General features: G+C 37.9%; 2 protein-coding genes across 5 annotated transcripts in view; one reads left to right on the top strand and one right to left on the bottom strand.

Moving 5' to 3' along the window:
* Positions 1-19456: 19456 nt before the first annotated feature.
* On the bottom strand, positions 19457-60142 carry sdc2 (syndecan 2). The gene is made up of 5 exons (XM_079878188.1): positions 59666-60142; positions 26067-26181; positions 25816-25976; positions 23854-23974; positions 19457-21087 (listed from the first exon to the last, which is right to left on the bottom strand). Exons 1-5 carry the CDS (start codon positions 59723-59725, stop codon positions 20924-20926), a joined length of 621 nt encoding a protein of 206 aa, XP_079734314.1. The 5' UTR covers positions 59726-60142; the 3' UTR covers positions 19457-20923.
* A 7230-nt stretch (positions 60143-67372) lies between these two features.
* The window catches only part of LOC307162680 (putative thiopurine S-methyltransferase), a 7206-nt gene continuing 2489 nt past the window's right edge, over positions 67373-72089 (top strand). The window contains exons 1-4 of one of the 4 annotated variants that reach the window (XM_079878185.1): positions 67373-67529; positions 68328-68451; positions 69865-69957; positions 70039-70171. In XM_079878185.1, the coding sequence (XP_079734311.1) occupies positions 68357-68451; positions 69865-69957; positions 70039-70171 (321 nt within the window). In that variant the 5' untranslated portion in view covers positions 67373-67529; positions 68328-68356. Of the gene's footprint in view, positions 67530-68324; positions 68452-69864; positions 69958-70038; positions 70172-72089 lie in introns of all 4 variants that reach the window. The other 3 variants (XM_079878183.1, XM_079878184.1, XM_079878182.1) reach the window with 3 other exon arrangements.

Raw genomic sequence — 72089 nt, 5'->3', positions numbered from 1 at the left:
CCCTTTCAAGTTTAAAATATTCTAACTGACACCCCCACCCCCAGAGTGAGTTTTTTCAAGGCGAACGTTCCCTTTAATGTTTCCATGGCGACGCGTCACGCGATACACCGCAGCCACAATATATACTGTATGACAGATGTGTCGCTTTTATTTCGATTTTCCTTTTTTTATTCAAAATATTCGCAAACTTACTTACCATGTCATCAACTAGCCTATCTGATATTCCGATTCTCAAATAACATTACGTGTAAGTGAGTGTGTTTGGTCGTTAAAAACCGGCGCCGCAATGTTGTCCTGTCAGTCGGATTTACAGCACGTGAATTCATCAGTTTCTCCCGAAATAAATGCAAGAAAGTGGCCGGTGAACTGAGAAGAATAGAGTAAACTTTATAGTTACTTCCACTATGTTTGTCTGATATGAATAACACATGTCGGAAAATTATATTTGAATAGATTGTTATTGCTGCTTCCACAGACATTAGTGTGTATTTTACAAACTCCTAATGTATTGTTTTAATCGTGTTTATGTGTATTTAAATATCTGAAACCTAAAATAAACATTATGAGGCTGAAAACAATGCTTAGTTGTGATATATGACAGCGCTGAACGCGTCCGACTCTGGCTCAGCCATAGACAGGGCTCAGCGCCAGCCAACGCGCGCAAGCACAGTTTGAATCTGGCAGTTATGCGACGTCACTGAACATTCTAAAATGTGGCGCTGTACTCTCAGGGGCACAGAAATAAAATCCCATATATGAGACCATACCGCTCAAAAGGTTAATCATGCGGCGCCCAAGTGCATTTGACCGGCATACAATCGGCATATGTCAGACTGACCGGCCGGTCGCCGGTCATGGCCGATCACGTGAAAATCGGCCAATTCCGGTCACCAGCCGATCAATCGGTGCATCTCTATTCTTTAGTTAACTACATTAATTAGCATGAACTAATAATGAACAGCATTTATTAATATTTGTTAATGTTAGTTTCAACATTTACTAATACATTATTAAAATCTTGTTAACATTAGTTAATGCACTGTGAACTAACATGAACAAACATGTAAACAAATACAGTAACAAATGTATTGCTCATGGTTAGTTCATGTTAGTTAATACATTAACTAATGTTAACCAATGAACCTTATTGTAAAGTGTTACCAAATTAATATATATATAAAGTGCTATCTTTACTTCCTATTCTTTATTATTAAACAGGCAATATGTATAATTTCTGTTGGCTTTGGAAAACTGTGAACTATAAGAAGAAACAGGTGCAATATTAGTTTAATTCATACAGGAAGAGGAAATAAATGCAAAGCTGCGCCTGAGATGATGTCATCAATGGCTGACTCAAAACAAAGTTGTGAAACACGTTTACAACGTTTCCACATTCTTCACACTGCGCTTCATGACTGTACACACGCTGTGAACGTGTCTAAACTCGTCAGAATGTGGAAATGAGACATTCTGAAACATTGATCTGACGTCGTCGTCTCACACACTTACAACTGGAGAGAGAGAAGCTGATTGGACGAGGTTCAAAGAGGAGAAGCTGATTGGACGAGGTTCAGCGAGAGAGAGAGAGAAGCTGATTGGACGAGGTTCAAAGAGGAGAAGCTGTTTGGACGAGGTTCAGAGAAGAGAGAAGCTGATTGGACGAGGTTCAGAGAAGAGAGAAGCTGATTGGACGAGGTTCAAAGAGGAGAAGCTGTTTGGACGAGGTTCAGAGAGAGAGAAGCTGATTTGATGAGGTTCAGAGAGGAGAAGCTGATTGGACGAGGTTCAGAGAGAGAGAAGCTGATTGGACGAGGTTCAGAGAGAGAGAAGCTGATTGGACGAGGTTCAGAGAGAGAGAAGCTGATTGGACGAGGTTCAGAGAGCGAGAAGCTGATTGGACGAGGTTCAGAGAGGAGAAGCTGATTGGACGAGGTTCAGCGAGAGAGAGAGAGAAGCTGTTTGGACGAGGTTCAGAGAGAGAGAAGCTGATTTGATGAGGTTCAGAGAGGAGAAGCTGATTGGACGAGGTTCAGAGAGAGAGAAGCTGATTGGACGAGGTTCAGAGAGAGAGAAGCTGATTGGACGAGGTTCAGAGAGCGAGAAGCTGATTGGACGAGGTTCAGAGAGCGAGAAGCTGATTGGACGAGGTTCAGAGAGGAGAAGCTGATTGGACGAGGTTCAGCGAGAGAGAGAGAGAAGCTGTTTGGATGAGGTTCAGAGAGAGAGAAGCTGATTGGACAAGGTTCAGAGAGCGAGAAGCTGATTGGACGGAGGTTCAGAGAGAGAGAGAGAGAAGCTGATTGGACCAGGTTCAGAGAGACGGAAACTGATTGGACGAGGTTCAGAGAGAGAAGCTGATTGGATGAGGTTCAGAGAGAGAGAAGCTGATTGGATGAGGTTCAGAGAGAGAGAAGCTGATTGGATGAGGTTCAGAGAAGAGAGAAGCTGATTGGACGAGGTACAGAGAGAGAGAAGCTGATTGGATGAGGTTCAGAGAAGAGAGAAGCTGATTGGACGAGGTTCAGAGAAGAGAGAAGCTGATTGGACGAGGTTCAGAGAGAGAGAAGCTGATTGGACGAGGTTCAGAGAGAAGAGAGAAGCTGATTGGATGAGGTTCAGAGAGAGAGAAGCTGATTGGATGAGGTTCAGAGAGAGAGAAGCTGATTGGACGAGGTTCAGAGAGAGAGAAGCTGATTGGACGAGGTTCAGAGAGCGAGAAGCTGATTGGACGAGGTTCAGATTAGAGTCCAAGCACCTCAAAAACTGCTCATTTGTTTCGATGGTGAAGAGAATGATAAGCAGAGACAGATAAACTAATCCATCCCGCAGGTTTCCAGTGTCATCTGAAGGAAAGGTACATGAGAACTAAACGCCTGAAAGCATCTCAACAGCTCCAAAAATACACTTCACATTTAATGATTTGGTAGATGACTTTTCATAACCTTATGAGAACTGACTATAAACATAATTTAAACTAGATAACACGCATTAAACTTCCTGGATGAAAATGGTTACATTACTTCTGTTTTGAATCTCAGAGACCCTGGGCACAAAGTATGAATAAATGCAATACAGTTTTACGTGTTAGGATTTCCTGATTGTCCAAAGCACTGCAGAAGTATTCCTGCCAGTTATTTACATGGATTTATATGATTGTTTTTTACTCTGAGTTCTAACATAAAAAAATGCATTTTTAACAACTCCACTAATAATAAAAAACACTTATTTTATTTATGCATTCAAACCATACAGTCAAACCAAAATGTATTCAGACGCCTTGAACATTTCTCACATTATCACAGTTTATTCGCTATAGTTTAGAAAATGGTAATGAAATATGAGCAGAACTCAGTTGATATTTGACTGGTTTTGTCCGTCCTTCTGTTAGACTGTCTCACACATGAATTATGTTGAATATCTGTTAAATTTAACTACACAATTAGATAATACCAGTTTAGCTCAACCAATCACCAAGCAATGCTTCATTGTGTTCAGTCTGTGTGTAAAAAGAGCATTAGCAATTAAAGAAAACACACTTCAGCAAAACATGATCAGCTCAAAGTGTCCCAATCATTTTTGCTCCCAAATATTTATAAATGTCACTGGTAGTCGCTGAATGAAGAATATTTGGGTATAATATGTCACAGTTTACTTTATTCTGCTCTCCTCACTTACAGAAATGAACTATAGTCTCCTGCACACACTAGTGAAACAATATCTGGTGTCTGAATAATTTCAGTATTTGTTAATTTATTTAATAATAGTAAAAACACTGGCATAATTTACTGAATTATCTTTAAACTTGTTAATTTAGAGTTTTGTACATCACACAAACATTATGAATGCCATTTTTAACCGGGAAAAACTGGAATTCAGCTTTAAATACATTTTTACTTGAAACCCAGATTAATAATCCATGTCCTCATCGGCGCTTCTGTGACGACAGGATCCAGACCTCCTCGATTTCTGCGTGAATCCACACAATAACGTCTGAGACTGACGGAGGGAAATCGTTGAGTCTGGGTTGGAGAGTTTTCTCTCCACATGTTGATCCTGCCGTTATTGATGCTCTGTTTCTGAGACCTGCGATTCTTCCTCCAGCGTTCTCCACACAAATGCTCCCTGCTACCTGTGGCTCCGGGTTAGAGGACAAAACCCTCTGCTATCACAGCCAGACGGATCAATGTGAGCGTACACACACAGACACACCTGAGACTCAGCAGATAGTGTTGCTGATGCCTGAGGCCAGAGAGTTTATTGGCAACAGAGACTGACATCATGGAAATTTAGTCTGTTAAATCTTCATTTCAACCACGAGCCTCCAAGAGTATCGTCTGAAAGCTAGATGTTAAAGTTGATTTTAAAGTGCCTCTTTTGTGCTTTTCATGCAGTGTGTAATAGATCTGTTTGTGAATGTAAAAGCTCTGCAAAATCTCAAAGATCAAAGTGCAAAGTTATTTTCTCCTAAAATTAAAGACTGATTCTGAACCGCCTGAAACGAGTCGTCAGTAATTCCAGTCTCACTTTCTGAACCCAAGTAGGTTTGTAACTAATTTGCATAATGTCAGCCTATGGTCTTGATTGGCTGAGCAGAGTCGCTTAGCTCCGCCCTCAAACACTGTAGTGTATCTGAGACTGGAAGAGTTTGGTTCGTGTTGTTCGTGTCGAGAAGACGCTGTTTTGATGAGATTGATACGGTAAAACCCACGCCATCGTTACTGTTCGTATCACTGTGATCAAGAGCTGAGATTAAGATATGATAATGAGCATTTGCTTTCTGACCAATCACAGCAGAGGAGGCTTTCAGGAAGGCGGGGTTTAGAGAGACCGAACCGTTTTCAGACTGATGTGCAACTGCAATTACAGAAAAAATAAAGTGCGTTTTGACCTTGAATGCTTGTAAATCTATTACCGGTACAGGAGACAAAAAACTAAATTAGGAATCTTTAAAATAACATAATAAGGGCTCTTTAATATGTAACTAACCTATTAGTAAGGGTTTTTACTCATAGTAACTATGTTTTTATTGATTGAAAATTATCCAAGACCAAGTGTAAATGCCCATGACATGGTTTGAGACGCACACCGGAAACTACTCGACACTAAATACAGCTTTTTTCAAGTGAAATGAACATTTGAGCGAGCGAACATGGAAGAGACCCATGAATGAAGCAAATGCAAAACTCAAACAAGTAAATGGGTCAATGACGTATAAAGTCCCTGATATACTTCCAGCGAAATCGAAGAATGAACTGGTGTGACGTCATTTCAAACACCTTCGAACTCCCATTGGCCTGTGGTGATGATGTAACAGGTGGGTGTGGCTCCGAGGCTCCGCCTTCTTTGTGTAAATCTTCTCTAGTTCGTTTCTTCTGTTCAGTGTGTCGAGGTCAGACGCCAGTAAAAGCATGAACACTCGAGAGACACTTTATAACAGAAACTGATGTTGTAATTCTAATTGAAAGAATTACACTGTTGTTTGTGTTTAATACTGTAAATCTGCAGCTTGAGATCAGCCTATAATATAAAGTGCTGTATAAACACCGCTGTACATACAGTGATTACATGCCTCATATATACACAGCTTGGCAACAGTGAAAGATGAAATGACTGCTAGCATGAGGAGAGGCTGACTGGGTTCATGATCTCTGAAAATCCTCACAGGTTCTCTATGTCGAGATAACAGAACGCTGTCGCTGTCAGTGTTGATCGTGAGCGAGTGCGAGTGTGTGTTTGCATGAGTGTGTGTTCCTCTTCCTCACCTGCAATCCGAGCCACAGGCTTCAAAGATGAGACCATCACGCTTAGTTAAATCACGGCACGATTCCTAATCCACACGTGTGTGTGTGTGTGTGTGTGTGTGTGTGTCATCTTGGTCATGTACTACAAAAATGTGAATATAATATTATACACATTTTTATATATATATACACATACGTGTGTGTGTGTGTGTGTGTGTATGTGTATATATTTGTGTGTGTGTGTGTGTGTATATAAACCATTTATTAAATAAATATATTGTATTTATAAATATATTTGTAAATAAATGTATAAATATTTCATTATATTAATTAATTAATATATTAATATGAACACTATAAGTATTTTTAAATATTTAAACTATATTTATAAATACAATATATTTAAGAAATAAATATATAAGTATATCATTCATAATTTTTTTAAATAATATTTATAACATACATAATATTTTATAATTGGCAATGGCAATTTATTTATATAGCACAATTAAATACAATTTACATTGTCCAATGTGCTTTACAGTATTAATAAAAAAAATCATAAAAACTAACAACAATAAAACAACAGTATATAGGTGTATATATATATATATATATATATATATATATATATATATATATATATATATATATATATATATATATATATATATATATATATATGAATAAAATCTGTATATTTATATCATACATAAATTGCTTATTAAATAAATATATTGTATGTATTTTTAAATATATTATAAATATTTTAAAATATTTAGTTATATTAAGGCGAGACACTACAGGTGAATAGGGTAAAATTTAAAAATAATAGATATCACCATGAAACTATAAGTATATATAAAAAAAAAATGTATTACAAGTTTTAGAAATTTGTATGTTTACGCAAATTATGCATTATCTCATTAAATATGCACGATTTTGCATATATTTTCGGTAGATCTGAACATATGATAAAGCCAGGCGCAAAATTCTTTTTTCATTTTGTTTACACACAAGATGAAAATAAAAACTCAGGATTTCAGGATATATGCTTTCATTACCTAGGAAATCAAAATATACTGTCCATAGCCATAAAAAGTAGATTTTCGCCATATTTTTTTTATTAAAATGTCACATAAATCAGGCCAGGAGTGATTTATTAACAAATCCCTTAGAAAATATCTTCAGAATACTGCTAAGTGTATAACTGGAGAGTTTGGTGTACACAGGTGTACGCAGGCTGAGATATTTGTACTGGAGAATGACAAAAAACTCATTTTGAGAAAACGGCAGTTAAAGAGTTAAACAGCTCTAAATGAGATTCGATTGGTTACTGATAGAAAGGAAATGCCCATATTTGGGATAGCGTTGTGCAGAAGACTCAGACAGACTTCAGTGAACAGACGGATCTTGGCGTGTTGCGTTGTAATGCTAACTTCCTGGTAAATTCGGGAGAAACTTACTGCCGCAAGTAAACAAAATGTAATAAAATAAACACCTTAATGGATATTTTCAACGTTTTCTTCATAGCAGCTTGAAAGAACACATATTGAAGGAGTAAACTAGCCCAAAATCTCAAAACTGAGAACTGCATGAAAAATCTATGTTTTTGTCTGCCGAGTCTTGCCTTAATTACTCTTACATATTTCATTTGTTTTCAAATAAATTAATACATTTCCTGAGAGCTTTTCTTTTGCATCGTAAAATAAAACCTGTAGCTGTAGTCTGTTACCCTGGTAATCAGTTCTCACGAGAGCACAAGCTGAATTTTCTCAGTGAGTTTACTCTGGCGTCCAGTAATGATGCTCATTAAATATGCGCTTGTATCCGAGCTGCACCAATCACATCGGGTTATCTGATATAGGCGGGCCAGAGGCGAGCTAAAGATGACGACAGCGCTGTGACGTCGAAGTCATTAGTAAACATTGCAAGATGGCTCTGGATGAACACCAGTTGTTTGAAACGGCTTTGGCCGCTACAGTGAACGAGTTAGACTTGGCTTTTTATCTAAAAGAGGAACAGAAGACGGCGCTCGAATCCTTCCTTTGCAAGAAGGGCGTTTTTGCTGTTTTGCCGACCGGATACGGCAAGAGTCTAATCTACCAGTTATCTCCGCTGGTATCTAAGCGTATGGGGCTTGTTGTGATTGGTCGTAGTGTTATCCAATTGCGTGCAGTGAGATTTTCAAATGCATGCTTGGTGCCGCCCCTCGAGCTGGCCGAGCTTCATTAGTCGACGCCAGACCATTAATCTTTCACATTTAAGTCTGGATTTCCAGGCTAGTAGTCTAGTGCCTTTTTTGCCAAATAATTTTGTCAGATAATAAATACCATAGCCAAGTTTAGTGTTTTGTACGGAGGCCCTAAAGGGACATGCTGGTGGAAACTTTGAGTTCGCTCACAAAGCTGTTGTGTTCTTTGAGAGAACGCAAAAACACTGCCAAATAATTTATCCTCCCATCTCATATTTTTCCCCTCCTATTTAAAATATTTACAAAATATATAAAATATTTTCCTATTACTCACTTGTAGGTTCATTAAAAACAAATATCCCTTCCAGACGTCACTTTTGGCCACTACTGTACATTAAAAAAAAAACACATTTAAAAAAATATTGCAAAATAATATTGGCTAAATAAGAGGAAAATAAGAAGAGGAGAGAAGAGGAGAGGAACGCATGAAGAGGAGAGAAGAGGAACACATGAAGAGAAGAGGAACGCATGAAGAGAAGAGGAGAGGAGAGGAACGCATGAAGAGAAGAGGAACGCATGAAGAGAAGAGGAGAGGAGAGGAACGCATGAAGAGAAGAGAAGAGGAGAGGAACGCATGAAGAGGAGAGGAACGCATGAAGAGAAGAGGAGAGGAACGCATGAAGAGAAGAGGAGAGGAACGCATGAAGAGAAGAGGAGAGGAACGCATGAAGAGAAGAGGAGAGGAACGCATGAAGAGAAGAGGAGAGGAACGCATGAAGAGGAACGCATGAAGAGGAGAGAAGAGGAACGCATGAAGAGAAGAGGAGAGGAACGCATGAAGAGAAGAGGAGAGGAACGCATGAAGAGAAGAGGAGAGGAACGCATGAAGAGAAGAGGAGAGGAACGCATGAAGAGAAGAGGAGAGGAACGCATGAAGAGAAGAGGAGAGGAACGCATGAAGAGAAGAGGAGAGGAACGCATGAAGAGGAACGCATGAAGAGGAGAGAAGAGGAACGCATGAAGAGAAGAGGAGAGGAACGCATGAAGAGAAGAGGAGAGGAACGCATGAAGAGAAGAGGAGAGGAACGCATGAAGAGAAGAGGAGAGGAACGCATGAAGAGAAGAGGAGAGGAACGCATGAAGAGAAGAGGAGAGGAACGCATGAAGAGGAACGCATGAAGAGGAGAGAAGAGGAACGCATGAAGAGAAGAGGAGAGGAACGCATGAAGAGAAGAGGAGAGGAACGCATGAAGAGGAGAGAAGAGGAACGCATGAAGAGAAGAGAAGAGGAGAGGAACGCATGAAGAGGAGAGGAACGCATGAAGAGAAGAGGAGAGGAACGCATGAAGAGAAGAGGAGAGGAACGCATGAAGAGAAGAGGAGAGGAACGCATGAAGAGAAGAGGAGAGGAACGCATGAAGAGGAGAGAAGAGGAACGCATGAAGAGGAGAGAAGAGGAACGCATGAAGAGAAGAGGAGAGGAGAGGAACGCATGAAGAGAAGAGGAGAGGAACGCATGAAGAGGAACGCATGAAGAGGAGAGAAGAGGAACGCATGAAGAGAAGAGGAGAGGAACGCATGAAGAGAAGAGGAGAGGAACGCATGAAGAGAAGAGGAGAGGAACGCATGAAGAGGAGAGGAGAGGAACGCATGAAGAGAAGCGAAGAGAAGAGAGGTTTGAGAATCAGGACTGTCTCGTGTTTATCCAGAAACACTCATAAACACTTTAATGCTCAGACACTGTGATCCATAACTCAGACATTTATCAATGCAACACATATTAATGAGTCCAAACACTGGAAGAGCCGATTTACAGCATTACAGAGAACATCGCCATCGTTTACTCAGAGTTCCCTAAAGAGAATGACAGATTACTGCAAATATCCTCTTGAAAAGGCTAGTGGAAGGAGAAGACACAGGAGAAACCTCCAGCTGATCGCTCAATCTGCCGGAGAAGTGAAGGAAGAGGAGCTGAGGCGGTTTCGTGTCGGTATTATTGATTTGTCCCGACAGAACATGAGAGATCGAGAAGCTTTCACAGTTTGAGTGACAGATACTGTGCGGCTGTTTTCAGATCATTACATTTAAAGGGACCAGCACACATTTTTAAGATTATTATTATTATTTTATTTTTTGCCCTTGAATTGCACTTTTGTTGCTACAAAGATAGTCATTCATTTTTACCATTTCTTCTTCTTCATCTTCTTCTCTCAGTGTGACTGAACACTCAACACATCTTTATAAACATGGACAGTCATTCATGTTTTCTGAAGTCATGTGGGCTTGCGTCTGAAATCACAAACTCTCTCAAGTACTTTTTCTAAATAAGGACTTTGATTGTGCTAAAAAGTATGTTCAACATTTGAAGTGGATCAAAACCTTTCATCAAAGTTATACATGAATTTTGAACAACACCCGTTCTTGTCTTAGGACAACTTTGATGAACTTGTTTGATCCACTTCAAATGTTGACTACTGTATTACGAATGTGTGTGTGTGTAAACCTACATTCTCCATGCTGTCATTGTGGCTTTGCTTATTGCCTCATTTTGTCTCATACTGTGTTTCACCTTCTATTTAATAGTGAAGTCTGGATTTCAGATGCAGAGTTTTATCAAAATCACTGTAGATTAGACTAGTCACTTAAGTTAGATTTTAAAATGTTAAATATCAAGTGCAACTTCGTTAATGTCTTACATGTGATGTGGGACAAAGAATGCAGGTTTTTAATTTCGTTTATTTTAGTTTTTGCTTTAGTTTAACTTTTTTTGCCAAATCATTTGATCAGATAAATACTTTAACAAAGTTTAGTGTTTGTTCTTCCCTCATATTTAAAACATTAAAAAATATTCATAAAACACATTTTCCTCATATCTCGATGGTTTTATCAAACTTGTAATGTCATTAAATACACATTTCTCTATTCCACCATTGTTTTTCCCCGTGAACATGCGATAGACAGACGTCTTTAAAGGGATACTTCACCTCTGGAAAGATGAATGTGTATTTAAAATGGGTCATTTATGTAGAAGAAATGTGAAATTATTTTTGAATTTGTAGCTTTCTAGTCTCTCCCTATGGAGGATCCCTTTCCCACTCTACAGATAAAGCGTCGTCGGGAAAACTCAATTTGCGTATCTACCCCGAATTGATAAAATAAAATAAAATTCTGAATCAAAACTATAAGGAAACACCAGTGATTTGTTTAGGCTTGGTTTGTAGGGAATTCCAAACCTGCACACATATATTCAAACGCACATAACTATAGAACCAATTCTTAATGCGCATGCGAGCGCCATCAGCGATTATCACAGGTTCGCGTTTAAAGTCTGTGTAGAGAGAATGGTGTCGTCTTAGCGGCCCCTAATTTAATAACAAATGATCGTTGCGACGGAAGCGAATCAATCAAAACTAACTTTAGCTGCAAAATAACTTTATTAAAGAACCGCTATAAAGCCAAAACAATCTCTGTTACCTTAAATTATACGCTTATCTCTGTAAAGCTGCTTTGAAACAATCTACATTGTTAAAAGCACTATATAAATGAAGATGACTTGACTTGACTAGACTGAGAAAAGCCAGAAAATGTATTTTTGGCTCATGTGGATGAAAGACAACAACTCCCAGAATGCACTTGCTTCGCTGCTCTACGAGGACACTCCCAACCAAGCCACGCCTACCGGTAAGAGCGCGCAGTTGAAAACAACAAGACTAAGCTACTAGTGAGTCTCCGTGACGAGTTTGCCCGGGATTTCGAGATCGCCCAAAATGTCCGGGATTCGGCTTTTGCGTTCTACAGTCGCCATTCATCATGTTTACTGTGGCGAGCCGGACGAGGCTGATGGCCGCGGGAGAACGGCGCGAGGCCGGTGGCGTGATTACCGTGAGACGCACCGGTCTCGTGGGCTATCTCTCACGGAGGAGCGGGAATTTTCTTAGCAATGCTAAAACGCACATCAACCGATCACTTGTTTAGCGTTCATGCAAACACTACATTCAGATTCACCAATCTGAATGAATTCAGTTAGATTGAAGCAAAAGGTGTGCATGTAAACAATGAATGGCGACCGCAGAACGCAAAAGCTGAATCCCGGACATTTTGAATGATCTCGACGGCCGGACATATCCGGGATAAAGAGGATGGTAACCCCTACTTACTCAGCTTTCTCCACAGAACAAGAGCCTGCTAGCTTAGCTTCCAAAGCTGACACTGTGTACATTCTGTGAGTGAGATCCCACCCTCCTATGGGCGGGTTGAGAACATGCGGGACAGCTCCTCCTACTGGCTGTAGTCTTTAGCCTCTGGACAAAAAATCCTCCGATGACGCAAAATGACGATTTTTGCGTCATCGAAGGATTTTTTCCAGACAAAAAATACATAAATCTCTCGTCTCAGGGGGATATGAGAGTGGAAACCACGGTAATTTGAAAATACTACAGGTTTTCTACTGATACAAAGCTTAATGCTAAATTCTGAAGTATCCCTTTAACCGGTGCTTTCGCAGCGTCCAACGTGCCATTCTCCTGCTAATGAAAGTGATTTGAACATTTTGACCAACATTATGCCTGAATATTCCTGATGAATTCCTAATCAAGCTCTGTTTAAAACACCAGGTGTGTGTAAAGTCTCAGGATTGAACACCTTCATCATAAAGGTTATGAAAGCTGCAGTAAACATGAGGTCGTCTAGACCATAATCACGCTGATTTCTTGACAGGGCTCGTTCACCACACATCTGGATCCAGATGTCATCGACACCGCTTTTGAGTTCAGCGCCAGCGTCTCCAGAGCACTCCATAAACTCACATTATTTTTACTCTACAGCTTTGCTTTTAATTAAAACATAATCATCATAAACGGACCCATCAGAGGGTCTTAATCACAACAAACTTTAATTTGCAACGAGGCTGCGGCGAGCTTTGCGTATTAAAATTAAACTACGCTATCATGTTCCTGCATAGACGAGGCTCAGAACGCCAGAGAGCTCCAGTTCAGAAGAAGTGATTTCCCAAATCCCATCAAGAGGAACCAAGGTGCCATACTGGCATTCACTCCCAGCCGGTGTTTAATCAGGAGCCGGAATGATTAAGTGGCAAACGGAGAAGTTTGTAATTTCTATAAATTGAGTGTGTTGTCAGGGATTGGAAAGTGATTCATCTTCTTCAAGTAATTTCACTTTTTTAAGTTTAACCGTCTCTCTTGAGGGTTGAGGATTATGCAGGGTTTGAGGGAAAAGCACCTGCTCCACAGATTAGAAAAGGCTTAAATTCGACCCCAGACGCGCCATTAAACACGCAGACGTCTGAAGTTTGAAGTTTCGCTGACACACCTGACCTCTCCTGATTTAAAGCCCCGCTGAAGTGTCCTGGATAACACAGCTTTGTTTGATGCGTTGATGTAATTTCCACTGAAACAGGAAGATAAGGCGGGGCATATTGAATGGCTCCTCCCCCTTTTCAAATAGCCAATAGTGTCCAGTTTACCTCACAGACTGACAGCACCATGGAAGCGAATTCAAGCGCTGATGATACGTTGGATTCAGTAATAGAAGTGTGAATAAATTCTAGCCATTTCATTCTTAACCAACATACAGTTAGTAAATGGAATAAAACTTGAGCGTTTGAGCAACCGAACACACACACACATATATATATATATATATATATATATAAATAACATCTCCAACACATATTGCTCCGTGCGTGTCAACGGTCTCTTTGGTCAGGTGGTGTTTACAACACAGGGGGCGGGGCTTTAGATTCTAGAGAGCATCTGATTGGGCAGGAGATGTGATGAGAACCGGTGATGTCATAAAAATCCCTGATCCAGCGGGAGTGAGAGACTGTAAGTTTTTAATGCTTGCTTATATCTCCTAAATGCAAATATTGTCATTGTTTCGGAACACACCAGCTTATTCATAACCTTAAGGCTGTCATATTCATACTAAAAGCTAAAAAAACTTTTATTCATGAATTCATAAACAGTTGAGGCACTTTTCACTAAAACATCTGCACCAAAGTCTTTACCATAATAATATGCATTATTTAAATAAATTAAAAAAATGCACGTTTAAAGAAGCCCCTCCTCACTGGTTCCTTCATCCCGTCCCGTCAACAGTTCCAGACATCGGTTCTCCACTGGGATGAGATTGGGTTTAACACGATAATGAACGAGAGAAATGTCAGACGCTTAATTAAAACACACTGGAAAGGTTGGATCTCCTGAACCTTTGGATCCAACACAACACACACACACACACACACACACACACACACACCCACGGGACCAATTACTCCACCATCAGGACATCTTCAGGACGGAGGAGTGTGTTTTTCTCTCAGCCTGTCAAAACTTTAATCCGGGAGAGTGGATCCTTCCACAAACGAACACTGAGAGGAATGATCCCGAGTGTGAAGGCTTTCAGACAGAGCCGATGTGTGTGTGTGTGTGTGTGTGTGTGTGTGTATACAAGAGTCTGAAGGAACCAGAACTATAGCAAACATCCCATCTATCCCAGAAGGACCTCTGTGAAACCAGCTTTTGATTGATAACTATATAGATATATTTCTAAAAAGTCCTCAGCACAACTATAACGATAACGCCACAGGACGAGACTCAATGAAACATCGTTTAAGCATTTGCATTCATAACTAGAGATGCAGCAATTTATCGGACGATTTTTTTATCAATTTAAAACCATCGGCTATAGCATGAAAAAGGCAAATATAACAAACCGATAGTTTATCTAAAAGAATGTAATGTTCATTAAATATATATATATATATATATATATATATATATATATATATATATATATATATATATATATATATAAATGTGTAATGATGTTGTTCTATCTATAATAATAAGTTAGATATGAGTTCATGTTGTTAATAAGAAACATTTGATGGCAGAAATACCCAGTCTGAAGGTTGTCATGTCTTATTTGTGTTTAGTTTATCTGACTTTGGCCAGCTGAATGTTTAATGGATCCATGTTCAGTGAAAAAGATTTGCTGATGCAGCAGTGAACTAGCTACCTGTGTTTTAATGCATGTGATTTTGAACTTTGCTCATTAAAAACCATGATCAAATCAGTTAATGTAAATTATGTTAATGACAAAAGTTAGTGACAAATATCGGTATAGGAATTGGCTGATCGTTGTTTGTTAAAACTGATATCAGCCACACACACACATAGAAAAATGATGTGCATTTATAACCATTTTGTGTGTGTGTGTGTGTGTATATATAATTTAATTTTTAATAACAATATGGCCCTTGAGGTTTCCTTATCACTTAGGCTATATTATACACTCGTATTCAGTTATATAATCGCACTGTTATGAGTGTTATGATTATTGTCATTGCATAGGAAAGCATATCAACAGGCCTCACTATAGCAGTGAGTGTTTTGAAAAACATCCATATAAAACAGTCATATAGCATTATGAAGTTTACTCACGGTTTGATGACGCTGCTGTCAGATCAACAGAAAGCTGGAGTCTCATCTTTCAACAACAGATGCTTTGCTCTCATTACTGTTCCTCTTTACAGACAATCTGCAGTCAAACGCTCCGAACAAACATAATCCTTCAACGCGTGTTCCTGACGCGAGTATCTTTCTGATCAGAGACTAAGACGAGGACGTGTCAAAGTGAACTTGCTTTTACTCTTCACTCTTAAAAGCGCGTGGAGCGTCAGATTGAACGCGTCTATGTAGAATCAGTTCTATTCACTTCTGACGCGACGCTCGCGTCCGGCGTGCACAGGTGGGCGGGGCCTATGGTGCGATGACGTAAAACTAATTGGTAGATGTCTTGCTATAGGCTGACTGAAAATTCAGCTTTGCCATCACATGAATATATGTAATGTTTTAATATATTTATATATATTCTTAATTTAGAGTATATTAAAACAGAAAATACTTATTTTGATTGTTTGTTGAAAATTGATTGCTGAAAATGTTAAATACTCTCATAAGTTTGTGACCAGTATGAATGACTATCATCATGCGATTTTATTTGATCTTTTTATTATAGTGAATTATACTATAATCAATTGTTTGGAAACACACACCCTACAACTGTCCCAAGTGTCTCCAAAATACACACAGAAGGAAACTTTTGTTTATGCTGCAGAATAAAGCCTTTAAAACGATGGCATCGGAACGTAAACTTTAATGGAAACAAAACTGAACTTTTGAGGTGCACCAGATTTTGACTCGTGGATTTTCCTTTGCCCTTCGGTCATGAGCTCTTATGAAGCCTGAAAATATGTTTACTTTGGATGGCATTTCCTTAAAGTTTCTGCATGGTTTGGCATCCATGGTTGTCCTCTTTACTGAATCAGCCCTGTTTCTCAGAGAAGCCCCGGTGGCCTTTTGTGCTCCATATGCACTCGCTCTCTCTCCCTATTGAGAGAAACCCCTATAAATTAAAGGGACACAGTGACACGGACACACAAACACTGGGCACCGTAAATCCAGGCCTGATAATCACCACAGATGAATGGATGAGAAAGAAGGCAGGAATGTTTTGATGAGACTGATGCTCCAGATCATGTTCATCTGCCAAGGCTAGGCCAGGCTTGACCCGCGATTATATGGGAAAACAGCACCAATGAAAGCAAACACAGAGAATGGAGAGTAGAGAAGCATACTAATGTTTACATCCCAAATCACAGCCTTATTCCAATGGATTTCATTATTCAGAGTCTCTCTCTCTCAAGAATTACACTTAAACTATAAAACCCTTCCAGTAAATAATAATACAGAAAGATACAGAATGCTGAGAATCCAAACATTGCAAAGATGTTATAGTGTAATATTCAGAAGTCATTAATTTATATTCCAGCAGACCTTGACACTGATCTAAATAAGAGAAGCAGCAGTGCAGTAATCCCAGAGGAGAACCAATAAAGATGAATAAATACAGACATAATCTGCTCTGATGAGCTCATGTGAAACGCTCTCAGCAGAAATCCCTTCACTTCACATTTTACAGTCCGTGCGAGAGATTCCAGACACATTTATTCACACACGCCTCTCCAACGGTTTGCTTTCAACACAGAAATAATTATACGGACGGACAGACGGATGAAATGGATAGACAGAGTGACAGACAGATTGAGAGACGGATTGAACGACAGAACGAACGACAGACAACAACAGATCGAACAACAGAACGAACGACAGATCGAATGACAGACAGAAAGAGATCAAACAACAGACAGAACGACAGAACAACAGACAAGAACGACAAATCTAACGACAGACAGAAAGAGATCGAAAAACAGACAGATCGAACGACAGACAGAACGAACAACAGAACGAACGACAGAACAACAGACAGACAGAACAACAGACAGATCGAACGACAGACAGAACGACAAATCTAACGACAGACAGAAAGAGATCGAAAAACAGACAGATCGAACGACAGACAGAACGACAGACCGAACTACAGAACGAATGACAGAACAAAAGACAGAACGAACGACAGACAGAACAGAACGAACGAACGACAGAACGACAGACAAGAACGACAAATCTAACGACAGACAGAAAGAGATCGAAAAACAGACAGATCGAACGACAGACAGAACGAACAACAGAACGAACGACAGAACAACAGACAGACAGAACAACAGACAGACAGAACAACAGACAGATCGAACGACAGACAGAACAGAACGAACGAACGAACGAACGAACGAACGACAGAACGACAGACAAGAACGACAAATCTAACGACAGACAGAAAGAGATCGAAAAACAGACAGATCGAACGACAGACAGAACGAACGACAGACAGACAGATCAACAGACAGAACAACAGACAGACAGAACAACAGATAGATCGAACGACAGACAGAACGACAAATCTAACGACAGACAGAAAGAGATCGAAAAACAGACAGATCGAACGACAGACCGAACTACAGAACGAATGACAGAACAAAAGACAGAACGAACGACAGACAGAACAGAACAGAACGAACGAACGAACGAACGAACGAACGAACGAACGACAGACAGACAAGAACGACAAATCTAACGACAGACAGAAAGAGATCGAAAAACAGACAGATCGAACGACAGACAGAACGAACAACAGAACGAACGACAGACAGACAGAACAACAGACAGACAGAACAACAGACAAATCTAACGACAGACAGAAAGAGATCGAAAAACAGACAGATCGAACGACAGACATAACGACAGACCGAATGACAGAACAAAAGACAGAACGAACGACAGACAGAACAGAACGAACGAACGAACGACAGAACGACAGACAAGAACGACAAATCTAACGACAGACAGAAAGAGATCGAAAAACAGACAGATCGAACGACAGACAGAACGAACAACAGAACGAACGACAGAACAACAGACAGACAGAACAACAGACAGACAGAACAACAGACAGACAGAACAACAGACAGATCGAACGACAGACAGAACGAACAACAGAACGAACGACAGAACAACAGACAGACAGAACAAGACAGACAGAACAACAGACAGACAGAACAACAGACAGACAGAACAACAGACAGATCGAACGACAGACAGAACGACAAATCTAACGACAGACAGAAAGAGATCGAAAAACAGACAGATCGAACGACAGACAGAACGAACAACAGAACGAACGACAGAACAACAGACAGACAGAACAACAGACAGAACGAACGACAGACAGACAGATCAACAGACAGACAGAACAACAGACAGACAGAACAACAGACAGATCGAACGACAGACAGAACGACAAATCTAACGACAGACAGAAAGAGATCGAAAAACAGACAGATCGAACGACAGACATAACGACAGACCGAACTACAGAACGAATGACAGAACAAAAGACAGAACGAACGACAGACAGAACAGAACGAACGAACGAACGACAGAACGACAGACAGAACAACAGAATGAATGGCAGAACAAAAGACAGAACGAACGACAGAACAAACAAGAGACAGATCGAACGACAGACCGAACTACAGAACGAACGATAGAACAACAGACAGATCGAACGACAGACAGAAAGAGATCGAACAGACAGAACGAACTACAGAACGAATGACAGAACAAAAGACAGAACGAACGACAGACAGAACAGAATGAACGACAGAACAACAAAATGAATGGCAGAACAAAAGACAAATCTAACGACAGACAGAACGACAGATCGAACAAGAGACAGATCGAAAAACAGACAGATCGAACGACAGACAGAATGACAGATCGAAAAACAGACAGACAGAACGAACTACAGAACGAACTACAGAACGAATGACCAACCGAACGAACGACAGACAGATTATATGACAGATCGAGCGAACAGACAGAACAAATAACAGACAGATTGAATGACAGACAACAAATAAAGAGAATGACAGATAGAATGATAGATAGAGGGATAGACAGACAGAACAACAGACTAACGGATGGATGAACAATAGTTGGATGAATGAATGTACAGACAGATAAAAACGACAGACAGCGAGTTTAGGCCACAATGTTTATTCAGTAGTGTTGTTTTAACTTATAGGTACAATACTGTCTGCTTTGTACAACTAAAAAAATCACCGTTTCATTCTGCTGTGCTAATCACACAATAACCACAACGACCACACCGACTCGCGGCCAACGCTTCCAGATGGTAGGCACTTTTAAGGCAAGGTTTAAAACATTTGTGAATATACATTTATATATAATTCTATATAGATTTTTTTTTCCCATACATGAATAAGTAATTGGATGCAAAGGTCAGATGTATACTCAAAAAAACAAAACTAACAGCTAACAATTAAAACAAAAGAAAAACCTCAAATGTGGCCAAAGGAATACACAGCAATGTGGAAATCAAACGAGTCTTTGGGTTTGCAGATGTTTCTCAGTACCTTTGCTTCGTTGCTCCGATCCGTACGGGGTGTTGGTCACAGTTGGGAACATCGATCAAGAGGGAAGGGAAAATACACAGGGATTCACGCTTTAACCGGATCTAAAGAGCGCGATTCAATCGTACTGATCCGTCACTGGCCTTTTCGGCGAACATTTAAACTACTAGTTCACTGGAAACTCTTGATTTCAATGGAGTTTCCAGTTTGTAAAGCGGCTCCTGTAACAGCACAAATCAGATCTACTCTCTCCACCAACTATTACAAGCGATCTCTGCAGTGTGACGTGAGAATAAACGTGGGCTTTCATCAGCGAAACATCAGAACGGCTCTGATCAAAGGAGGACCGGTCGTGTCAGTCCGACTCCGGGATCATCAGTTCAATAAACCAGACGCTTTTCAACATCTGAGGGATTTAGAGTCGCCATGATGAGAATCGATGAACGAGAGGGTCGTTCCTCAGAACCTACAAACACTGAAGCGGCGATCAAACTCAAATCAAACGGGTTTCTCGACGTATTTTCAGGTCTAATAAACGCTGACCCTGTGAAATAATCAAATGAGCGGCAGGGAAACATTTAAGAGTTATCAGACAGACGACAGAAAGGCATTGTTCAACATCTGAGAAAATGATAAATTAATGAAACACTTATGATCAACATCAGACATGCTGGATGAGAAATGAAATCAGGATTGATACAGAACAATTATATTCAATCATTCCACTTTAAAATGTTTCTTTTACAAAGACACACTGCTAGAGTTTAAAAAGTAGTCAGCGACTAAGAACAGCTCCTTTGACAGAAGACGGATGCGGATGTCCTCGCCTCTACAGAATGGGTTTCTTTTCAGCCTTTTCAAAATACACAGAAAATGTTTAAATACAGAGAGATTTGCCAAAAATTCATTAAAAAAAAAAAAAAAGAGGAAAGAAAAGGTCTTAATTACAATACTCTATGCAAAAAGCTTTCCTTTACGTTATTTATTTTTTTCCTCGATCGTGATTTTTTGAATGCAGAAGGAGTTTGTCGTAGTCACTGATCTCAGACCATCACTGGTGTTGGTGAAGCGAGTTTATGCGTAAAACTCCTTGGTCGGGGCTTTCTGATAGGCGGCTCCGGAAGGTTTTCTCTCCCCGAGGTCGTAACTGCCTTCGTCCTTCTTTCTCATGCGATAGACCAACAGGAGGATGAGGAAGATGGCGAAGAGGAACCCGATCACTCCTCCGGCAATCACAGCTGCAACACAATTAGGGACTCGCTTTATTTCAGATCAGCATTTGGTTTCTCAGACCGTGTCCTAACGGTCACCGTGATTTTGTCAAGTTTTGCCAACATATTTTGTTGATCCTGGAATAACATTCCTGTCCCAAACTTTAGTCCTTACCCTATCCCTACCCCTAAACCTAACCCTACCCATAACTTTCCCTAAAATCAGAGGGAAAAGAGAGGTGAATAACACTGATGTTGAAGCACCTCACCCTGGGTCTAAGCCTAAACTTGACATAAACTGTAAACTTGAAATCCAACTTTTGATTGGAAAGTTGTTGGAACATGTGTCCTAACTACACTGCGACACGCGATATAAAGCATCTTTTCCATGTTAATCAGAGTTTTTGTCCTAACCAGACGTGACGATTCTATTTTAGAAATTCAATTCAATTCACGTTTAATTGTATATCGCTTTTCACAACACACATCATTTCAAAGCAGCTTTACAGAAAGTGCATGAGTCCACATTACAATTTAGAGTGATCTGATATCAGAGGAAACTGTCTAAGTTATGCATTTCAGAAATGTACATATACAAAATCACAGTTAGCTAAAATTATATTAATTTAAACAATGTAGTAATTTAATGAGCTCATTGAAGTAATGAATATTATGACATATAGCATTGGTGCATGTTGAAACGGTTTCTATTTTTCTGCGACGTCACGCTGGAACAACAAACACAAAGTGTGGCGATGATAATCTCAGGTGCTGCTTATGTGCTTTATTTAATGTTAAAAGCGTGTCATGTGACTCTGAATATCATTTAGTGCTCCAGCTTTGAGGCTGTAAAAGCAACAGTGGATAATTCACCTCAGATCTTGAAATTAAACAAATGGAAACAAGAACGTTCAAACTGTGAACAAACAAGTGTATTATTTGACAAAGATTGTTTTAGTAACTCAGTAGCCTATGTATTTTAATAATGTTTAAATGGTGTAATATTTGTGAATTTGATTATGTACGAGTGCCATCAATATTACCGCGAGACTCCGCCCACATGCTGTTCTGATTGGCTGTGGGTTTTGATTGATTTTTTGATTTATTTAACCAGGAAGGTCCCGTAGAGATACAATATCTCTTCCACCAGGGAGTCCTGGTCAAGATAGGCAGCACAAGACAAAAATGACAAAGTAGTACATAACACAACATAATAAACAAACGCAAAATACCCATATCTAAAAGACAATACAAATCCTAATCAACTATTAAAACATTTACACCGTTCTATAAAAACAGACTTTAACAAAGCGAGAGATGGTACATATTAATGTGTAGTGTATACCTTGAAGCTCATTCCATACATAAGGAGCATAATTAGAAAAGGCTGATCTATCTATTTCTGTATGGATATTTCGCTTCTGGACACACACACACACACACTGCTTGAATCTTATCGCATCGCGTCTGGTTAGGACACGGAGTCTCAGTACATGTGAAATATCATCCCTGTCGGACTACGTGACTCCATGTCTCACACAAAGCAGAGGCAGATTATGTCCATAATTAAATCAGGAACCCCTCGACGCCGCTGGAGGCTCCAGAGATTGACATGAGGAAATGTGTCGACCCAAAGCAGGAAGATATGATTTCTTCTTCTCATTGTGGTTCACAGGATATTAAAGATGAGTGTGCTTAAATTAAGAATTTGGCCTTTTCACATCAAGAAATTGATCTGTTGAGTGGAAACATGCTCTGAATGCATCTCTACTGAGACTCAAACACGCAGTGAACTCTTGAAACTCCCAGAGAGAGATGAAACGCCGGTTTAGGAAACCATGACTTCTAAGCAAGAATCCCTTAATGATATCATCAAGTATAGTTGCAAAATGATTATAAAAATGTTGATTACTGTTCAAACTGACCTCAATGAGTCAGTAAGAAGGTTTTTTTTTTTTTTTAATTAACACTTTTATTCAGCAAGGACGCATCAAATTAATCAAAAGTGACAGTAAATATATTTATAATGTTAAAAAAAATTCAAATAAATGCAGTTCTTTTGAAACAAAGAATTCTGACAACATTTCCACAAAAATATGAATGTTTTCAACACTGATAATAATCATAAATGTTGAGCATCAAATCCTCATATTAGAGTGATTTCTGAAGGATCATGTGACACTGAAGACTGGAGTAATGATGCTGAAAATTCAGCTTTGATCACAGGATTAAATTACACTTTACTATATATTCACATAGAAAACAGATGATTTACATTGGAATAATATTTCACTGTTTTTACCGTATTTTTGATCAATTAAATGTAGCCTTGGTGAGCAGAAGAGACTCTTTCAAAAACATAAATTTGTTTTGATCCCAAACGTTTGAACAGTGTGTGTGTGTGTAACAGTGAACAATGAATAATATATATATATATTTATATAAATGAAGAGTTCAGATGCAAAAACCTCTAAATGCCATCTGAAATTTTCTTCTAGAATGATCATTTTTATCAAGCTTATATATTTAATTTCAGCAATTTCACTTAAATGGCAATGAAAATTACCTATTAATTGTCATTTAAGTGAAATTACTGAACTTAAATATACGAGCTTTATAAAAATGATCATTCTAGAAGAAAATTTCAGATGGCACTTAGAGGCTAACTCTATAACTCTTCAAATATATATATACATTTTATTTAATATTGTTGCATTCCTAAAAATACTCAAGTGTCTTGCAGTGCTGTTGTAACTATGTAACAGGAGTATTTATCAAAAATAATTCACAAACCTGCCAAAACCTCTGTCCTCTGGAAGAGATTTTCGGACTGCACCTCGAGCGGGGATCGAGGGAGGCTTGTGGTGCTCGTGACGGGGTTTTGACGCGAGTCTTCAGTGCCCGGTTCTGGAGACTGAAGAAGAGGAGAAGAGGACGTGTTACACTCAGTTTCTGACAGCGCTGGACTCGGCATGACTGCACACTTATCTCCTCTACACTCCGAGATCGACTGTGACCAGGAGACCCCATTTACGCCTGTTCTGAAGATGGTTTCGGGTGATCAGATTCATCTCACATCACAGAGGATCCTATAATACCCTGTCAATCAACCACTGCACTAAAGCCTTTTTTTATTTTTACACGTTTTTTCCCCCCCAGAAGATAAGATTAAGGTTTCATCATGCCTATATTCATTATTTTTAGTCAATTTTACTGAGTCTTGATGTAGTTTTCAGACTCTACTAGAACAGGTTTTCCTGCTTGAATGTTGATTATTTTCCTCATATTCTCCATTGTTGCGGCTCCTCTCTTCCCAGTCTGTCAGTAACGCTCTGTTCACTTCCTGTCTCTATGAAGCCCCTCCTTCTGAAAAGCACACTGTGCTCTGATTGGTCGGCTGGAGCAGTGTGTTGTGATTGGTCGAGCGCTTCGAGTTTGTTTAGGAAATGTCCCGCCCCTTACCATAACCGCCAGTTTAAAGGGATAGTTCAGGATTTTAGACATGAATCTCTATAGCTTCCCCATAAGCAGTGTGGTGCATTGACCATGACTTACCCCCGACAGCGTCCTGTGAGCCGAGCTCCGGTCCAGTTTTGGTCAAGATGAAATTAGTCCGGCAAGTTTGCTGGGGTCACGGCAATAAAGCTTTTTTCTTCTCAAATCAATATGTGTTCAAAAGAGTGATATATTTGCGTCTCTAAAACGTTGTCTATGGAGAGGTCAGACCTCGTAATGGCTTGGCACTATTTTCTCCCCTGTCATAACACTGCGCGCTGCCGCTACCTACAGCCAGCTGGGAGCTGCGCAGGCGCACACCACTTTTTCAGTTGTTCGGCAGTGTTTACAGCAGTGTTTACGTGCTCAGAACAGCTACACGAACGAGCTAACATAGCTACTCACCAAGAGCGATCAGTTTGTACAAGCTTTGTAGAAAATGGTGCGGACTTGTGACTATCCGGACTGTACAAACAAAGATGTGGCGCTTTCTCCTCACACATTTCAAAGATTTCCTGTGGCAGATGTTGCTCTGAGGCGACTTTGGCTCATTGCTCTGGGCTTCAATGTGAACACCAAACTGGCGAAGATAAAGAAGCTTCGTAAAGATATCCTTTTGGCTGTGTGTCGAAGTCAATGTTGTCATCGTCGCTGCTGTAGTCAGACATGTTATCGTTCTCTTTACGAGCTGTAAACAAAGTGACACGTGCGCGGCTCCCAGCTGGCTGTAGGTAGCGGCAGCGCGCAGTGATATGACGGGGGAGAAAATAGTGCCAAGCCATTACGAGGTCTGACCTCTCCATAGACAGCGGTTTTGTGCTGCAAATATATCACTCTTTTGAACACATATTGATTTGAGAAGAAAAAAGCTTTATTGCCGTGACCCCAGCAAACTTGCTGGACTAATTTCATCTTGACCAAAACTGGACCGGAGCTCGGCTCACAGGACGCTGTCGGGGGTAAGTCATGGTCAATGCACCACACTGCTTATGGGGAAGCTATAGAGATTCATGTCTAAAATCCTGAACTATCCCTTTAACACACTACTAACTAACTCAACCAGGCCCCGCCCCTTTATTCTGCGCATGAATTATTATAATGAGGAATATTGTGACGTGTTCGTTCCCGGAAGAAACTCAAGACTACAATGGAGGCGTTTCAGGAGTTCAGAAACACTGACACTGATATAGAGAAGATCATCCTCAAACAGCAACATTACACACTAAAGACAGATTTCAAGTTTTTATATGCAGCACTCACATCTATCCTGATTCGTTTATTCTTGTCTTTGGGAGCATCGCGTGACGTCGATGTCTCCACTTTCGGCGTGAAGTCTTTGGTGGAGTCCTGTGTGGGCTCTGCTTTAGGCACGATGAACAGTGTGTTTACAGTGGCCACTTCCACAATATCCTCACCAGCTCCTGAAACACACACACATACACATGCTTTCACACACATCCAACACGAAGGGATCAAGATTGTGCACCGGGAATCACTGAGGCTCTCCTTACCCGATCCCGATCCGGAGCTGAAGTCGTCGTCATCTTCAGGATAACCTCCCGACCCGATGTCCTCCAGGTATAAGTCATCGGTGGAGGACGGAGATTTGGCCGCAGACACTGATATCTGCAGAGATAAAGCAAATAACAATGGGGATTAAGGCCTTGTCACACTAATACGGTTTCGTTTGAAAACACATATTTTCTCTCCGTTTTGGCCTTCCATCACACTGAGATGGTGTTTCTATTAATAAAAACAAAGCTTTTTGAAAACGCTCTCCAAAGTGGATACATTTGAAAACACTGTTTTTAGCAAGGCATTTAAAGGATTAGTTCACTTTCAAAAAATGTTTTGCTGATAATTTACTCAAACCGATGTCATCCAAGATATCCATGTCTTTCTTTCTTCAGTCGAAAAGAAATTACGATTTTTGAGGAAAACATTCCAGGATTTTTCCAACGTGATGACGCAATACGTGGCGCATCTCAGAGATGGTACAAGACGGGCATTTGTGGTTTAAAAGTATATACAGTGCTATGCATAAGTTTAGACACCCATACTAAAGTTGACTAAAAAGAGGAATAAAAAATCATCTTTTGGAAACTGAACTTAATGCCTTAATTTAAAAAATTAGGAAAAATCCAACCTTTAAGGACACCAATTTTCTTTGTGAATGAATAATGTATCGTAAATAAATAAATGTTCTTCCTTAAAATACAGGGTGCATAAGTTTGGACACCCCATGTTAAATTCCCATAGAGGCAGGCAGATTTTTATTTTTAAGTATTTTTTTTTTATTATTTTTTTTAGGATACTATGCATCCTGATAAAGTTCCCTTGGCCTTTGGAATTAAAATAGCCCCACATCATCACATAGCCTTCACCATACCTAGAGATTGGCATGGTTTTATTTCAGTTAGCCTAATAGCTAGTTTGATTTGCATTGAGAGATGATCTTATGGAAAGTACCCCATGCCAATCTCTAGGTATGGTGAAGGCTATGTGATGATGTGGGGCTATTTTAATTCCAAAGGCCAAGGGAACTTTATCAGGATGCATAGTATCCTAAAAAAAAAAATTTTTTAAATACTTAAAAATAAAAATCTGCCTGCCTCTATGGGAATTTAACATAGGGGTGTCCAAACTTATGCACCCTGTATTTTAAGGAAGAACATTTATTTATTTACGATACATTATTCATTCACAAAGAAAATTGGTGTCCTTAAAGGTTGGATTTTTCCTAATTTTTTTAATTAAGGCATTAAGTTCAATTTCCAAAAGATGATTTTTTATTCCTCTTTTTAGTCAACTTTAGCATGGGTGTCTAAACTTATGCATAGCACTGTATATATATATATTTTAGAAAATGACCGATCGTTTCACTAGATAAGACTCTTATTTCTCGACTGGGATCGTGTCGAGACTGTGAAGCTGCATTGAGACGGACATTTGAACCTTCTGTGAACATTGGGATAGTTGGTTGCCATTGAAGTCCATTCTGTGTAGAAAACTCCTGGAATGTTTTCCTCAAAAACCTTAATTTCTTTTCAACTGAAGAAAGAAAGTCATGGATATCTTGAATGGCATCGGGGTGAGTAAATTATCAGAATTTTTTTTTTTTTTGGAAAGTGAACTAATCCTTTAAAAATGACAACGTTTTGTCATGTGACGCATATTGTACCAATAGATATTCATGTTTATACTGGTATTGTGCTATTCACTTTCACACTGTTGCTGAAATATGTTACTTCACACACTCTTCATATCACAGTCCTGCAGTTATGACAGATAATTCACTCGCATTTGCAAAACATGAGAGCAGTTTTAGACCAAACATATAATAGTGAGTGACTGCAACCCGAACACATCAGTGAATGCGGAGATATTTTGCTAAAAAAAATGATCCTGTCAGTAACGCTTTGTTTAGTTTCTGTCTCTATGAAGCCCCTCCTCCTGAAAAGCACAATGCGCTCTGATTGGTCGGCTGGATCAGTGTGTTGTGATTGGTCGAGCGCTTCGAGTGTGTTTGGGAAATGTCCCGTCCCTTACCATAACCGCCAGTTTAACACACTACTAACTAACTCAACCAACTTTATAAAAGTTTCTAATAACTCAACTTTATTATTTATTTTTCCGTCTGTATCATCTCAGTGAGCTTTTGTGCATGCGCAGTAAAGGTGAATTTAGTGTTTTCGGAGTGTGGACGGAGAGCGTTTTTAAACGAAAACACCGTATTCAAATGTATTCGGATTAATGTAGACGTAGCCTGAACTGTTTTTCGGCTTTCAATGTCGGTCTCTTATTGCTCAAACCCCTCGACTCAGAGGCTATGAAATCGATTTTTTTTTTCCTGTAATGTGTTTGAAAACTACAAAACTGCGCATCTTGCCACACGATGAATGAGTATTACCTTTCTGCTGAGATTTGAAAGTCAATGTTTTCTGCCTTAACACTTATTCCACAGCCTAACCTTCTCATCAAAGCACACACACACACAAGCAAACTCTGCTCCATAACCGAGAGTTCAGGACGAACTGCAAGCTCAGCCGTTTCTGTAGAGCCACTTTATGACATTTTAAAGCACAGCAGAAACTTTCTAACAACGGGTTAATCCTCAAGAGCCCAACCGCACCATCTCTGAAAGTCAAGCATTCAACTAAATATTTGCATTACTTTGGCACAAAAACACAACTAACCCTTCATGTGGATGTGCTAAAATGGCAGTGCGTCTTGCTAGCGTTATGTCAACGCCAGTGCAAACACACTGACTTTTGGCTCATTATGCATTGATCCATATTCACTGACCTCACTCACTCGTTTGCTCGGTGCAATTAATCGCTGCGCTATTAAACAGGGTTTTATTAAGAGAGGCATTTGTGTGCATATTCTAGCAATCATGGCAGCAGTTATTCATCAAACGATGAGCAAATAATGGAGAAGAACGTTATAATCGTGCAGATATTCAGACATACACACTTTATGCACTTAAAGAGTCTGGAGACGGACTGTCCCAGTGAAGAGTCTCAGATCACTGACTTATTGATGCCACTAAAGCACACATCTTATGATCCTCTTCTTGTGAGGGACCTACTTTCTAAAATAAAAAGGCAGACGTATATTTGAAATGAAAAAATATTTACACTGTGAATATTTATTATTTATTATTATTATTTATAATCAATAAAATACAATTAAAAAATATAATAATTAAAATAATAAAAAAATCAATATTTTAATAAAATACAATATCAAAATAAAAATAAATAAAATACAAAATTCAATATTTGTTTTAATAAAATACAATATAAAAATAAATAAATAAAATAATAATACAAAATTCAATATTTGTTTGAATAAAATACAATAAATAAATAAATAAAATATATATATATAGGGTTTAGCACAGATTTGTTTTTATGTGGTTTTGTGAATTGCCTTCCAGAATGCTCTACTTGAATAATTAGTTTGGATAGTATAACAATATTTAAATATCCCAGTCAAGTGTTAATCAGACTGTTCCAGTTCAACACAGATTGTGAAACACCATCAAACCATATGACTGTGTGTTAACTATCAGTGGAGGTGTTTGTGGTCGTGCTAATCATGTTCTTTGTGTAGTTTGGTCTTTGTGGAGTGGTTTAAACTTTACAGGCCTCATGGAAACCAGCATCAGTCCGACCTCGTTCGTGACGGTCTATCCATGCGGACCCGGCCTAGAAAAGGCCCATAATGTGGTCAACATAAATCCCACTCGAGGGCCGGGAATGAAGCACAGAGAGTCTGTGGCACATACCGGAGTCTTTGTTTTAAAGGTGACATATTATGCCCCTTTTCACAAGATGTAATATAAATCTATGCTGTCCCCAGAAAGTGTCTGTGACATTTCTGCTCAAAATACCAGATCATTTATTATAGCTCGTCAAATTTGCCCCTTTTTGGGTGTGAGCAAAAATGTCGTTTTTGTGTGTTTCCCTTTAAATGCAAATGAGCTTTAGCTCCGCCTCCGTTCAGAAGAGGGCGGAGCCTTTACACGAGCTTCAGAAACTCCGGCAATAACAAAACAGGCCAATCTCACTCATCCAGAATCCCAGAATCACCAGTAGCGAGTGCAGCCTTACGGAGAGACTCAAGGAGAGTTTCTGGATGTTACTGGAGACATTTCTGTAGTTGTTGTGGAGTTACACTGATCATCTCATCATCATGTTTAACTTCTCCACAAGTGTCCACAGTTCCTGAGGTCTTTATAAGACAGCGGTGACATGTTCTGGTCAATAGTGTTCAGTGCTCGTCTGTGCTCAACCACAGTTTCAGGCTTTGCTGGATCTTCTAATGCGTTAGAACTGGTCTCTGTTGTCGCTCGCGAAACCAAATGTCTGCTGGTGTGTGTAAACGTGCAGATTAAGGGCCGGTAATATTATAATAAGATCCTCTTCATACGTCAGAACGGGAGCGAAATCTGATTGGCTCATTTTATAACATGCTTGCAGAGAAAGGATCACCAGAACACAGTTACTGGGTTTCACTTTTCACGTTTTCTGGGTTCACCGGGACCCGATTATAGCACTTACACACGGGAAAAGCCAGATTTTCATGATATGTCCCCTTTAAGAGCCGTCCCTGTTCTCAGCTGATAGAACCACGGCGTCAAATGCATGTTTGTGAGACGCAGTATCTTCTTTAAAAAGAGCCTCTTTCACAAAGAGGCAGAGAAGATGCTGAAAGGACACAATGATAAAACAGAACAATAACTTGCTCATTCAAAAGCAGCGGTGACTTCCCACAGAAGAGCATTCAAGCTGATCAAAGCAGGAATTTGTTCAAAGCAACTTTATCTTGACCTCTCTAACCCAGCACTGCTATTCTCTCGGTGGACAATCGACTCGCCGGCCCACGCAACACTGCTGTTGATTTGGTCAAACTCTTTCTCCACTGATTGAAATGCAAAGTACAAAGGATACAATTATCTGGGCCACACACACACACACACACGGCGCATCAGCGGTGCTCGATATCTTGAGTCAATTCTTTCTGTCAATGGGATTGTAGTCAAAGTTCTGCAGTGAGGTGTCTAACGTGTCTTTATGTCTGACTACAGATAATAAACAGCTCTTAAGATGTTTTCAAAACCTTTTGAAGGAAAGCATTTTACTCGAGTGCTCTCGAACGATCAGTGTCTAAAGCTTTAAAAAAAAACAAAAAAAACAAATTGCACCGGATCGATGAGATGCTTTTGTGCATTTCTATTCTGCGATCAGCATGGAAAATAAAAACGTGCAACAAAGTCAAGAATCATCATTACCATTGTTCATGCTTTTAGTAATTACACTTTGGGATTTACATGTATATTATTATTTATAATACATATAATATATATTTAAATGTATATATTGGTGATACTGGCATTCACTCATAGTACTTAGTGAAAAGATGCAATTAAAAAAATTAAATGGGGATTAAATGGGGTTTTTGGGGATTTAATGCGAAAATTACAATTAAAATATATAACATTTTCATGTTAGATGTAATCAAGCGTGATTAATTACAAAAATTGCAGTTAATTAGATTTTTTCTTGATCAATTGAAAGCATTTATATATATATAATGTATTAATATGCATGAATTATTAAAAAAAGATTATATATGAATTCATATAAATATTTCATTTAATGTGTATTTAAATAATTATATATTTTATTAAAACTATATTATATATATATATATATATATATATATATATATATATATATATACACACACATACATATATATATAAAATGTTTTATTTATAATATATTCTATATACAATATGTATAAAATAAATGCTATTGTTAAATTTATAAAATAATTTTATTTTATATATATATCATGCATATATTATATAAAATATAAGTATATATTTTAAATGCATTTAAATATTTACACATTTGATTATGTATTTATTATTTGATTATTATTTATTTGTATGTATACAAATATATACACACGTATACATATATATTCACTCATAAAATAGAATTGATTGGGGTCACAAGGCCGGCCTAATCACACAGGACATCCTTAAGACTGATTAGTCGACTAGCCGTTTGCCCCTAATATATATTTGCTCATCCAAACCTGACACACATTTGTTGTGAGTGGCTTCCTCCCGTCGGGCCAATGGCGTCACGCACCGAGAATAAATAAGTTCATCAGCGAGGACGGTGACGGGGGGGGGGGGGGGGGGGGGTTTGTGGTAACGAGCGCCGAGAGCTCGTCAGTCAGAGAATCATCACAGTAATGAAGCGGCCGACAGATTCTGGACCCCGTATGAAAGAAGTCACAGCATTTACTTCTGTGAGTCTCTAATGAACAGGCAACCAGCCGGGGGTTCAACAGTTTCCATAGTGAGTGCGAGTGTGTAAGACAGAGAGAGAGAGAAACCAGGGAGGGACGAGCGAGACGATAAATAGAGCGACTGAGGGAGCGAGAGATTACCGATGCTAAGGACAATCTGCTGCCCTCAGGTTACATTGCTAAAAGCCTGTCAAACTGCACATCTCATGCCTGGCAACCTCTGAGAGACTCGAAAGGATCCCACTGTCTGACATATGCTTTAAGCCATGTGATTGTTAAAGCAGGGGAAATGGAGAGAGAGCTTTATGTGGCCCGGCTATCGGTTAAATGTTCAAAAAACACATTATTCTCCATTGTTGCGGCTCCTCTCTTCCCAGTCTGTCAGTAACGCTCTGTTTACTTCCTGTCTCTATGAAGCCCCTCCTTCTGAAAATCACACTGTGCTCTGATTGGTCGGCTGGAGCAGTGTGTTGTGATTGGTCGAGCGCTTTGAGTGTGTTTGGTAAATGCCCCGCCCCTTACCATAACCGCTAGTTTAACACACTACTAACTAACTCAACCAGGCCCCGCCCCTTTATTCTGCGTATGAATTATTATAATGAGGAATATTGTGACGTGTTCGTTCCCGGAAGAAACTCAAGACAATGGAGGCGTTTCAGGGAGTTCAGAAACACTGACACTGATTTAGAGAAGAACTGGAGCTTTTTCATCCTCAAACAGCAACATTACACACTAAAGACAGAAAAAACATCATAGAGTCCTTTTAAAAGACAATATTTTGGATGACTGTGATCCCTCAAAAGTGATAAAGCCTGTAAGCTTATATAATAAAAACAGGATCTACTCCACCATCGACACTGAAGTCTTGTGCTGCGTTTATAAGGCGGTTTGAGGATTGATAATCACGACTGGTGGAAACAGCTCTCATTTCACGGCCTGAAGACCGAGAGCAAAGTAAAGAAGCAAAGTCTGTAATGGAGATTAGAGATGTGTGTTTTCACCGCTCGAACACTCGAAAGATAAATCAGCCGAATAACACTTTCTGTGTTAGAAAACTTGTGGTATTATATTGCTTTAAACTTTCATAGTTTGGGGTTAATGTTTTAGAAAGAAGTCTTTTATGCTCACCAAACCTATATTTATTTGATCAAAAATGCAGTAAAAACAGTAATATTGTGAAATATTATTATAATTCAAAATAGCTGTTTTCTATTCTATGTGAATATGCAGGGTTCGTGCAGATACTGTAAAAGGATTTAATTCCAGGACTTAAGGACGATTCAAGCACTACTTTTTGGGTTTTCAAGGATAACAATCAGAGATCCCACTTATCAAACAATATCTTTATTATTTAAAAAAAAATGTAAATATGAATAAAAATAAACTAATTTATTCCTGTGATCAAAGCTGAATTTTCAGCATCATTACTCCAGTCTTCAGTGTCACATGATCCTTCAGAAATAACTCTAATATGAGGATTTACTGTCACTTTTGATCAATTTGATGCTGAATGAAAGTATTTATTTATTTCCACAACAACAAAACAAAACTCTTACTGACCGCACACTTTTGAACATTAGAAATTTAGTGAAAAATATCCTTTAAGCAAGAAGAAAATACAATGTGCCAATGTATAAGCAAAATAAACTTAGGCCAGGGGAAACAAGATACATATTTTTGTGTGTTTTTATTCTATTAACGACAAGAGCATATTGTGTGTGTTCAGTGTACAGTTCACAGTATACAGGTTTCCCAACTCAAACCAAATAAAGTGTCACACAATAATTGTGTTTTCATGATTATTGCTGTCACTTGTGCAAGAGTGAACCACCAAACAACTGAATGCATAAAGTCTGGCTACTTTTGTATCCTCTAAAGTGCTAAAAACGTAAAACTTTTTATGTGTTTTGGCCGTTCATTTACATGAAAACGGCGTTTTGGGCGAAACTTTTGAAAACGGTCTTCGTGTAAACAACAAAAAGCAAATCTCTGAAAATGATGACGTCATGCACATGCCTATTACGTGTTCAGTCTATAGTGTTTCATCGCCACCTACTGGCCTGGCAGAAGAATACAGCGGTTTTAGTCGCGATCCGTGTGTGTGACAATGGTGTCGTCTGTACGCGGAAAACTCAAGGGAAAAACTTAACCGTTTTAAACATATTGTTGTCGTGTTAACAGAGTATAGTATATAGTCATATAGTCACCATACTGTAAAAATGACAGCTTTTCATGGCAACTTTTTATCTTCTGCCAAATCAAATTAGATAATTCATGTGGTTCAGATAACATAATATTTGGTAACACTTTTACAGTGTCTTTGTTACATGTAACATAATGTACGTTCCATAGTAATAACAGTAAATTATGCATAATTACATGCAACTAACCCTCAACCAAACCCTAATCCTACCCCTAACCCTATAGTAAGTACATGTAGTTGCTTAATATTACTCAGTACTTAAATATATAATTACACTGTAACAATGACACCTTAAAATAAAGTGTAACCTAATATTTTGAGTTTCTATTAATGGAACCAATTTCCTTTGTTGCATTTACGCAAATATTTTATTTGAATGAACTCAAAGTTTTAAGGCAACCAGGTACAAACAATAATTTTTACAGTGAAACACACATTAGTGATATCTGAAGCTGAGAGACTGGTGAAACTAAAACATGGTTAATCAAACCATCAAAGGGGCTTTTCAAGCATCGATTTACTCAGGAAACGCTGCACTGTGGAAGGAGAATATAGGGTATGATCTCTCTGAGGTTTTATGGCCTTCCTAAGGTTCATAATCAGGAACTAATTAACAGGAAAACGAGCTTCTCCAGGAAGTGGACACCAATCAAAGTCAAGCCCAAACCCGAGCGGGACTGGAACGGGTCCAGGAGGAGCGTTTGAGCGCTGACATCATTCACGGTCTGATCTACAAACCAGAATCTCCTCATCGGTCCTGCGAGACACACGAGGCCTTTCCTCTTTCTCTGCGGGGAGGGTTCAGAAATGCTTTGAAGCCGACTTTGACTGATCAAGGGATATGAGCTACATAAACGTCTGGGAGTTTTAGGAAAGTGCTCATTGAGCTCTGATTCCTCGGCACACCAAGAAGAATCAGCCGTAGACCTCCAACATATAAGCCTCCGCAGATCTGGGCTCCAGAGGTGACTGTATTAATCAAAAAGAAAGCCATGAATGCATTCACTCAAAGAAAGACTCTACGGTGACGTGTATAGTCCATATTTCAAAGCACAGAATCCAAAAAATAAAGCATTTTCTAAAAACTGAATAGAAAACGGTAATGTTTATAGTCCTTCATTTCATATTTTAAAGCACAGAATGCAAAAAATAAAGCATTTTCTAAAAACTGAATAGAAAACAGAGACAGCTGCTGCTGAGAACGCAGGAAAAGCACCGTTTATCACAGAGAAATCAAAGTGAACATAAATATGGGAACTGAGGATCTCAGCAGGTCTACTCTGGCCGGCGTTGGTCTACAGCTCGCGCTCTCATCGGGAAAAGTGCTCGTGAAAGCATGTTGGGCAGGGAAGCCAGTGCACTGGCCCAGCACAGATTAATACGCTCTCAGATTCCTAAACAAACTGCAGTCTGACATACGCAGGCCGGCGCCACATTCCTGGGCTAATGCCCCATGTAAAGATACGAAGGGTCTCCGTGCCGTAGATGCAGGGGCAAACACTTCTGCAGCAACAGAGAAAGCACTCTGACGGACCTTATGCAAAACGTGAGGGTCTAATCGGGAGTTTCAATGAACAAAATGCACTTTAAAGTAGTGCTGGAACTAACCATTATTTTGATCATCGATTTATCTGTCGATTAAAAAGTAATGTTAATGTTAATGAATGTTATTCCACAACTTGCCCAATGTTGTCCTCCAAACAATGTGGAATCATAATGTTGTTTATGTGTCTATATGGTGTTTTTAATCTGCTTTAAGACAAACCATGTGTAAATTCATAAGTCGACAGCATTGTTGAGTATTTCCTCCTTAAAACTGCAGTGAACCAAAGACAGTCTCAAAAACACGCTTTGAAATCGCTGGTGTTTCTGACATCACAAACTACCTTGTAACCAATCAGATCAACGTGTGATCCTCAACCAGTGGATCTCTGAGCTGAGTGAGTGAGTGGAGGCGGGGCTCATTTGCATATTCATAGAACCGCGTATACTAAATGAGGCCAGGGTGTCGAGTTACATTCAAGATATTTTAAGACATGAAGAATTTTTGTTTTAAGGGATACAATTATTGATTACAACTTAAGGAGGAAATACTCAGCAATGCTGTCGACTTATGAATCTGCACATGGTTTGTCTTAAAGCATATTAAAAACACCACATAGACATATAAACAACATTAAAAGCTGGATTTTCACCACAGGGGGACTTTAAAAACCATACTATAGCATAGTGCTATTATTAATTCATAAAGGATGTGATTCAATTAAATAAATAGATGCCCTGCGCGTTTAATATATATGATCATTTACATGTGTGTAGGTTACGTGCGTAAACATGTGTCAAGCGCGTCTCAAACTCCATCAAACTCCATATGGATATAACCTTATATTCTAAGTTATGCTCTGAAAGCAATAAACAACATACAAGTCTGTCAAAGCACATGACGGCGAGTTGCGGTAACACACAGACACGAATAATCAATGATCAAATTCGTTGTCGATTATTTTCATTATCGATTCGTTGCTGGATCTCTACTTTAAAGTGCATCAAAAAAGTCAAACTAAGGTTATGCATCAAATACAGACACTAATAGCAGCAATTTTAGGCAGATCATGGCTAAAGCTTTCATGTGCACGCATATATAAGGCTTCTTGGCCATCTTTTCTGCTGCCTGTAACCTGGCCTTGCACTCTTAAAGGGCCGGAGTGACGGCGGCCCCTGAAACTGACCGGGGCCGTAAACACCCGATCCTGTGACGGGGCAAATATGCTCTGACGATATCTGACGGCATTCTGCCACCACCTCACATTAAAGCAAAGACTGCATATCAGAAATATCATGAATATAAGGTCATCTAAGAAAATTCTCATCTTGTGATTGGACTAAAAGACTAACGGATTAAAAAGTCTGAAATACATGTTAAATTAATTAAAGTATAACTAAAATTACAAAAACATGCAGATATGAACCCTTAAAGGGACAGTTTATTCACCCTCACCTGTGTGACTTCCTTTTCTCTAGGGAACATAACGAAAAAATATTTTGAAAAATGATTTTTGCTTGTACAATTAAAGCCAATGGGGTCTAATGTTGTTTTGGACCCCACTGACTTTCATTCTATGAACTAAAACAAATCAAAAACTTCTTCAATACACACTTACAAATAAAGGTTCCAAAAAACTGATGCCATTAAAGAACCATTCAGTGAACAGTTCTTAAAATAACCATTTTTTTCTTAGTGTGAAGAACATTTAATATTCTATGGAAACTTTTGTCCAATGAAAAGATTAAAGGTTCTTCATGGAAACACAGATGCCAATAAGGAACCTTTATTGTTCATACAGGTTTTGAACGCATACCTTTTGTGTGAACTATCCCTTTAAGCAAGATATAACATCAACATACATGAACAAAACCCTTATATTTCCTAAAATATTTAAAGGTATATGTCAAGAAAATGTGTGTAAACTTGACACAATGAATAAAATAAATATTAATATAAGAAATATTTTTACTCTGTTCTACTCAAACAGAAACTTAAACAAATTATCCTCGCTTTGTAAATAAAATAAAAAATCCCCCCATCCAGATTCGTAATACCTCGGCTATGACTTCCCCTGAGAAAATGAATAACAATTTCATGGTTTCGAGGACAAACAAAAACAAATGACAATCTGCCCGGAGGTGTACCGCCTCGAGATTATTATCTGATCTATAATAAAGCACAATACAACTTCAAGATTGCCAATATACACTCCAAGGTCATATTTGTCCAAGCAAATATCCATGATGTCCAGTTTGCCCGTCGTCAGAAATGAAAGATTCACGTGACCCTCCCAATATTAACTCTTAGACTGTATTTTAAAGTATTTAAAGATTGTGATCATGGAGGTTTGCTCTCATCTTCCAGGCTTATTCTGACCGGTGATTCCTCGACCCAGTTTTTTTGTGAGCTGTGAAATGCTATATTCATTGGAAATGTGCTCCCGGTCACGTTTTGAATAAAGATTTGCAGTTAAAGTTAGAGCAGATAAAGTTATGGATTTGTAGCAGTTCTGTCCCCTCCGGTTAAAGAAGTGTGTAAACCTCGCAGGGATTTGAGCTCATAAAACACCTCTCAGGAATCTGCATTTCTTCCCGCTATGAGGGATGAATACAAACCGAGTCTCAGAGACTGATGGGAAAAAACTATTAAATCACCGTTTGCCTCCAGGGGAAAGAATCAACACAACTTAAAGCCTAACTTTACCTCACGTGTGGAGGTTGAACACTCACAATTAATACAATATTATAAAAATAATAGAAAGAAGACTTTTCTTTCATGCATGATAAGGGTAGGGTGAAATATCATATTATTTATTAAATGTTTTACACAATAGCAATGCTTTTTATGCACTTTAAGACAAGAAATATTTTAATTGTGTCCCTTATTTAAACCTAAAATTGGTATTGGAACAGTTTCAAATATTTCACTAAGTTTTGAATAAGTTATCAGTTTAACAATAATAATAACCGTTTCATAACAATTGTTAATTCATGCAATCACTTAAAATGCTAAGGAATATGTAGAATCTTTCAATCTAAAATATTGCTGTTTTTATGATATTTAAGTTATAGAAATTATTCAATGTAATGGTAATACTTTACAATAAGGTTTGATTAGTTAAGGTTAGCTAATGCATTAACTAACCATGAACAATACATTTGTTACAATACTTATTAATCTTTGATAACATTAATTAATAAAAATACAACTGTGTTAGTTCAAGTTCATTAACTAATGTAACCAGATCCAACTTTAGATTTTAATCATGTATTAGTCAATGTTGAGATTGACATTAAAAGATTAATAAATGCTTTAGATATACTTTTCATTGTTAGTAAGCGTTACCAATTAAATTATTCTTCCTTATGTTCATTTATAGAGATGTATACTTGATCATATAATCTGGGAATTAAAAATGACTTCTATGAATTAAAAATGCATTTCAGAGCAAATTGAAATATATTGAGATGCATATTAAACATCATAAAAAGGCTGAGACATACTGAGATGTACTTTTACACACTATTTAATATAAAAACCCCACATCAAAAATCTGAAACGCATAACAGGTTTTTTGAACAGATCATGTGGTGAAACAGATACTAATAATGCGATTGGCATGAGCAGAGCAGGAATGATTTGTTTTGATCAGCTCACTGAACTTAACTTCACCAGACTTACTGTCGTTGTATTACGTGATCTTTTCTGTAAACTGCTTGAGTAAATGTTGAATCAAATTGAATTTTTTTTTATTCGGTTTGAATGAATGATTCAATGACTCACTCATAAAGACTTGCTTGGTTCATTACTGGATGAATCAGCGTTTTTGAATGAATCTGTTGAATGAATGATTCAATGACTCACTCATAAAGACTTCACTTGTTTCATTACTGGATGAATCAGCATTTTTGAATGAATCTGTTGAATGAATGATTCAATGACTCACTCATAAAGACTTGCTTGGTTCATTACTGGATGAATCAGAATTTTTTGAACAAATCTGTTGCATGAATGATTCAATGAATCACTCATAAAGACTTCACTTGATTCATTACTGGACGAATCAGCGTTTTTGAATGAATCTGTTGAATGAATGATTCAATGAATCACTCATAAAGACTTCACTTGTTTCATTACTGGATGAATCAGCCTTTTTGAATGAATCTGTTGAATGAATGATTCAATGACTCACTCATAAAGACTTGCTTGGTTCATTACTGGATGAATCAGCATTTTTGAACAAATCTGTTGAATGAATGATTCAATGAATCAGTCAAAGACTTCACTTGTTTCATTACTGGATGAATCAGCATTTTTGAACAAATCTGTTGCATGAATGATTCAATGAATCACTCATAAAGACTTCACTTGTTTCATTACTGGATGAATCAGTGTTTTTGAATGAATCTGTTGAATGAATGATTCAATGACTCACTCATAAAGACTTGCTTGGTTCATTACTGGATGAATCAGCATGTTTGAAAAAATCTGTTCAATGAATGATTAAATGAATCAGTCATAAAGACTTCACTTGTTTCATTACTGGATGAATCAGCGTTTTTGAACAAATCTGTTGCATGAATGATTCAATGACAAATACAAATTTTAACAGTCACTTGTCGCCACCTACTGGTTGCAATTGATACAATCATTATTTGAAGCGTCAAGTCATTTTCAAAAGATGATTTGCTCTATTTTGATCGCCAACGTAGACATCAGTATTTATATCCCAACTATAAACTTTTACCCCAGAACTTCTGTCATAATTTGAAATATAACAGAAATAATAATACAGTCTGGTTGAAAAGACTGTTTGTGAAACTGTTTCATACATAGGAATACATTAGGAATAAGATTGCATGGGTGTTTTAAGGATTGATCGTGCAGCTGTACTAAAAACATGTTTAAATGTAATTCTGTGCTTTGTCTAGATGTGTTTGCAGCACATTGACATCTGACCTCGACGTGACAAACAGCATGTTTCCCCGAACCGCTCTTTAAGGTGCTGTAACAGCTCAGGTTTGCACCGACACACACATGAATCTGCCAAGACAGTAAATGAGAGCTGAGTGCAGCTTCTCTCCCAGGAGCTCCGAGAACGCGAGGATCAAGGTGGATGTTTGAGGAAACAGATGCTTCGACTGAACCGGCTCGTTCTGAAGCTCCGCAGAGAAAACAGCAGCTAAACGGCATTAGTGGGAATAAGCAGAGTCTCGTTCAGGCCGTCAGTGTCTGAAAGACATGCCAACCCAGCAAGCAATAGTTCACCGTCTAGGGTTAACTAACCTAGTTAATAACTAATGATCTTTGCAACAGATCAATCAATCAAAACTAACTTTATCTGGACAATAACTTTATTCTAGAGCTGCTGTAAAGCCAAAGCAATCTCTGTTACTGTAACCTCCTATTATCACTGTAAAGCCGCTTTGAAACAATCTATAATGTTAAAAGCGCTGTATAAATGAAGGTGACTTCACTTAACTATAGACCCGATATAGTCCGGCTATGAGTAACACACTTCTAGCCAAAATAACCCTGAATTTGTGTTACATGTCGTTTTTGCCAAAATAACTTGCAAGATTGTATGATATTCCATCATGTAAGCGAAGTCAACAGTGATTACAAGCTGTTTGGTTTCATTTCTTCACTCATTTCATTTCTTTATCTAATTGATGACTAGTCTATTCTTGGGCGATGGTTTAGACGTCTATTAAATGTTCACTGATTTCGCCTTGTTTTAGCCTAGACGTCAGGGCGGTGTTTGGACGGCTAATATACGTCTTATAAACACAAAATTGCTTGCTGGGAATGCTTGAGAGGAACATGCCAGATCTTTATGAGAGGCTGCTAGATTATTTTATAGGAGTGATTTAAAAGTGTCAGTTTTTCAATGTTGAAGCATCTTATTGTAGTTTAATATATATATATGGACCCTTTCCACAGACTGTGATGATGCGTTTCCACAGTTATCAACATCACAAATCAAGTTTTTTCATATACATTAAAAAAATTATATACATTTATAACGCTACACTTTGTGTTATACATGGAAGCTTGTTTCCAAAAAAGGTAATTGCGACTTTTTATCTCACAATTCTAACTTTTTATCTCACAATTGCGTGATATAGTCGTAATTGCATGTTATAAAGTCAGAATTATAACATATAAAGTCATAAATGCGAGATATAGTCGAAATTTGCTTGTTAAAGTCAGAATTTCGGAATATAAACTCGCAATTGCAAGAAAAAAAGTCAGAAATGCGAGGTTATTTCTCACAATTGCGAGTTTATATCTCGCAAGTCCGACTTTATATCTCACAATTCTGAGAAATAAAGTCAGAATTGCAAGATATAAACTCATAATAATGAGATAAAAAGTCACAATTATCTTTAAAAATGTTTTATTCTGTGGCAGAAACAAGCTTCCATAGTTACATTACCTCAGCAGTAAATAAAGCATCATCTCTCTTCTGACGGCTGTAATCAATCTCTCAATATTTTTTTCTCTCTTTTGGAAAGTTGTGGAAATGTTATTGTGGATTTTTTCTTTCTTTCATGGATACAAAAATCATATTTACTGTTCACCGCCAACGTTTACTCAACTATGACGACTTCTGCTTCGAAGAACCCTGGAAATGTAAAAAGGGTCCGTCGTAAAGTTGATTTCCCTGAAAAGTGCATTTAAAATTTGTTCTGTTTGCATTCCAGAAGAAAACTAGATCAACCAATCAGCTTAGTTTGGGGGGCGGGACTACCTGGTTGGCCGACCAATGAGGCTTTGAAGCTACAAGCTTCACCTTTCGAAAATTATTATCACTTTGAATCAACATTTTAATTTCCGGTTGAATCAACACATTCTGCAGTTTTGCATTTTTGAATCAACATAATTTTTTTTGTTAATTACAGGAGTGGCCAAAAGTGCTTTTCCCAGACCGGACATCACTAAGTAATTATAAAATGTATACAATATTAATAGGCATTTCATGGACTTCTTCAGACATTTTTGATCAACTTACTATACAAGTTGGTTCTTACAGTACAAAAACGAATCACACACCAAACACTTAACACTTCAAAACCTGGAGAAGCAGAAGGAAAGCACGTGTCCACATGAATATGTAAGAAAGGATAAGACACACATGTTCCTGAGCGGACCTTTACTCGGGCTGTTCGGTGTTGGCACTGGATCATGAGACGATGAATGACGCCTTTCAAGCCAGAACATGTCTGGCAAATCCCCCAGGTTTCCAGAAACACAGGTGGTGTCTTTGGAGGAAACCAGGAGGATGGCATCTCGAAAGCATATGTGATCAGCGGACAAACAGGGTCAAGAAACAGGGCTTAACTATCAGCTGTAATGAGTGAGAGAGTTTCAGGCCACTGGAACGAATAGTCTCTCGCCCCTTTTGGGACAATGCTGCGCTGCCACTGACAATCTTACATTCGTTAATCTTGTACATTGCTTTTTAGGATTACATTACAGTTGTATAAGTGTTCTAAGTCAACATTTATGTAAATAAAAAAATACCTATACGATAGTTAAAAGTTTGGGGTTGATAAGATTGCTTTAATGTTTCTGAAAGTGTCTCACCAAGGCTGCATTTATTCGATAAGGAAAATGCAGTAAAAAATGTGAATATTATTACAATTTAAAATAGCTGTTTTCTATGTGAATATATTGTAAAATGTAATTTATATCCTATGATCAAAGCTGAATTTTCAGCAGTCGTCAGTGTCACATGATCCTTCAGAAATCATTCTTAATATGCTGATTTGCTGCTCAAAAAACAGTTCATATTTTTGTGGAAACATTTTTTTTTTTCAGGATTCTTTGATGAATAGAAAGTTGAATGGCATTTATTATAAACAGAAATCTTTTGTAACATTTTCAATGTCTTTACTGTTACTTTTAAATAATTTAATGCATCCTTGCTGATTTGTGAAGAAAAAAGCTTAACATTTCATGAATATAAATATAAAAATTACTGGGGCTGCGTTAAAAAAAAGTTATTATTGAGCCATGCAATCTTATTTTACTGCAATTTGTTATGCGGAAAGTGTCATATGCTTTTCAACACACCGACTGAAAGGGCCTTGACAAAGGTAAAACTGCTAGTTACATATTATCTAAGATAAAAGGCCTATTGTACTCGATTAATCTGTGATGTAATATTAAAGCCACTGAGATGAGCGCGTCACAACAACAATCTCACTACTACTACTACTTCAAAAAAGAGGAGGTGCAACTAAGATCTGGCATGATTAGCTCCTTCCCATAATGCACCGGGACTGAGGGTCAAAAAGTGGCATTGTGAGATTGAAGATAACACACACCCCAGTTCACTTCAAACGCTCCATGTTTCCCAGAGTCTGCATTGATAAAGGCTTGGTTTCCATCAGCATTAGGCCGGGGCTTTGTGCTCAAACTACCCCAAAACTTCAAGCCGCCTGAGGGACAATGATGTATAAATTAGCTGCCAGTTCAAAGTTTAATCTAATCCAGATTTCATCAGAACGGCTTTGAAAGTGGATGGGATGCTTTGTCCCGTCTCACTCCGACCGCAAGGCTTCTTTAGTTTCAGCTCATTAACCTCTCAGTGGTTGGAGAACCCCGAGCATGCAAGAGTCTGAGACAGAAGCAACAAAGGGGAAGACATGACAATGCCACAATGTCTTCCTAAGAACATTAAGGAGATGAGAAAAGCCTGTTTTCTAACACTCGCAGGACTCATGCGGTTCAAGAGCACCTATTACGCTTTTTGTTCATCTTCAGCTTTTCTTTAGTGTGTAATGTTGCTGTTTGAGGATGAAAAAGCTCCAGTTCTTCTCTATATCAGAGTCAGTGTTTCTGAACTCCCTGAAACGCCTCCAGTGTAGTCTTGAGTTTCTTCCGCGAACGAACACGTCACAATATTCCTCATTTAAATAATTAATGCGCAGAATAAAGGGGCGGGGCCTGGTTGAGTTAGTTAGTAGTGTGTTAAACTGGCGGTTATGGTAAGGGGCGGGGCATTTCCCAAACACACTCAAAGCGCTCGACCAATCACAACACACTGCTCCAGCCGACCAATCAGAGCACAGTGTGCTTTTCAGAAGGAGGGGCTTCATAGAGACAGGAAGTGAACAGAGCGTTACTGACAGACTGGGAAGAGAGGAGCCGCAACAATGGAGAATATGAGGAAAATAATCAACATGGAAAGCAGGAAAACCTGTTCTAGCAGAGCCTGAAAACAACATCAAGAGTATAATAGGTCATAAGACGGCCTATATATATATATATATATATATATATATTCAGATCCCCACTGTCTTTTTCATAAAAAACCTATTCTAGTAGACCTAAAAAACTAAATCAAGACATAACACTGCCTCTTTAAGTGCCAGCTAGTCAAGTTTATCTAATAGTGCAGGAATCGAAAAGTGGGAGTTCTTTCCTGAAAGTTTGTGCTGACACAAACTGTTTTCCGCTCATCCGTTTACATAGGCATCAAAACCGATGACCTGCCAGAGTTGTTCATCACTGGACGCTGCAAATGGGCCTTTATCTTGCAGAGATAAAAGCTGGAGGCGATTTCGACGCTTCAGTGGCTGATCTGCTCCAATCCTCACTCTGTCGCAATTGAATTCCCATCCAACCTTTGCCTTTAAGAGGATTTGTCCTCAAGGGAGTCAGGAGGCCATGGCATTTGGGAAGAGAGGGGGGATGGGAAAAACTTTTCCCCAAAATTGAAAGGTGAAAAAGAACAGAACGAGACCTTAAAAGTAATGAAATGTGAAAGATTTGTCTCCTTGTCCTATTTCGTACGAGAGTTCGATGGAAAGCCGAACAGCAGGATATTAGATTGCAGGGTGAAGTGATGTTTTTCTGGCGCAGGAATCCATCTGTGTTGTTTTGTCAGAGAGAAAAGGTGTAGAACATATTAATAAAGAGAAAGAGGGATGCAGGCCACAGGAGAAATCAGCAGGTGGTGATTACTGATCCCATTATATGGGGCTAATCCACAAACTAAAGCACAGTCTTGTTACAACCTACAATTTCTGTTCCGTTACTTGAAGTGGCCTCGCGAAAAACATCTGTCGTTTCGCTTCATCCATCAGTCAATTAAGAGAAGCGGTGGATTCTGGTGTAGCTTATTATCATAAAGTGCAGGTCAAGTTTTCAGACTGTGCACTAGATAAAACGCCATGCTGCTCTTCCACACACATGCAAAGTTGCATTAGGGATTATTAGAGCTTTACGAAAGCATCAGGGTTATAGTGGCACATGCAAGAGCTTAGTTGGATTGGTCAGGTTCACAAATCAGGACACATGCTAGAAGAGCAACAAACAAACCTATATATGTTTTTCAGTGAACAGATGAATAGCACTGGGACCATATGGTCAAGAAACATGCGATAATCAAACCAAACAGAGCCTTTACGGTCTTTGAATCAATTCGATTGAAATTAAATGCCTCAAAATGCCATTAAAATTACATTTATTCAACTAAATCACATAAGATCAACATTAAAGACATAATTATGTCTCAACAAAAAAGGCGTAATTATACGTATTTTTATCTAGCCAACCAAAATCTGATAAATGAATTTTGCACCATTTTGTTGGAATAAATTTAAATAAATATATATATCAAATGAATTAACCATCACAACAATATAATGCATGAACAACTGATACTTATTTTGAGATTTGCAAAAGAATACATTTAACAGTGTTATTCAATTATTAGTGTTTTACTAGATTAAATTTGATGGCAAATCTAAATGTAAAAGTAGGGGGAGATGAGCAAGCACAATTATCCAACATCCATCGACATATTTGCCTGATACTTAAAAGATTCCTGACAAAGCCTTCACTTTCTAATGTACTTTATTCCAGATACTATTCACATGATATTTTGAGATAAATTTAGCAGCATTTTTCCATCCAAGCTCATGTCTGACCAGGATTTGTCGAAAAACCAGCTGCAAAAACAGGACAGAAACTGAAACGAAAGAACTTAGCAGATGTAGAACATCTTAAATGATCACAGAAGTACTGGGATTAACGTTTATAGTGTGTATATAAATACTGATGTCTTCGGCAGCGATTAAAATAGAGTGAATCACCTTTTGAGAATGACTTGACGCTTCAAATAAATATTGCATCATTTATATTGTTACACCAGTAGGTGGCGAAAAGTGACTGAAAAATTTATTTGTCATTGAATCATTCATTCAAGAGATTCGTTCAAAAACGCTGATTCATCCAGTAATGAAACAAGTCTTTATGAGTGAGTCATTGAATCATTCACTTAACAGATTCATCCAAGTCTTTATGAGTCATTGAATCATCAATTCAAACAGATTCAATATCTTTAAATAGACTGCAGCAATAGACATTTTGTCAGAACCTCTAGCAAATTACATGTTATTTTGTTTAGTTGTCTATTCAGGATCGTGGGAGAAAAATTGTGATTCATAATTTATCCAGAATCATGCAGCTCTAGTTTGGACCATATTTCATAAAGTAAATTGATTCGTTCTACATACATCAAGTCTTCCTGACAACAGAAACGGGAGGAATCTCAAAGCTTATGGCCAAATTCAAATTCATATTTCATCATTATGTAAATAATTCAGCTTTGGCCAACAGAAATAGGGCCCGTCCCAGAGCTTGTCTGTGCTTTAAATCTTTGATGATGAGCAATAGGAGGAAGAGGAGGCGATGGCTCGTCCCGTTAGACAGAGTTTATCAGGACATGCGAGACTGTTGACAAACTGCACCACAAGAAACAAGCTTTGAATCTCTGCCAAACCTCACACACACTGTTCTGCCCCGCTCGCATACTCTCTGCTGTAATTCAACAGGAATGTGTGTGTGCGTGTGGTTTGAACGAGTCGCTTTTTCCCAGTCCCAGAAGCATTGAAAACCCCTTTCACCATATGGCTAACCTTCAAAACAGCACTGAGAGCCAGTCTGGTCTACTTGTCTGATAAGGCTCATTTTGGTTGTTGTATGGAAACACAGACACTTTAAAAGGCACTATTAATCGCTAAAGCTAGATGTTTGTCAGGCTAAACGGTAACAGAAAGAAGTCTAGTGGCGACCAAAGAGAAACCACCACCACGTGACGCTTCGGTTTATTAGTGTACACAACGTAGAGTCAACATTATAACATGTAATACTGGCCACGCTAACATTTGCTCAGTTTTTCCATGAAAGGGGCTGAAATATGTTAGTGATCTCAGGACTGAACGTGTCTGATTTGCACTGTCAGTGCAGCGTGAAGAAAGAAAACAAAGCCAATATTGGCGGAGGAGTTTGACGACGGAGATAGAAAGCAGGAACAGATGCAGAGAGCAACAAAAGGAAACTCGCAGCGCCAGATAGCGATGTTTAATGTCCTACAGCGCCTATACGCAGTAACAGAGGACACATGCAAGCTATCCTGAATGTGATGGATGGGCCAATAACTAATCAAGAGTGTCCACAAAGAAAAATCTATAGTTTAAAACACATGTGCCAAGTTGCAAGCAACATGCTCTTTGTATTCATGTTGGTTTCATTTGGGTTTGAAAATGTTTGTATCTTTTTTTTTTTTTTAAGCGTGAAATAAAAATTCTTATACTTCTAATAAATAAATGGAAGTACACATCTTAATAATTATTCCTTAGAAGGTTTGTAAATATATTAGATATACATTTTATAATATAATATAATATATATGTAATGATTAAGATGTGTACGTCCACTTATTTAGTAGAATCATAAGAAATATATATATATATATATAATTATTATTATTTTTCACAAGTAACATGAGTTATTAATTGATTAATTTAAGTTTGTGGGAATGAAGTCACAGCATATTAAATGTTATAACCTGAACTAACCTTTCCTTGTCATAAAAACATTAAATTATCTGCTATTTTAAGAGATGTTTTATCACTCTTTTTATCGCTCAAGTTTTAATAAACTTGACTTGACTGACTGACTCTGACATTTTTACTTTATATCCCCCCAAGAAAAATGTTTAATTAAAAACATGCTCAGCATAGAATTGCATTTTTTTAAGTATTTTTTTAATAAATGATAGAAAAAAAAAAAAAAAAAAATCAGTCCTCATAATCATTGACCCGGACGCTGAACGCTAACCTGAAGTTTTAGAAAACTCTTGGAAAAAATCTATATAGAGCTTTAAGTTCTTGCAAAACGCCTTCTCTATAAAGAAAAATGCCTTCCATAGTATTTTTTTTCCTACTATGGAAGTCAGTGGAAGTCAAAAATACTGTTTGATTACCAACATTCTGTAAAATATCTTTTTTTGTGTTAAACAGAAGAAAGAAACTCAAACAGGTTTGGAACAACTTGATGGTGAGTAAATTCATTTTAAGGTGTTTTATATCTTTATTAGTATTATGATTACAAAATATGTTCATGTTTAATGGGTTACTTATGTTTTTCCTGAGGATAAAGTATGTTTACAGGCTGTGAAACGGCACCATTTTCCACTGGCTGGTTCTCGAAGGCCGGTTCAGTGCGGAGCGTGTCCATTTCATTTGTGCGAACAATGATAACCCACTCATTTAGACTGGCTCTTTTCTCATCTAAACAGTGTGACGGACGAGAAAGAGCTGGAGAGCCGCTCTCAGCACACACACGGGTGTTAGCAGTGCATTAGGGCAGATTAACAGCGGCGCGTGGGGCTGTCGAATTAATGCATCAAAACTCCCGAAGGGTCAGCATGCTTTCTGAACCACAATGATTAAAGATCAACAAAACCTGCTCTCGGGCCGCTCATCTCACCGCCGCAATCGTGTGTTCAACTCGTGGTCTGATTAGATGAACACAGTTAAAAGAAAATGGATATAGTGTCAGTGGTGCGATCGATGGAGAGGACCAGGTTTCAGAAAGTTCAGAAGTCCTCAAGTCTCTTCAACCTCCCTTGATGCTTGAGTGTGTTTTAAGAAAGGCCACATGCACTGAAGCGATCCAGACAAACGTGTGTAAAATCCTCTGCTTTCCAACAGTTCCCAGAACAACCACTTGTCATTGTCAGTGGCATGTGGAAATTAAAGAAACGCTTCAATACAATTATCGACCTCACCTTTGGTTAATTACTGTAGTTACACTGAAAAATGATTTGTGCATTTAAGGTGTAGCTATTCATGGATGTGTAAGAACGCTCATTACTGTATATTAGTAGAAGAAATCTGTCTTTTGTTCAGAGGGATCTGCGGTTCACAGGTTCATCAAAACACTGTGCAACTCTTCTAACTATCTGGACTTCACCAATGAGCTGAGAAAAAGAAAAATCACAATATATTTTTTAATTCTTCAGCAGGAGGCATGAATAAACTATCAGAAAGTACATTATAATACAATCACTATAGAGGAAAATAAACATTAAATAGTGACTATGGAAAATAAAAATGTGGCCTTTGATGGTAAAAGGATCCTGCTCATTTTAAAAGAAAAATAATGCGTATTTTAACAGAAAACAATTAGTTAAACATGCAAATACTTATGTTACACATCTTTGGCATTTTCAGAAAATGTAATCATTAACATAAGATAATTATAAAAAAAAATAAAAGTGTGGTTCTTGAGGCTAAAAGCATCCCGCATGTTAATAATTAAAATTTGCAAAAAATAAATAATTTTAAATGAATTATTTTTATATAAAAGAAAATATATCAAATAAATTATACACGATAAATAATAACATGACTATATAGACAAAAAGACTCACGAAAAATGCATGAATTAAAAATGCAAATATACAAATACTTAAGAAGAAGTACATGTCTGTGGTGTATATATTTCTGGAAAATTTACTCATTATTAACGTGAAATAATTAGTATAAATATTCAAAGTGTGTTTTTTGAGGCTGAAAGGATCCTGCTGATCTTTCCCAGAATAGAATATTGCTATTCTACTAAGCAAACAAACAGAATTCAGTCACAATCACAACTGACTCGAGTCGTTTATTTCTAGCAGAATCAGATCGATCAGAGACGTGCACAGCATCAGATTATAAGAAACACACACTACAGAGAAACACACACACTACAGCGTCTCACTTTAGCTTTTCCCATTATAAAGACAGCAAAGAGCGACAACCAAGGCTTCTGAATAACGGGATCTCACACGTTCCCTTCAGGAACTACATTGTACTTTTGGGCCTCAACCATAAACAGTATTGCGAACACTATCAGCAGCTGGTCACCACTTTAACTACAAATCTACGAATTTTATTCATGTTTTTACCACCGAAACTTCTGTCTCCCACAGACGCATTGCTCTCAAAACCGAGCAGTAATAAGAAATACACTACTTCTGTTCAAAAGTTTGGGGATTTTAATGTTTTTGAAGAGTCTCTTCTGCTGCATTTATTGTATAAAAAATATTACAATTCAAAACTGCTGTTTTCTGTGTGAAAATATAGTAAAGTGTAATTTATTCCTGTGATTTCAGCATCATTACTCCAGTCTTCAGTGTCACATGATCCTTCAGAAATCACTCTAATATGATGATCTGATGATCAAGAAACATTTACGTTTATTATCAATGTTGAAAACTGTTTCATATATTTTCAGGGGTCTTTGATTGATAGAAAGTTCAAAAGAACAGCATTTTGAAACAGTTTAATCAATTTAATGCATCCTTGCTGAACATATGCACATTTTACAACAATAATGAATATGCAAAGATGCATTAATACACAATTTCTGTGATTTAGGGATTGGGTTTATATATGGTCCGTGTCTTTGCGTTCATTCGTTTTAAAATTGAAAGTAGAAAATTCGAAAACGGCTCATTTATTCATTTTATTATTTTTTTTACATGAAAAAAAAAAAGAGAATTCGGCTTGCTTTTATATTTTTGGATTCAGGGGTAGAAAATATAACCAGTAAAAACATAAAATCAAGTCCAACTCTCATTTTTTCATTTTCAAAAACGAATAAATGAGCCGTTTTCTCATTTTTCTACCTTATACCAACTGCATGAATTCACATAAACTTCAGATCTACTTCTCAAGCGTGGTTAAAAACCACTTTCACACCAAACAAACTCTTGACGTCAAACACTTCTGCTCCAAAGGATCTAGAGTGAAAGCAAAAAAAATTGTGAAATATTATTCACATTTATAATAGCTGTTTTCTATGTGAATATACAGTAAAGTGTAATTTATTCCTGAATGTTCAGCATCATTACTCCAGTCTTCAGTGTCACATGATCCTTCAGAAATCACTCTAATATGAGGATTTGATGCTCAAAAAACATTTACGATTATTATCAGTGTTGAAAACTGTTTCATATTTTTTCAGGGGTCTTTGATTGATAGAAAGTTCAAAAGAACAGCATTTCAAAACAGAAACATTTATAACAAATGTTTTATGGTCCCTTTTAATCAATTTAATGCATCCTTGCTGAACATTTTACAACAATAATGTGAACATGAATATGCAAAGATGCATTAATACACAATTTCTGTGATTTAGGGATTGGGTTTATATACGGTCCGTGTCTTTGCGTTCATTCGTTTTAAAATTGAAAGTAGAAAATGAGAAAACGGCTCATTTATTCATTTAATTGTTTTTATATGAAAAAAAAAGAAAAGAAAGAATTCGGCTTGATTTTATATTTTTGGATTCAGGGGTAGAAAATATAACCAGTAAAAACATAAAATCAAGTCCAACTCTCATTTTTTCATTTTCAAAAACGAATAAATGAGCCGTTTCCTCATTTTTCTACCTTATACCAACTGCATGAATTCACATAAACCTCAGATCTACTTCTCAAGCGTGGTTAAAAACCACTTTCACACCAAACGAACTCTGACGTCAAACAGATTCACGTCTGCTCCAAAAGCTCTAGAGTGAAAGCAGAACCCCGTCCACTCCAACCACTGTTCTTACACCACAATCCTCCAAAGGAACTTTCCATTTGCTGAGCTAATAAAGAGCAAGAAAGGAGTGCGCTTTAAATGGCCGAGCCGAGGGTGTTTTCGCTCCACGTCGGGGGGGGCTCTGGGTCACGGCTTTGCACCCTTGAGGCTCCTTACTGTCTACAGTAACACTTCCAGTTCTCGCTCAGTCGCTCGCGTTGTGTGTGGATTCCCACTGGTATGCATGACTTTATCCCTGTGAAAGAAGTGCCTCCAACTCTCCGAGGAGAAAACCACCCTGAGCCGAGCGGCTTTGAAGCGAGCGAACGCACATACGTGATGCAGATGTTTGCGGCGCCGGCATAAACAAGCACAAGGCATGTGCCATCGGAGCATAGCGAGTTATTCCCCTGCCCTACTCTGCCTCTTCATTCTTTCCATCTGCTGGGAAAGAAGATAAAGAATAATGCCACTGTTCTTTGGAGTAACCGAAGACAGGGTGATAATAATGACGAGCTTTCGCTGCAGGGAGAGGAGAAGACGGCAGGGCTGATGACAAAACAAGAGCACTCTGGGATTCCTTTACTTTCCGAAGCCTGCGGAGACCATTAAGGATTATGCAATGTGGAAGAGTTAAAAAAAGGAGTCCCTGCAGGGAAGAGAGGGATGCAAGGCTTTCTCCCACGTGCCCACTTTAAATGCACGCTGGAGAAGAGAAAAAAGTGCCTCATTTACACTGCCGTTCAAATGTTTTTATGTCTTTTTTGCTTACCAAGGCTGCATTTAGTTGAATAAAAACAGGATTTTAAAATAACTGCTTTTTATGTATTTTGTACTACATGAAAATGTACTACACTTGCTATGTTTGCATCCAAACTTGTGAATTCAAAGGGGTGGTTGAATATGATTGGACTTTTCTAACTTTAGTTAGTGAGTAGTGTTGCTGTTTGAGCATAATCAACATCTGCAAAGTTACGACTCTCAAAGTTCAAAGCAAAGGGAGATATTTGCTTTTACAGAAATCACTTTTTAAGGACTACAACAAACGGCTGGTAGAGACTACACCACATTCCTCCCGGGTTAGTGACATCACTAACCCTAAAATTTACATAAACCCCGCCCCCTGAACACGATTTATAGATTATCATGACAGAATATGCTAATCAATGACTAGAAGAATTAAGCTACACATACACTTCATAAATTCATCAACTAACGTTGTCTCTTCATCTTGAGTCTCTCCATCATTGTCTGACTCCGGTTTGAACATAAAAGGCTGAAAGTGTTTGAAATGTTCAGTGCGTGTGTGTGTGTGAGGTAAAAGGACATGAGCTCTTGTAGCTCCGCCCCCTGTGCCGGGAGCAGCAGCTCATTTGCATTTAAAGGAACAGACACAAAAACGGTGTGTTTTTGCTCACCCTCAAAAAGTGACGACTTTAACATGCTATATAAAAATATCTGTGGGGTATTTTGAGCTAAAACTTCACACACACACTCTGGGGACTTTTACATCTTGTGAAAATGGTACCTTTTCGCATTAAAAGTTTGTGAATAAAGCAGCGTTTCCATTCAAACAAAATCGTCACTTTCTGGGAAATTGGCATAAAATAATCCTCATTTACACCGCTGTTTAGAAATTGAGGGTCAGTACGATTTTTTTATATTTTTATGTATTTTTTGCTTACCAAGGCTGCATTTAGTTGAAAAAATAAATACAAAGTAAAAACAGTAATAATGTGAAATATTATTTTAAAATAACAGTATTTTGTACTGCATAAAAATGTACACTACTTGTGTTTCCAGCCAAAGTTGTGAATTTAACTGGAATATTGCATAAAAACATTTGCGAATAAAGCAGCGTTTCCATCCTTAAAATGTAAGTTTCTGCAATCAGGCTTTCAGGCAATCTGACGTTTCAGAACCACCAAACCAACATTAGAGATGCTGCGACGCCATTGGTCCGCTGGTTACTCCGGTTATCCAATCACAGCCTCTGCTGAGGCAAAGCCACAATGAGTTTATTGAGGGATTTATGTAGTTTATGCGCATGTCTACTTATCAGATAAAAAATGTATCCGCCTCAGTTTATGCATTTATTTGATTATAAATATTATAACAAATCCAAAATAACTGTTTTCTATTTCAATATATTTTAAAATGTAATTTATTCCTCTAATGGAATATCAGAAAATGTTGAAGACGGATTCGTGGATGCGTTTCATGTATCACTTGCAATCAAAGCCTGTAAACTGAAGTATGCATCTGCCAAATGCCACAGCATGTTACACTATTATTCTTTCATAAGCCAATATTCCACCCTCAACCATTAATATTTACAGAACACTTCAGGGCTCTTATCTCGCAGACTCAGTACATTTTTCAGTACGCAGGGTTTGTGCGGAAGTGACCTTGCTAATCAGGAATGGAAAAACATCTGAGAGACGTGAGGAGTGAGAATACGCTCAGTGTTCAACTGTCTCTCTTCATCAACATTCTCATTCATTTAACCCTTCGATTCCTGCGTCCGGCCTTGTCAGTTTGGATTCAGTACAATTCCACATAAATCACACTATAAAAAACGGTAACACTTTACAATAAGGTTCATTAGTTAACATTAGTTAATGTATTAACTAACATGAAATAAAAATGAGCAATACATTTGTTAGAGTGTTTATTAATCTTTGTTAATGTTAGTTAATAACAAATACAGCTGTTCATTGTTTGTTCATGGTGCATTAACTAATGGTAACAAATACAACTTTTGATTTTGATAATGTATGAGTACATTTTGAAATTCATATTAACTAACATTTATTCATTCTGTAGAAGTATTGTTCATTAACTAAGGTAGCTAACTAATGTTAACTAATGAACCTTATTGGTAAAGTGTTACCAAAACAAACAATTAACTTTAATATCTTTTCACACATTACAAAGAAGAAATATCTGAATTTATGAAACTATTTTTAAGACTCTGCCCCTCCCGCACAACTGTGGGACGTTATAACAATAATATCTAAGTCTAAATCTAAAATAATCTTGACAAACTATATCATTTGAAAGCTTTCAGACTCTAGTTTTCATATTTGGTGGCTTTTTTTCAAAAGAAATGACAATAGATAAATAGCGATAGATTCTCCATTTGTGATACAGTGATCTATAACATCTGTAACTGGAACATCTAACAAAGACATGTTGTTGTTTTGTGTCTGTACAGTTTCTTCTGAATTACTGCATATATGGTTCAAATTGACCCATGAACATCAAAGTCGTGTAAAAATGTATGTAATGTATGCACATTTCACTACACATCCGCATGTTGAAACTTTATATGCATGTTCATGACACTAAATAGGAAAAAGTCGCAACATTTCAAGAAAAACAACATAGGTTAAATAGAAATGATAGCTCATTTTTACCATCTGTGGTATATAAATACCATCTATTTTTCTGAAATAAGTGGGATAAAGCTCATTATTAGCTACATAGTGTAAAATACCAATATATAACCAAGAAATGTTATTATTTCAGGTCAGTACAGTTGCCTTAAAACATTCAAATATGTGGGTCAAATTGACCCACGAACATCAAAAGCGTAATAGAAATTATGTATGTATGTGTCAAAAACACATCAGCGTGTTGAAACCTTGCATGCATGTTCATGATCCTAAATGCATAGAATAGCATAATGCATAGAATGTGAAATTGAGGAAAAATAAACTATAAAATGGGTTGAAAACAGTGTTGGCTAACATTTAGCTAGTTATAAAACAGATTTAAAAAAGCATGTTCGCATCGATGGCAAGAAGACAGTCATTATGTGTTTCTTTCTAAACGCTTGGTTGTGTTGAAACTGTCTCAGGCGACAAGCGTGCAGTGACCTTAACTGCATTAAATCTCTATTTCAGCCGATAGATCTGTGTTCACACACTGTTCACACGTCCCACCAAAACATCACGCAAATTACACGGTGGAACATCTGGCCGCAGAAAACACACCAAACTCTGACAGGTCCAAAGCAAGCCATTTCAGAGTCAGAAGAGACATTCTCAACGCCATATTCACAAGCAAACCAGTGCTTTATGTTTACACTGGATCATCCTGGAGATTTCAGGCCAGATAACTGTAATTGCTCTTTATAAATGATGCCGGGATAGAAAACCCTCGCAGTCAAACCATAAATGATTCAGACACTAGATATAATTTTAGATTTTTTTCACTAGTGTGTGCAGAACTATAGTTCATTTCTGTAAGTGAGGAGAGCAGAATAAAGTAAACTGTGACATATTATACCCAAATATTCTTCATTCAGTGACTACCAGTGACATTTATAAACATTTGGGACCGAAAATGATTGGGACACTTTGAGCTGATCATGTTTTGCTGAAGTGTGTTTTCTTTAATTGCTAATGCTCTTTTTACACACAGACTGAACACAATGAAGCATTGCTTGGTGATTGGTTGAGCTAAACTGGTATTATCTAATTGTGTAGTTAAATTTAACAGCTGACAGATATTCAACATAATTCATGTGTGAGACAGTCTAACAGAAGGACGGACAAAACCAGTCAAATATCAACTGAGTTCTGCTCATATTTCATTACCATTTTCTAAACTATAGCGAATAAACTGATAATGTGAGAAATGTTGAAGGTGTCTGAATACATTTAGGTTTGACAGTAAATGCCTCGAGGCCGTGGTGAGAGAGTGAGGTCCACATCAATGGGAGGAGATCGTACAAATACAAACCAGCATGCCAGTCAACCATGGAATTACAAAAGCGAGTGCCAACCCTCTGGCATTTCGTCAAAAAATTACTGGCTTATTCAGGATCTACGTTCATCAGATGCGCTGCCAATTAACAGTATAATAAAGCAGGCAGACAGAAATGCAATCAAGCTCCTGCGAAACATTAATGAATGTCACTCGCAATGCTCCAAACATACAGTCAAACCAAAGATTATGCACACACCAGATATCATTCTTGTTTTACTAGTGTGTGCAGAACTATAGTTCATTTCTGTAAGTGAGGAGAGCAAAATAAAGTAAACTGTGACATATTATACCCAAATATTCTTCATCCAGAGACTACCAGTGACATTTATACAAATCTGTGACCAAAAATGATTCAGACACTTTGAGCTGATCATGTTTTGCTGAAGTGTGTTTTCTTTAATTGCTAATGCTCTTTTTACACACAGACTGAACACAATGAAGCATTGCTTGGTGATTGGTTGAGCTAAACTGGTATTATCTAATTGTGTAGTTAAATTTAATAGATATTCAACATAATTCATGTGTGAGACGTCTGATTTGATAACTCTGGGTTCTTGTCATATCGTATCACCATTTTCTAAACTATAGCGAATTAACTGTGATAATGTGAGAAATGTTGAAGGCGTCTGGAATAAAGTTTGGTTTGACTGTACATATTCCATCATTGTCTTCGATTCTGATGAGAGAAATCCAATGCAAAACCATCCAGGACTGCATGTGTTCACATTCCAGCAAACCGAGCCAAGTGTGTGAGCGCGCGTCTGATTTACAGCTCCTGCATGTTAAGCTGCTCTAGAAGCACCTGGTCACGTTAAGCAGAAGTTGGACACATTTTGACTTTGGACAGAAGACATGTCTGGGGTTACAGACAAAATGGGTGCCTTTCAGGTTTGCAGTCTAATCTTAAGGTTTAGCTCAGCAATGCACATTTACAAATGTATAGTTTCCACTGGCGTTCATCTAAATTCAACAACGACGTTTAATCAATCCTAAAACTGCTAGATCTCACTATGAGGAAAAACCCTTTATACCCAAGTTAGTGTTTTTATGGCAGGATTTATAGTAGAGACTGTGACTGGTGAAGTGGAGACAACACTATAGGCTATTTCTCTACCATTCATTTCACAGTGAAAAACGATCAAGATTAATTAACACATTTTCCAAAATAGTTAGAAACATCAAACGCAAATATTACAGACATTTGACTAAGTATTTTACAGTAAGGTTCATTAGTTAACTACCTTAGTTAACATGAACTCAGAATGAACAATACTTCTACAGCATTTATTAATCTTAGTTAATATTAATTTCAACATTTACTAATACGTTATTAAAATCAAAGGCCGTATTTGTGAGCATTAGGTGAACTAACATGAACAAACAATGAACAGCTGGATTTTTATTAACAAACATTAACAAAGATTAACAAATACTGTAACAAATGTATTGCTCATTGTTAGTTCATGTTAGTTAATACATTAATGTTAACTAATGAACCATATTGTAAATTGTTACCAGTATTTTTAAATATCGTTCATGTTTACTTCAACTATATTCCTATTAACACACACACACACACACACATACATACATACATATATATATATATATATATATATATATATATATATATATACATTTCTACTTTGTAGTCTATGTAAAACACCAATACGAAGCTGAATTAAAAAACACCGCTGTGATTCACGAAACTGATACGTGACACATTACATCATCCAAGACAATACATTTCGAATCATTTGACACATTGTAACGCATGAATCATCACAGAGAAACTGGTTACTTTATAACGTGGCTGTTTGACTTCACGCTCAACTAACAACCCCCCAGAAAACCTTATTGTTCTCGGTTGAAACTCACCCTTTCCCCCGAAAGAAAGGCTGTCAAGCCGAGGGTTAATATCATCCAAACGTTCCTCATAATTCCTTAGTCTTCCTTGTGAAAAGGGAAAATAGCGTCTGTTTCCACTTTTGGAGAAACTCTTCCCTCTCTCTCGTTCAATCTCGCTCTCTCTCTCTCACAGGACTCAAATCCCCGCGGATACGTGTTGCTTTTTGTCTTGCTTATTCCTCCGCGCACTTCTGTACACTAAAATAGGTCGCTTTCGATGTGTTTCGTCGAGTCTTGCGTTTAAAGCTGCACGGTGAGTTTATCGTGAGGTCTCTCGGCCATATGTCTGAAGAAGAAGCAGAAGAAGTGAAGCTCTGCTGCTGTCGAGCCACCCGCAGGACTGAGAGGAAAACACGGGTCAAACTGAGGGAGAGCTCGAGCAATGATTGACAGAGAGCGCGACCGTATGGGCGCGTGGACTGGGAGAGAGCGCGGGCGCGCGCGCGCGTAAAGAAGCAACGAGCTTTACCTTAAACTTCAGTTTTGTTTTTCAAATTTTTTATTTTTAAGAGTCCATGTCTGATTTATGTACTAAAATGTAATGCTTTTCAATGGAAGCGTGTTATTATTCTTTCTAATTATTCAGATGCATGTGATTATGTAAAACATTTTGTGTATGAAATGAATACATTTGACCTACTAGTTATTTGTGCGTTGGATCGGACTTTTCAATGAACAGGTTGAACCGGTTCCCCAAACCGTTCTGAACGGACTGAATCGGTTCAACAACTCGAATCCTCATTAAACCGTGCCGTGATTGGATGGATGTCCCATTATAACACACATTATATTTTAAAACAAAGTTTAGCAACAATTGTTTTCTGATGGCGCTATAGTGAGTGTGTACGAGGTCAATCTAAACTCATTCTCAATGCAATGTCTCCCCCTAGCGGACGAATGCGAGAGTTAAAATAACTGATAATAAATAATCCAGTTTTTGATTTCTTAACCTTCTCTGTGTGGCCATGATCTTTATTTACAAGCCATATTCTACGAAACAAAAATACTTCTACTTGTTTTTGTAACAATGCAATGCATTTGAAGGCATTATTATGCATTAATTCGGGATTATTGAACTCGATTTGCCTCCTGATCTTCAGTAACCAATCAAACCCGTGTGCGCATGCGCAGTTCCACTCTTCTCACTCCACAAACCTGGGTTATTATCTGTGGTGTTTTAGATTAATGTGATGTAAAGCCCTTCTGCCAGAAACCCCTCTTGCACATGTATCAGCTCTATCCAATACTAATAATCATACAATAAAATCAATAAATCATTTGTCTAATAGTTGATACAGGAGATCAAGTGTTGCATTTTATTTATCCATGTAGGCAAATTTGCATACTAGGTTTAATATATTTTTAATTTTTAATTTTCTTTTTTTCCCCATTCCATCCCCAACATTAGAATGCATTCCTTACTCTTCTGAGGGACAGTTTTGGGGACAGTTCACCCACAAATTCAATATTGTTATTAAAGGAATAGCTCACCCAAAAATTCTGTCATCATTTACTCACCATCAAGTTTTTTCAAACCTGTATTCATTTCTTTCTTCTGTTGAACATAAAGGAAGATATTTTGAAGAATGTTGGTCACCAAACAGTTTCTGGTCCCCATTGACTTCCATAGTATAGGGGAAAAAACAAAGGATTTCCCAGAATCCCAAAGCTGAAGGCAAGAGAAAGTTCATTCAATCAGGAAACAAAACAAAACAGATGCACACTTTGATTAGTTCAGTACTTGTAAATAATTCAAGCATACGAGACTTTATCTGCTGTTTCTCCTCTGAATGCCAGTGTTCAGTCGAGGGCCATTTCTGATGTCTGAGGGAACAGGGGAACTCTGGGTAATGATCCTGTCCAGGGTTAAAGGTCAGGAGACAGGGAGTGAGAGTTTGAAAGAGAAGATGGGCCAGTAAAAGCGTAAATCTTCACTTGCAGTTGCTTGAAGTCGATCATGTTGCTTGCAACACCTGACAAAGAGGCCAGAACCTCTAACACATCTTCATTAAAGCTGGACTGAGACGCTCCAGTGGATCATACGGAGGAACTCTGTGGCCGGAGCTTCTTCTCTCTGTTTATATGGCCACTCGCTCTAAATATAAACACTTATTATAAGCATATACCGTAGTGATTCAGGATTAGACAAACACACTCATGTTGTATTCACCCATTATATACATTTTGAACAAAAACACTTACAGAGTGCACCTTTAATATATGCATGAATCAAAAAAAGCATAAAACTTATAAAAATGTACATATATTTGAATTAAATAATAATATTAAATAAAATAAAAATATGATGAAATAATTTTCATTAGTCATAATATATATATATATATATATATATATATATATATATATATATATATATATATATATATATATATATATATATATATTATGACTAATGAAAATTATTTCATCATATTTTTATTTTATTTAATATTATTATTTAATATATATATATATATATTTTTTTTTTTTTTTTTTTTCATAAAATAATGCTTGTTTTTTTCAGGCTTCTTTAAAATGTATTTAAAAAGAAATATAAATATAATAATATTATATAAAATAATGAAATAATAAAATATTTTAATTAAAACAATCATTTTAATATTGTTTAATTAAATATACATATTAAATAAAACAAAATAAAATAATATGAAATAATATTTATTATTATTATTATTATTATTAACTATATTATTATTTCCATAAATTTCCATTTTTTTGATTATTTAATGTATTTAATAAAATAATTTATTTATAAAATAATTAAATAGTATATATAAAAATAAATCAAACCATATTTAATCAATAATAATAAATACAATATTTCAATTAAGTAAAAATATTGAATATAATAAAATACAAATAATATAATATAATACAAATTTCAATATAGTCATAATTATTGTTTTTTCTTTCCATAAATTAATGTTTTTTTTTTTTTTCAGGCTTCTTTGAAATGTATTTTTTTTTAAATCCCCATCAGTACAGCTGCAAACAGACGTGATAGTTTCCCAACATAATGGGAAAGACGCATGAGGCTCTTGGAACTGAAGTGGTGTCTACTAATATTAAAATCACATATGGCTTTAGTCAAACCTTTTGCTCAAACTATATAATGACACCTTGATCATCATCACATTGTTCATGAAGGCACAAACACACCTGATCTCGAATGACATCAATCTGATACAAGCTCCATCTTAACACACACTGTTAAAAGTGAACCAAAACTAAGATCAGCAACACAAATAAAACCAACAAGTATTTAAAAAAAAAAAAAAAAAAAAAAAAAAAAAAATACAGTGGAATCTATTCATGCTGTATTCATTCATAATACATATGCACTGTAAAAATACAGTGATATATTGTTTGTTTACAGTAATGTTTGTTTTCAATACTGTAAACTCACAGCTTTTTTACTTGACAAGGAACTGTAGATTTAACAGGACATTTGTGAGAGTGCCGTTAGATACAGGAGACGTCCTGCTGTGAAATCACAGTGAAAGTAATGCAATTATGCACAATTTCACACTAAAATGTTGAACAGTACATGTTCCTGCCTCTGTAACGGATGATACGGTGTGTTAGGCTGCTGGTAGCTCACACACACACACACACACACACACACACGTCCTAGTCGTGCCGCTTCAGTAATTAAGCGCTGCTCCTTTAATAACTTCATGCTTCTTCAGAAGGCTTAATTCATTCCCGGCTCCAAAAGCAAACTCATGAGAGACTCTGGTCTTTCTTCTGGAAGATCAGGAGAAGTGGAGCAGGAGATTGGCAGAAACACACACGGATATTTCCCCTGACAATATTCTGCCAAAAAAATATTTGAAATCACACTAATAGAAATTAAATGAGCTTTTACAAACTTTTCATTTAAGGGTGTACGAAGCTGATATATTAGACAATAAAGAGGAGGAAATTAAGATGCAAAAGTCTTCTTCAAACAGGATTAAAATAAAAACTAGTGCTGGGAAACCCAAAATAAAAGTTTGTGTTTACATAATATATGTGTGTGTACTGTGTAATATTAGATTGTATAAATACACACACATGCATGTTGTATATATTTAAGAAAAAAATGTGTTATATATAGAATATTTATATTTATATATAATATAAATTATGTATAAATATATATACAGTACATACATGCAAATATTTCTAACTATTTCTAACTATAACGGTATACATGCATATGTATTTATATTTACAAAATAATTCTACACAGTACACACACATATATTGTGTAAAGTAAAGTAAAAACTTTTATTTTGGATGTGATTAATCGCGATTAATCGTTGCCCAGCACTAAAAAAAGCTTAATTTATCAGCGATAGAAACCTCTCGTTCTCCTGCCACTGCAACAAATTAAATGTATATTAAACCAGTTATGGGGAAAAGCCCAGTTTTCATGGCTCATATTGTTTTCATTACAGCAAATTGACATTTAACATCCTGAATCGCCTTTTGTGAGCGTTTTATTGAGGTCTTGAAGCCAGAGTCTCTCAGTATTCCTTTGAAAAGTCAAGCTGAGTAAATCACTGGCTCAGAATAATACATCAAAGTCCTTCATGATGGCCACCGGGCCAGGAGAACGAAGTTATTAAGCCGTAATTATCTCCTGATGTCTGCCAACCGTACGAGCTGATGTTCAGAAACAGATGCTTTCCCGAATGCTCTTAGCGTAGACGACGCATTCGTTTTTCACCTCTTTAAACTGCAAACTAATGATACTGATTTTGCTTCTGCAAAAAAAAACAACAACAAAAAAAAAACTTGCAAACCTGAAGCAAACAGTGACAGACTGTTAAAGAACAACATTACAGTTTTTACTATGAACTCCAGGCTAAAGGAATTGCCATGCCAGGGTCCTGGAGAGGAGAGTTCGGCTGATAGTAGAACCTCGGATTCAGGAGGAACAGTGTGGTTTCCGGACACACACTTCATGGGAGTTTGCCCAACCAATCCACATGTGCTTTGTGGATTTGCAGAAGGCATTCGACTGTGTTCCTCAAGGTCCTGTGGAGGGTGCTCTGGGAGTCCGGGGCCCTTTGTACGGCCGGAACAGGAGCTTGGCTTGCATTGTCGGCTGTAATACTGGATGACCAGCTGACCTTCACAGAGCACATCTCAAAGACAGCTCGATCATGCACGTTTGCACTGCACAACATCAGGAAGATCAGGCCTTTCCTAACTGAGCATGCAGCACAACTCCTCGTCCAGGCCCTGGTCATCTCTAGGCTTGATCACTGCAATACTCTTCTGGCTCTTCATCATGTGCAACTAAAGCTCTACAGATGATCCAGAACGCTGCAGCTCATCTCGTCTTCAACACGTCACTCCTCTGTTCATCTCTCTGCACTGGCTACCTCTCGCTGCTCGCATCAAGCTCAAGGCATTGACGCTTCTTACAGATCTATCACAGGCTCAGCTCCTCCTACTTTCACTCACTCATACGAGTCTACATTCCTACCAGAAGCCTACGATCGGTCAACGAGCGACGTCTCGTGGTTCCATCACAGAGAGCCACAAAATCACTTTCCAGAACATTCTCATTCACAGTTCCCTGCTGGAGGAATGCTCTCCCGCCCTCATCCGGACTGCAGAATCCCTGACAACATTCAAAACACAGCTGAAAACCCATCTCTTCCGTGAGCACTTAACTTAACTAAAAAAAAAAATTAGTTTTTCCTTTTTTCCTTTAAAGCCTCGCTTGTCGGAATTATGCTACTCTGAACAACGCCTGAACTTCGTATTTTGAGCACTTCTTGCGTTGTTTTTGCCTCTTCACGATGACTCGCTTAATTTAGTCCTAATTTGTAAGTCGCTTTGGACAAAAGCGTCTGCTAAATGTAAATGTAACTCAGACTTGTGTCCGGTGCATGTTGGACTCCGGCAGGACTGCCCGTTGTCACCGGATCTGTTCATAATTTTTATGGACAGAATTTCTATGCGCAGGGCCGGAGGGGGTCAGGTTTGGGGACCACATGATTTCGTCTCTGCTCTTTGCGGATGATGTTGTCGTGTTGGACTCATCAGACCAGGACCTTCAGCATGCACTGGGACGGTTTGCAGCCGAGTGTGAAGCGGCTGGGATGAGAATCAGCACCTCCAAATCCGAGGCCATGGTCCTCAGTCGGAAAAGGGTGGCTTGCTAACTTCAGGTTGGTGGAGAGTTCCTGCCTCAAGTGGAGGAGTTCAAGTATGCCGGGATCTTGTTCACGAGTGAGGGAAGGATGGAACGGGAGATTGAGACGGATTGGTGCAGCTCCTGCTGTAATGCGGTCGATGTACCGGTCTGTCACGGTGAAGAAAGAGCTGAGCCGTAAGGCAAAGCTGTCGATTTACCGGTCAGTCTACATTCTCTCACATGGTCATGAGCTTTGGGTCAAGATCCCGGATACAGGCGGCCAACATGAGCTTTCTCCGCAGGGTGTCCGGGCGCTCCTGTAGAGAGAGTAGAGCCGCTGCTCCTCCACATCGAGAGGGTCAGCTGAGGTGGATCGGGCTTCTGTTCCGGACGCCTCCTGGACGCCTTCCCGGGGAGGTGTTCCGGGTGTGTCCCACCGGGAAGACCTAGGACACACTGTAGGGATTATGTCTCCCGGCTGGCCTGGGAACGCCTCGGAGTGTCTGGGGAGAGGGAGGTCCGGGCGTCTCTGCTTCGACTGCTGCCCCGGCCCCGGATAAGAGGAAGATGATGTATGGATGGATTAATAGGAGGAAATGAGAAAGACCTTATTCTTCTCCCTTCAGCAAATGGATATGCTCTTATAAATGCTTTTTACAACAATACTAAAAAATGTATAGAATAAGGTGGTTTTTCAGATCAATCTCTGGGACTGGGATAAAGTTATTTGTCTGTCATTATCGCTTTCACATAACTCCCTTTTTTATTTTATTTTAGTGAGGCAGCAAGGCCCCTTGATTTCAATCTTGTGATAAAACATATATATACTTATACATATACATATATTATGGATAACCTTTCACTGGTGAGAATATGTTGGTTTGTGTTTTTATGTATTAACTCTATATTAAAGGGTATTTTATTTTATTACATAACAAGAACAAGAACATAACATACATACACAGAGGATTACAGTGTATTCACTATTACCTGTTACATTTATAATAGCCTCGAAGGAAACAACAGAAAAAAGAGGGGAAAAACTATTCAGGGGAAAAGAAAAGGATTGTTAGGTTTATTATTTGTCCATTTTTGTATGTGTGTATATGATAATTTCATAAATAAATAAAAAAATGTTGCCCGTACTTTCATCATTTATTCATAACGCACATTATTATGTGAATATATGTTCTTCCACATTCAGGCCTTTCCTCCTTGTTTCTTTTTTTTTTTTTTTTTTTTTACGAACTTTAGTAGTATACAATATATCATATAGAATTTAAATCTTAATACATCCACACACACACAAAAAAAACAAAACATGCCAGAGTGTACAAATTGATTAATTAATAAAAAAACTGTATATTCATTCCAGACATGACTTTCTAGCTTTCTTGTTGACAATGTTCTCCAGACTGGTGCAATAATCCTTGCTCTCCTGAAGAAAATGAATAAAATCTGGCTTGGATCCTGACCATTTATTCTTGTAGATGATGTTTTCATCTCTCTGTGTGTATATCTATGATCCTAGCGACAGCCAGTGACGAAAGGCTGGGCCGCGCCACTGTGACGTGTGACGTCATGTCGGAAGCCACGCCCATCACGCACACACTCTTCCTGTTATGAAAGCGATCACGTGAGAAGCCGCACTTTTGGACGCTGAATTGGAAAAGTAAGGTAACAAACCAGAAATCTTATCAAACATTTACAGTGTCATCTGCAGATTCGAAGTAAATGTTGATTAACGTGTTCTGGCTGAGTATGCTCAGTGCTTTTTTACAGACACATAAAGATGTTTTAAATTTGTCTAACATTAATGTTTTTTATTGGCCACTGAAAGTCCTAATGAGTGTCTTTATCAGTCAGATGATGAATTTATTAAGGTCATAGTAATATTGTGTCAGTTTTAGCACGAACATGATGTAACAATTAAAAGATGACATGATACACTATGCTTTGTCATCGCTCTTCAGTGTAACTATACAGTAGATCATGTGGTTTCGCACTGGTTCTTTTGTAACAGTTTTGGTAATGAATGTAGTGTATAGTAGTTACATTTGACATTGCAAATCACCTCACACAAATTGATTATTGCACAAAAGTGACTAATCAAACATTGAAATGTATTAATATTGAATTGTGTTGACCCAACAGTATGCACCATTATCAACTCAATGACATTGACTGAATAGTAAAATGAAGCATTTGTAATGCAGAAACAGCAGTAGAAGTGTACTTTATTAGTCTGGATGTTATTCTCCTTATCTTGCATAGTTTAGTTCATGCTTTTTGAGTATGAGTGCATGTAATGCAACCCGTCTAACTTGATAAACGTGGGCGATAGTAGCTTGATTAGATGCACAACATTTGACGTCAACAACAGCGTTTTTTAAATGCTCATCAGCCTATTTATTTTGCTCTCTTAACTTATGCATGATTATGTCTAATTTGTGTTTTATTGTTTGCACATAGCAGCTGTCTGCTACCCTGACGAGAAGAGAGGAATGTCTGCTCAGGCGACCCGGGTCTTGGCTTTGTCCGAGTGGGAGGACCGGTGGAAGGAAGGAAGAATTGGTTTTCACAGAAGTGAAGTGCACAAGTAATCACACACTGATCACTACTGACACTATAATCATGCACGTTAAAGAGGACAACATTATGCTATCTCTCTTTAGTGTGTAATGTTGCTGTTTGAGGATGATCTTCTCTATATCAGTAGGCATGTTTCCATTAAAGATTTGCGCAAAACTTTTGCGATTTTTTTTTTTTTTTCTTCTAAATATTGATAAAAAAACTATTGCGATGTTATGCGACTAAAACGTCATTTTTTCCTCTCGCGATAAGTCATTCCAAAAATCATGACAAAGGACGTTGGTAAGTTTATATATATATATATATATATATATATCACAGCCACGTACTGCACTAGACATTATTATTATTAATGGAAGGGAATGTAGGCGTGTTATCCAAGCATTAATGGCAAGGAAAGACCCTTAGGCTATACTGTGAGCGGCACATATGAAGTGTTTCTGGGTGTTTCTCACTCATTTCTGTTCTGAGGTCTTGATTGTGGCATTTCTTTGAGGTGTAGAATCCAGTATTTCTGTAATTCTTCTGTCTTTTATGAATTTAATAAAGAGCTCTGTCTCGTATTCTGTCCAAACACACCGCGCATCCTAAGTCAGGTGACCTGTAAATGCGCAAAAACTGTTTCCATTGCAGTTTTGCGAAATATTCCTTTTTTGAATCGCCTGTAAAACCCCCTCATGCGAGCGCTAAAAACTTTTTTGCGATAAATGGGAGTTTTTGCGAAATTGACGTGTTTCCATTGGGCGCATATTCAATTCGCAATTTCAATTTGCGCAATTTGAAGGGTAATGGAAACGCGGCTAGTGTCAGTGTTTCTGAACTCCTGAAACGCCTCCATTGTATCTTGAGTTTCTTCTGGGAACGAACACGTCACAATATTCCTCATTATAATAATTCATGCGCAGAATAAAGGGGCGGGGCCTGGTTGAGTTAGTTAGTAGTGTGTTAAACTGGCGGTTATGGTAAGGGGCGGGACATTTCCCAAACACACTCGAAGCGCTCGACCAATCACAACACACTGCTCCAGCCGACCAATCAGAGCACAGTGTGCTTTTCAGAAGGAGGGGCTTCATAGAGACAGGAAGTAAACAGAGCGTTACTGACAGACTGGGAAGAGAGGAGCCGCAACAATGGAGAATATGAGGAAAATAATCAACATTCAAGCAGGAAAACATGTTCTAGTAGAGCCTGAAAACTACATCAAGACTGTAAAAGGACATAATAGGTCCTAGTCTTTAATACATCTCACATAACTCAATGATTTAGATGCCATCATGTGTTGCTTACGAATAAATAATGTTCATTTTTGAATTATCCATACATGTATAAAGGAGCCATAAAATGTCATCAATGTATTGTTTTACTCTGAATCTCTCACTTTCATTTGTTTCAATCCACCTTTTTTTGTACTTTTTGGAAGATTGCTGGAAAACAACTTGGACAAAGTTGTATGTGGACGAAAGGAGATCCGATTCTTCTTCCCACTGTGTGGAAAATCTGTAGACATGAAATGGTACGAGGTCTAAAGTCTGTTTCAATGAATAATGTTAAAGATCTTCCTAGCGCTCCCTAAAATGTTCATATTTCTTCTCAGGCTGGCTGATATGGGTCACACAGTTGTTGGAGTTGAAATTTCCGAAAAAGGAATTAAACAGTTCTTTGAAGAACAAGATCTTGCTTATAATGAAGAAGCAGTTCCAGCTATTCCCGGAGCAAAGCTTTTCAAGGTATCTGAAGCTCTCAAGTTTGTCATCCTTAGTGTTTGCCAATGATAGTTACAGGACCCATAAATCATACATCGAGTTACTGTCCTGCTAAAGATGTCGACCTCAATTCAAACACCCACGCGATCTTATTCCTAAATGACAGCAATTCGTCTAAGTCTAGCAAACCTTTGACTAGTGCAGTCACAGTGAACATTCATCGTTTGCAATGCCGCTGATCCAGAGAGAGCAGTTCTCATGAAAACGCTTCACGAACAGTCTTTTCAATCACATAGGATCATTATTTCAGTCTTAAAATCATTCAGATTATCACAGAAGTACTGGGATAAAAGTTTATAATTCGGATAAAAACCAAGCGGCAACCTCCCCGTCTCTCTCTTGAAACCAACACGGAAGTGAGTTAAACTGCAATTCATTAACTGGCCGCTTGGCCTGGCTGCAGAAGTGAGTCAAATCTGTATCTCCCTCATGTTAAAATTACCAACTTTACAGCAGAAAAAAACATGTTTACAGCCTGGTTCTCTCTGTGGCTTTGGTCTATACAGCTAATTTTGCCCTTCATAACAACTGTGAGGGGGGTGAATTTTTTTATAACTCATGCGTTTAGTTGATTAATATTTAAATTTAAGGGTGTGGCCACTTGAGTGACAGGTGGATTCCCACTGATGTCAATGCTAGCCGTTTGTCTGCTGTTACTAGCCGTCACTTCACCTCAGCAAGTGTTGCTGCTGAACTTGCCTTCTCTGCAGTGTTTGTACTATTTTACGGGATTATTTCATACAATTTAATACTTGGGTACAAAGCCCACGTCTTTGGATTCAGTCGTTGTCGTCGAGCATCGTTCGAGAGAACAACCAGCGCTGTATTTCAGTTGTTTTCCTCTGTGAACATGCACTAATGGATGTCTGACAATTTCGTTGCTTTTTGGGGTTTTCAAATTTAAAACGTCAATACAGGCTCGTTCGTTCTGCTCTCACGGAACAGATGGATTATAATATGCTTATGTACCGTCAGATGAAATCATGCAGGTGTCGGCGCTTTCTCCGTCCGTGCTATAAATGCACATCCATGAATGAGCGCGGATTTTCTAGCGCATTTACTTGCACTTCAAAGGCAATATATCTATGGTTTAACGGTTTAACCCATTTGAGAGGCGGCCAAAATCAGAATTTAAAATGGACTGAATAAGCTCTCTACGAACTTTAGCGATGCCGCGCTGACGGACCATGAAAGAGTGACGGACATGCACATAAATCACTGTCACACACAAACACTCTCGAAGTAATACACAGTCTCACTTGTAGCCATGTATTTTAACTATTATAATATTTCAAAGGGCAAAAACAGGAACTTTTAATTGGCTTTACATCATCAGCTAACTCGATCACGTCGAGCTAGGTGATTTCAGATAGCCAGGCTCATATCTATGACCAGGCTCCTCAGCTCCACCAGAGAATGTCTAATATGGCGAGAAGTTTCACTCTCAGTAAACTTCCGGCTTCTGAACTGGTTGCAGTTCCACTCTGATTCCATATGAGGGCGCTCACAGGACGAGTGCAGAATGAATGGAGCGCTATGGCGCTATACCAATAAAAATCCACTTTTCTCAGGATATAATTTTTTGTCTAGTAATTTGAATGTTGTATTCGAAAGGAGATGCAAAGAAATTACAAATTGCTGGGTGTTAGATTTTTTTGAGTCACTTATTTGCTTTAAAAAGTCTTTTAAAGTGTAAATGACGTCATACACATGTATGACCAGAGATACTGCTTTACGGCAATCCTTCAGTCACTCTGAGTTCGCGCTCGGCACTTTCTTTTCTCTCGAGGCATCGACAACACAGCTGACACAGGTAAACACACGTGCTAGAAGAGTTTTTGTTTTGTTTGTTTCTGGTCCCGCTGCGGATGACACGATGCCA

Source organism: Squalius cephalus, assembly GCF_949319135.1.
Source record: "Squalius cephalus genome assembly, chromosome: 8".
Taxonomy (NCBI): Eukaryota; Metazoa; Chordata; class Actinopteri; order Cypriniformes; family Leuciscidae; genus Squalius; species Squalius cephalus.
The sequence above is the reverse complement of the archived record's forward strand: the minus strand, read 5'-3'. Positions and strand labels throughout refer to the sequence as shown.

Excerpts from the sequence above, each read along its gene's own strand:
- sdc2 (XM_079878188.1), bottom strand. The coding sequence starts at position 59,725 with ATGAGGAACGTTTGGATGATATTAACCCTCGGCTTGACAGCCTTTCTT. Across the intron at positions 23,975-25,815 it reads ATAAACGAATCAGGATAGAT|TCTCCAGAACCGGGCACTGA; the intron begins GTGAGTGCTGCA and ends CCTCTTCTTCAG. Across the intron at positions 21,088-23,853 it reads GAGGACAGAGGTTTTGGCAG|CTGTGATTGCCGGAGGAGTG; the intron begins GTTTGTGAATTA and ends ATTGTGTTGCAG.